The sequence below is a fragment of the Mauremys reevesii genome, linkage group 1 (genome assembly GCF_016161935.1).
Source record: "Mauremys reevesii isolate NIE-2019 linkage group 1, ASM1616193v1, whole genome shotgun sequence".
NCBI lineage: Eukaryota > Metazoa > Chordata > Testudines > Geoemydidae > Mauremys > Mauremys reevesii.
Genome location: NC_052623.1, coordinates 8,735,126 through 8,791,323, shown reverse-complemented (window position 1 = coordinate 8,791,323; position 56,198 = coordinate 8,735,126). Strand labels below are relative to the sequence as shown.

The window sequence follows — 56,198 nt, the reverse complement described above, 5'->3', positions numbered from 1 at the left end:
ATTCTCCTGACAAGGGCAACAGGGACGCCGTGTTCACCTGCATTCAAGTTACTAACGCTCTGTACCTGCCAGCATGGTTTGACCTTCCTCTGTAGCGAAGGCAAAGGGAGGGGGAGGCCCTGATTTGGCTGGATTAGTGTGCTGATTATTTTTGATCATTATTTGTGTTGTGGAAGAATCCAGAGGCCCCGCTCCAGTTCAGGGCCCCTTGTGCTGGGCCCTTCACAAACACTGAAGGAGAAACAGACCCTGCCCGAAGGGGCTTATAAGTCACATTAAGACAAGACCCAGCTACTTTGTGCAGCACACCAGAGAGGGGGCAGGCAGGAGATAGGAGAGGAGCAGCACTAAGAACGGGTGGTTCCACAGGCTGCTGGGTGGGTGTGAGACAGCAGAAATGCACAGCCCGGCCCTGGCTCCATAACGATGCTGGCTGTGGTGGGACCCAACTGAGAGTGCCAATTCTGTAGAGGCCGAGCACAGGAGTTTATTACACACAGCGCTGGCAGAGTGTCACCTGGCTTATTAGGCTCAGAGACACTGCCAATCAACTGATTACAATAATATATAGATTTTCCATGGGAGGGGGAAATGACAGGGTAGGTTTTGCAGTAAGACAAGATAGCACATTAGCAGCTGGTTAAAAGGTTACATAATGTCTCCGCCCATGGTCTCAAGTTAGCAAGTTAACATTTAATTAATACTTTGATAAAATGTTATTAATATAAAATAACCCAGGGGGTCGGTACCCCTCAGGGAGTCACGAAGTTATTACTGGGGGTTGCAAGCTGTCAGCCTCCACCTCAAACCCCGCTTTGCCTCCAGCATTTATAATGGTGTTAAATATATAAAAAAGTGTTTTTAATTTATAAGGGGGGGCCACATGCAGAGGTTTGCTATGTGAAAGGGGTCACCAGTACAAAAGTGTGAGAACCACTGAATTAACTCCTCTGGAGACTTGGGGAATGCAGGGGATGGGGGGGGGTCTCCCTTGGTAGGGTTGGGAAGGAGGTAGGTGGTGTCGGATATTGCTCTTCTCATGTGATCCCTCCCCCATGGAAAAGATAACCGCTTGGCTCTTTGTGTTCAATAGGCATCTTCAAGCCTCAAACTGCTGAATGAGCTTTAGGGTAGGGAAGGCTGTGCCTCCCAAACAGCCTGGCCCTGTCCCCTATCTGACCCCATCTACTTCCTGCCCCCCAACTGCCCCCCAACTGCCCCCCACAGAATCCCCAACCCATCCTGCACCTTGTCCCCTCACCACCTCCCCAAGACCCCCCAACCACCACCCCAGGACCCCACCTCCCACCAACCCTCCCCGTTCCCTGTCCCCTGACTGCCCAGACCCCTATTAGCCCCACCCACCAAGTCCTGACAGACCCCCAGAATGCCCACAATCCAACCCCCGTTCCCCATCCCCTGACTGCCCCCAGAACCTCTGCCCCTACCTGTCCCCTGACTGTCCCCAGGACTCCCTGCCCCTTATCCAATCCCCCCCGACCCCGGCCCCCTGCCATGCTGCTTACCCCCACCTCCCCCCTCTGCCGGGGGCTCAGCGCACCACGTCCAGGAGCTGCCCTGGACAGCGCTGAGCCGGCGTGGCTCCAGTGGGGCATGAGCTCGCAGCCCTGCCCCCTTACCACGCAGCTCCGAGTGGGGAGGAGCACAGGCCCCGCCCCCTTACCACGCAGCTCCGAGTGGGGAGGAGCTCAGGTCCCACCCGAGCCACGCCGCTTTAGCTCTGTCCAGGGCCGCTTGTGGGTTAACCCCACCTCTCCTCTCTCTCGGAGCCTCAGCGCACCGCATCCAGAAGCTACCCTGGCCCCTGGACAGTGCTGCAGTGGCATGGCTCCGGCGGGACCGGAGCTCGCAGCCCCGCCCCCTTACCATGCAGCTCTGAGCAGGGAGGAGCTCAGGTCTGCTCCCTGATAAAATCCTGCAGGCTCCGTTGTTGTTCCACCTGTCAGGTGAGGAAGGCCTGCTTCTCAGTCTGTTGGGCCAACTGGAGATTGACCAAGGTCTGCTTCATCTCCTCCTGCTGCTTCACCAGCCATTTTAGGGTCTCTTCCATCTCCAGGGTCACCAACCACAGTCACTGGCGTCAAATCCTGGATGAGTCCCCACATGTAACACCAGTCTAGGCACCAAAAACACCCAGAGACCAACTGAGGTGCAGCACCCATGTCCTTTTATGGTTGGGTCTGTTCCCACCACCTATTATTTACAAGTATTTACAGAGACCAACACTCTGGGAGACTACTAGCCTCCCAACCAGCAGGGATCTAGACCCCACACCCCTCCCTTTCCTGTCTCTCCCCGTCTCTTAGCCAGCTTTATAGGGCAGGCTGGCTACCCAGACCTGCAGGTGGAGCCACTCTGGTAATTAGAGCATGGCCCCTCAGCCAGCCCAACTAACCCTTTTTCCTCTTGAACAGGGCTAATGGGCCAGGCTTGTCTTTCCTAGCCAACACCCTGTTATAGGTGCCACGAGTACTCCTGTTCTAATCATTTTTGTTGTTATGAGGTTGTTAAATTATTTCCATACAGCTTGCAGGGACCGAATGGCTGAGCAGCAGTTCTGCAGAAAAGGACCTAGGGGTTACGATGGACAAAAAGCTGAATATGAGTCAACAGTGTGCCCTTGTTGCCAAGAAGGCTAATGGCATTTTGGGTTGTATAAGTAGGGGCATTTCCAGCAGATCGAGGGACGTGATCATTCCCGTCTATTCAGCACTGGTGAGGCCTCATTTGGAGTACTGTGTCCAGTTTTGGGCCCCACACTACAAGAAGGATGTGGATAAATTGGAGAGAGTCCAGCGGAGGGCAACAAAAATGATTAGGGGGCTGGAGCACATGACTTATGAGGAGAGGCTGAGGGAACTGAGATTGTTTAGCCTGCAGAAGAGAAGAACGAGGCAGGATTTGATAGCTGCTTTCAATTACCTGAAAGGGGGTTCCAAAGAGGACGGATCTAGACTGTTCTCAGTGGTAGGAGATGACAGAACAAGGAGTAATGGTCTCAAGTTGCAGAGGGGGAGGTTTAGGTTGGACATTAGGAAAAAAATTTTCACTAATAGGGTGGTGAAGCAATGGAATGGGTTACCTAGGGAGGTGGTGGAATCTCCTTCCTTAGAGGTTTTTAAGGTCAGGCTTGACAAAGCCCTGGCTGGGATGATTTAGTTGGCTTTGGTCCTGCTTTGAGCAGGGGGTTGGACTAGATGACCTCCTGAGGTCCCTTCCAACCCTGAGATTCTATGATTCTATGATTACAGGCACTTCACTCTTGTTACTCTTCCTTGTAACGTCTGTTAGCAAGCTACCTCGTTCTTACGTAGTTCTCCTTTCGGAAGTTAAACGTTACCGTGGTGAGCTTTAATGTTAAATTTAATTACATTATAGTCACTATTACCAAGTGCTGTAGATATATTCACCTCTTGGACCAGACCGTGTGCTCCACTTAGGACTAAATCAAGAATTTCCTATCGCCTGGTGGATTCCAAGACTAGCTGCTCTAGGAAGCAATCATTAGTGGTGCCTAGAAATTTTCTGTCTGCATCCTGTCCTGAGGTGACATGTATCCAATCAATACAGGGATAGTTGCAGTCCCCTATTAGTATTGGGATTTTTTGTTATTGTAACCTCTCTAATGTCCCAGAGCATTTCACAGTCACTGTCGCCATCCTGGTCAGCTGGTCAGTAATATATTCCTACTGCTATAGTCTTATCCAAGCATGGAATTTCTATCCATAGTCTATGGTTCAGTTTGATTCCTTTAAGATTTTTACTATATTTAACTGTCTCTTTCTTTCACACACAGTGCCACTCCCCCACCAGCATGGCCTACACGGTCATTCCTCTACATTTTGTGCCCTGGTATTCCCCTGTCCCATTCATTATCATCAGTCCATCACGTTTCCGTGAGGCCTGCTATATCAATGTCCTCATTTAATACCAGACATTCAAGTTCACCCATCTTAGTATTTAGACTTCTAGCATTTGTACACAAGCACTTAGAGACTTTGTCGATATTTAGATGTCTGCCTTCATAGGATGTAATTGAATGGGACTTTCTTTTGTCTGGTTCTCTTCAGTCCCTACCTGCACTTATCAATGTCTCTCCTCTTCTCTTGTCTAGGATATAGAGTATCCCCTTCAATAAATCCTTGCCTAAGAGATTTACCCAGGCTGTTGGTGGATTCTCCATCACTTGGCAATTTTTGAATCACGATTGGTTGTTTTTTCTAAAAGCTCTGCTCTGGGAACTATTGTGGGGCTGGTCTCTGGCCTGTGCTTACAGAGAGTCAAACTAGATGATCACCATGGACTTGGACTTGGAATCCATGAATCATTCTCCTTAGGTCCCCTTAAGTGGAGCCCATGGGAGCCCCAGTTCTCACTGGACAGTACTAGAGAGCAGACCCCCGTGTGGCTGTATCTTCCCTGCCCTGTCCTGATATCCAAAGGAAGCTGGTGCATTTTTTCCAGTCCAGCCCCCCATCCCTACCCCCTCACACACTGGACTCACTACAGCTAAGCAACTGAAGCTCTTCGAGTTCCACTGAAGTCAAGGCACTTTGCTGAAGTGGGGACCTCAGTAAATAACCAGCTGGCTGTAACCTTGGTCCTTCTTTATCCATCTCCTATGCACCACTGTTTGCCCCTGCTATGTGCCAGGCTGGAAATTACATTGCCAGCCCATTGGCACAAGGACCGAAGTCTAAATCTTAGTTTCCTAGACACCCTTTGAAGATATAGGCCCATGTCATTATATCTGAGCCTGGCACACTTCTCCCTGAGGCCCTGCCCCCACCCCTTCTCCCGAGCCCCTGCCCCACGTAACCCCTTCTCCCCATGGCCCTGGCCCCACTCCACCCTCAGCCCCAAGTACCTGCCCCCATCCCGCCTCTGTTCCCCTAGGCCTTGCTCCCCCCTGGCCCCTTTTCCCTGAGGCCCTGCCCCCACCCTGCCCCTTCTCCCTGAGCCCCTGCCCTCATGCCACCCCATCTCCCCAATTCCCTGCCCCCACATAACCCCTTATTCTCCAGGCCCTGCCCCCCTCCCACTTCATCTCCCCATTCCCTTGCCCCCACGCAGCCCCTTCTCCCCGAGGCTGTGCCTCCATCCTGTCCCTTCTCCCCGAACTCCCCACCCCACATTGCTCCTTCTCCCCAAGGCCCTGTCCCCACCCCACCCCACCCCCATGGGGGCCTGCGTGTACCTTAAAAATAGCTTCGGTTTAATGATGCCCCCACATGCAGGTCTAGTACCCAGAAAAAGTAGACGGGTGTGACCTAAACCTGACAAGAAATGTTACGCTGAGTTTTAGATTGCCTGCTCCGACCAGAGTACAGCGTACTGCCAAAGACAACGGCAACGCCTGGCAGGTTGTGTCAGGCAGACTTGTAGCCCATGAAGGGGTACCTGCGTGCACTACCTGCCTGTCGCTCTCTCACAGACGCACACACACATGCTATACAAGGTAGGCTGTGCATCAGCAGACATGTGGTGTTAAGCGAGCTGGGTCTAGGCTCTGCAACTGACTTGCTGTGTTGTCTTGGCCCAGTCAGCAAATTCAGCAAAAATATTTCTTTTGAAAATTTGGACCAGCTCTAATAATAATACAGGAATGGCTGTCGCTCTAATTCCCAGATTTATCAAAAATAAAACTCCACAACTCAGTTTACTTTTATTTATTTAAACTCTACATGAAAAATAAGAGGGCTATCAAAAGGTCACAAATGTGTTGCAAACAGAACAGTTTGTACTATATAATTTCAGTGTTATGACCCTCCAGAGGGCAAAAATCTTGAGTCGGGTCCCATAAAAATCAAGAGATTGGTTCCTAAAACTTGATTAAAAAATTCTCCAAGGGGTTATGCTGGTGAATGCCATTCCAGAAAGATACAGTCTCTAAGGTACAGTCTCTAAGTACCTACATGGGGTGCTGGGGAGGGGCTGCAGGGAGCCAGGGTCTTGCCCACCTCTGATGCCTGCAGTCCCTTTGTGATGTCAGGACCTGCCTGGTCCTGGCCCTTTATGATGCGTCACTGGAACAAACAGCCCCTCAGGCGAGATCCAGCCACAGCAGTAGCAGGGAGTGTAGTGTCTCCACCCCCAGTGGTGTCCAGACCGTCCTCCCCAGCATGTTTGACGCGGGAGTGGGGATCATGCAGAGCTGGTTCTGTGCCTGCTGGGACAGCTCCTGGGTGTTGTACACCTGCGTCCTTCTGGTCCTGGTCATCTGGGTGGCCATGGCGACACAGCACAGCTTCTCCTGGAGAAGCAGGATGGTAGGAGGACCCTCCCCCCACCCCCAAGCCATCCTGCGCTCTCACAGAGCTTGCCTGGACACAGCCCCACGGCAGGGAGGGTGGGTGGGTGGGAGTGCCCGAGGCCCCCTGTTCTGACCAGGCCCCTTTGGGCTGGTGGGGCACATCCACAGAGAGAGACAGGGTCACAGACAGAGCTCGTGGCTCCATTCATTGGTTGTTCCTTACTGCCCTGACCACCAGCTAGCGCTAGAAATGCCAGGGCGCTCCCTCGTGGTCCCAGGCTTCCCGGCACCCCTGGCACTAAGCCGGCTCTGGCCAGTTATTTCCCTCCGCTGGGGGAAGCTGACCAACAAACCCTCCCAGCTCCCTCCCAAAGCCACAAGCTTTCCTGGGTCCCTGGCCTCCCAGCCAGCCAGGGAGAGGGCAGGCAAGAGGTGGGGGGAGAAAGGGGGAATCCAGGACAGATCTTTGGGTGTGGTCAGTTGGGATCCTGCCTCGGGTCCCAGATCAGTTGGGGATCTGGGCTCGCAGGTGGGAACCGGGGAGACGGGGAGAGAAGAGGAAGCCAGAGCACATTGCAAAGCCCAAGGGCCTGGTCCCTATTCGACTCATAACACTGGGGGCAGAAATCACCCTCTCTGGTGTGGCGATGCCCCGATGTCGGGGGGTGGGGGACCCAGGATTGTTCCAATGACACTTGGGTGGGGACCCTGGGGCATGGCCGAAGGAGCCTGGAGTTCTCCAGCTGCAGGATGTGGAGGGAAGCGTTGGCACCCCTGGCACCGGGCTGGGCTGGGCGGGAGGCTGGCACTGCACGGCCTCAGTCTGGGAACCACGTAACTCTGCCGCTTCCTTGGCTCCCGCAGGCTCTTCTGGTCCGCAGGCTGCGGCGGAGGGGGATGGAGGATGAGGGAGAAGGTAAGGCCCTGCCTCACGCTCCCTGACGGCTCCCTGGCTCAGAATCCCAGGGCTTCTCCCAAGCCTCCACCCTGGCCCAGGGGTCCCACACGAGGCCCCCCAGGCTTGGCCTGCCCCTGGGGATGGGAGCAGGAGCCAAGGTGCTGACTGGAGCTGGGATAAGCTGACATGCTGCTAATGAACCATCGTCTGGGGGCTTTGCAGCGATGGAGGCAAACACCCCATTGTCTGTCCCCTCTGGCAGGTTGTCCCCATGTCCTCCAGGGCTTTGTGCAGGCTAATGGTGAGCATCGGGGGGGAGCTACCTGCCCTTCCCAGAACAGGGCAGCTTTGCCAGCAGGAGGCACTGCCCACTGCCCAGCAGATCTTGTCTTTATTTCACCCCGTCTTCTCTGTCTTGGATAGGGGTGTAGCCCCCTGGCACTCTGTTGCTGTGCATCGTACCAGGGCTTGCAAGGCCAAGGCGGCTAGGTGCCGCCAGCCCCTGACATTTGCCAGAGAAATTTCCTGGGACCCCGCACACTGGCGAGACCCATGTCTGCAGGATGGGGCACCGGCTGGGTTATTTGCACCAGCATCATGTGCCATCCGGGTTTCTGGTACTGGGACAGGGCACCGGCCAGATTCACGGCCCTGGCACGATGTCCGGGCCGGGTTCACAGTGCTGGGACTTCACCGTGGCCAGGTTCACAGCACTGGCAGTGTTTGAGAGGGGGCCCGGCGTGGTGCTGGCGGAGTGTTTCATCGGGCTCCGGGCTCTCACAAGCTCAGCATGCCTGGTTCTGGAGCAGCAGCGCAGAGTGGCCTGGGGCCAGGGCACTAGAATGAGGGGGCCGGGGGGCCCTGCCCTCTGACTTTTGTCTGGCTGTAAGGGCGAGCAACAGGAGGCAGGGCGTGCAGAGAAAGAGCAAGCAGGGGGCAGGCTCTTGGAGGGAAGCAGTGGCGGAGGAGCGGGGCTTGGTGTGGGGGCGAGGCCTCAGGGGGAATGGGTCACAGGCGGGCGGGGCGCTGGGAGAAGGAGTGGCACGGGGCAGGGCCTCGGGGTTAGGAGCAGTGCGGGAGTGGGGATTCGGGGTTGGGGCGGTACAGGTGGGTGGGTGGGGTCACGGTTTGGGTGCCCGTGGCCCTCGCTACGTTCAGGCCCCATCTCTCCTCAGAAGCCCTGTGACGGTGTGTGACAAAGTGGGACTGGTCTTACTGGGGGCTGGGTACAGATCCTAAGTATCTAGCAGCAAAAGGCCATGCAGCCAAATGCCTGAAGTTCTGTCTCCTAGCAACGGATGGCCCGGCCCCTCCCTGCAAAGGTGTTGGCTAAAGGTGTTGGAGACAAAGGGGTCAGGTGACCTCCTAGCCTGGGAAAGAAGCTGAGCAGAGAGGAGGGGCCGGAGGGGGTTGGGCAGACTGGAGTTGGCTGGAGAAAAGAGGGGAAGCAGGGAGAGAGGGCTCTGATGCCCGAGGGGGGCTGTGGGGCCCCAAGATGGACCTAACAGGGGGGATCCTGTTATCTGTGCCTGCAAGACCTGTGTTGGACTGTATTCCTGTCGTCTAAATAAACCTTCTGCTTTACTGGCTGGCTGAGAGTCCTGGTGAATCGGCAGGGAGCCCGGGGGTGCAGGGCCTGACTCCCCCACACTCCGTGACACGGTGCGGTTCTTGCGGGACCCAACTGAGAGTGCCAATTCAGGACCAATTGCTCAAACAGGGCAGTCACAGCCCTAGGCTGGGGTTTTTCCACCTCTAAGGCAAACCAAACCAGCGAGACAAAAAGGACTTCGGTCTCACCCCACTGGCTAACCACAAGTCACAGAAGCAATTTCCTTAGACACTCCAGTCTCCCAGTATCACCACCAGTGCACCCGTCCTGGGGATGAATGGTTATGAAAACCAACACCCTAATAAAAGAAAAAGGTTCTCTCGATCCCAAAGAACCAAGCCCCAGGCCCAGGTCAATATACACATCAGATCTTACCCACAAATCACGCTGTTGCCAATCCTTTAGAATCTAAAATCTAAAGGTTTATTTACAAAGGGAAAAAGGTAGAGATGAGAGGTAGAATTGGTTAAATGGTATCAATTACATACAGTAATGGCAAAGTTCTTAGTTCAGGCTTGCAGCAGCGATGGAGCAAACTGCAGGTTCAAATCAAGTCTCTGGAACATCCCCCGTTGGGATGGGTCCTCAGTCCCTTGTGTAGAGCTTCAGTTTGTAGCAAAGTCCCTCCAGAGGTAAGAAGCATTATTGAAGACAAAATGGAGATGATGCATCAGCCTTATATAGGCTTTTCCAGGTGTAAGAATCTCTTTGTTCTTACTGTGGAAAATCCCAGCAAAATGGAGTCTGCAGTCACATGGACAAGTCTCTGCATACCTTGCTGAGTCATAAGGCGTGTCTGTCTTCTCTCCATGGGTCAATTGTGTAGCTGATGGTCCTTAATGGGCCATCAAGCAGGCTAAGCAGAGCTAACACCAGCTTGTCTGGGATGCTTCCCCCAGAAGCACAGCACCAACTTGAAATACAGACAGCATAGAGCCAACATTCATAACTTCAACTAAAAATGATACTTACATACAGACAGCATCATTATAACCAGCAACCCATAACCTGGTCTTAGACACCTTATATGACCCCCTTTACCTAAGATTTGGTACCACTACAGGACCTTGGTTGCAACCCATGTTCTATATGGTCCCAATTTATATCAATAACGTCACAAGCCCTCTCTGCTGTTCTGTTTTAGGTGCAAAGAAGCGGCGGGTGAAGCAGCCACGTCACCGGCTGTGCCAGGACCCCCCACGCCTCGCTCGCCGAGCCGCCAGGTGCCGCTCCATCCGGCAGCTGCTGTGTGACAACTCAGACTGCGCCCTGTGCGACGAGGCAGCCCGGCAAGCCGAGCGGCTGCTGTACACCGATCGGGCCAGTGCGTGGGTCCCTGCCAGGCCAGGGTCACCTCCTACTCCCACCTCCCGCTCCAAAGGGAGGAACCAGCAGGCCAAAGGCTCCTCCACAGAGCAGGACGAATGTCTCTTCTGCTCCTCTCTCTGCGCTGAGACTCTCCTTCGCGGGCAAGAGCAGGCCCAGAGCTCCTCTTCTCTCCAGCACGAGCCTCCCCTACTCGCTTGGGAGCTGAGAACTAGATCAAGCCAGCACAAGCCATTTCTTCCCAGGCATGAAGAGTACCCCAGCCCCGCTCCTGCCCAGCACGAGCCCTTCCCTCCAAGCCAAGCGGAACATGGCTGGGTCGAGAGTTTCCTGCGCAGAGGCAGAGCAAGGAGCCCCCAGGCAGCTCCCCAGAGGCAGGTGCATCGCCCCGATTGGGTGCCATTTCTGGCCAAGTCCCCAGGCGGGACCAGGATGTCAGGGCAGGAGGCCAAACAGCAGCGAGACCGAGAAAGCACGGCACCCAGGGCCACGGGGGAAGCTCCAATATCTCTGGCTGGGAGACCCCCGGCGCGGGTCAGCCCTGGAGCCCTGCGTGTGCCCGGCAGGCTCGAATTGGCCGAAACGGAGACCCCCTTCCTCCAGAGTGATGTCAGGGCCAGTCTCGAGCGGCACGTCCAGGTAAAGAGGCTGCAGCACACCCTGGGGCTGCCCTGCACCCTGCAGAGCGCGTTGAAGATCTTCATGCCCCCAGCACCGAAACCCATCGCCCGCAGACCCTCGGGGGCAGGCAGGGTGGTGACGATGCCACAGTCCCTGCCCTTCCTGAGCATCGGCTCCAGGACAGAGCTGGAGCGGCATCTGCAAAGGATGGTGCATCTTAAGAGATGGGGGCTGCCCAGGAGGATCCAGGAGTCCCTGAGGCTGCTGATGCCAGCCACACCTCCACACCTCCGGCTCGGCCCCCTGCCGTCTGGGAGATGGGCACCAAGGGGGCCAGGCCCAGTGACAAGAGCAGCCCAGACACCCGGCCTCAGAGCTAGAGCCCCAGCCCAGGCCTCCCAGGGACCCGCCACAGCGTCCAAATCCTCGCCCGGCTCGCACTGCTGCAGAGACACCCGGGAGCTGCAGGGGCACATTGCCAGGAAGGGCTTGGAAATCAGACTAGGCGCGCTGCCCGCCGTGCTGAGGCGCTCTCAGAAAATGGCTGCCCTGGGGCGCAGAGACCTGCTCCTGCCTAAACTGATCCCCCCAGGCTGCAAGGCCCCCCTGGCCCGCCACAGGCTCTGCCCCCTGCTCAGGTGCAAGGCAGGCAGCGTGGAGCTCAACGTGAGGCACAAGCACATCCAGTACCTCTGGGCTCTCCCCACCCTGTACGCGGAGTCCCTGGCCAAGATGGTGCCCAGCCCGCCCGTGCCACCCGCCCCCCTGTTGCCCCTGGGTGTGACCATCGAGTTCTGCCCCCTGGAGACTCCCTTCGTGGCCCCCGAGGGCCGGGAGCTGCTGGAGAGGCATGTCCTGAATAAGCGGCTGCAGCACGAATGGGGCCTGCCGGGCCTGGTGCGGCGATCGCTGAGGTGTTTCATGCCACCCCCGCCCACGCGCCCCAGGCCCAAGGGGAGCGACCGGCCGGCAGCCATGGAGCTCCGTGTCAGCAGCGGGGCCCCTCCCATCCCTCTGGCCACCAAGAGGGAGCTGGAAGCCCACATCCGGCGCAGGGTGGCCGAGAGGAGGTGGGGGCTCCCCAGGAGGGTGCAGGAGTCCCTGCGGGGCTTCATGCCCCCCACGACCGCAGCTCCGGGGACACATCCAGACACGCAAGGCAGAAGGGCCAGCCGGCCACTCAGGGGGCTGTCAGCGAGAAGGGCTCCAAGAGAATCACCCTCCAGGGCTGCACCCGTGGGCCCCACAGCGGTGGCTGTCTCCTTAGCCGGGCCCCTGGGAACTGCATGGTGCCAGCCCCTCAGCCGGGACACGTGCCACCAGCTGCTGGAGAGACATGTGACCAGGAAAAACATAGAGATCCGTCTGGGCCTGATCCCCCGCAGGGCCCAACACTCACAGAAAGCCGCCCGCCGGGTGGGAAAGCTCCCCTTGCCCCGGCTGATTCGGCCGGGCCAGAGATCCCTGGAGCTGCGGCCCCGGGAGCTGCTCTTCCTGGAGCAGGCGGTCTCGGATCACCTGGAGCTCAACCTTCTCCACAAGCACCTGAGCTTCAGGTGGGGGCTGCCCACGCTCTACCGACAGTCCCTGGCCAAGCTGTTCCACGCAGGCCCCTCGCCTGCCCCGCCGCCCGCCAGCTCCCGCGCAGCTGGAACCGAGTTCACGGAGCAGGAGCTGCCCTTCCTCCCACCGGGAGCCCGGGAGGAGCTGGAGCTGCATGTCAAGAAGAAGAGGCTGCAGCACGAGTGGGGGCTGCCTGTGATCGTCCAGAAATCCATGCGGGGTCTGATGGCGGCTGCCCCCGGCCCCGGCCAGCCCAAGGCCCCTCCGTCGGCCAACAGGGACGTGGCCGTTCTCCAGCCCGAGCTGTCCTTCCTCAATGAGGGCAGCAGACGAGAGCTGGAGCTCAGCCTCCGCAAGAGACTCATGCACCGGCGCTGGGGGCTGCCCAGGAGGATCCAGGAGTCGGTGCGGCTGCTCCAGCCTGCCTCAGCCCCTGCAGAGTTTAGGCCTCGCAGCTGTACAGAAAAGGATGCAGAGGGGTCTTTCCTGCTGCCCTGGCACAAGAGCACCGTGCACCTGGAGCGGGGCGTGGGGAAAGCCAGGAGAGTGGTCGCTGCTCCCCACCCGCGGCTCAGCCTGGGACGTTATGCTCAGGAGCGGCTGCAGATCCACATGGCAAAGAAATGTGTGGAGATCCGGCTGGGGGCCGTCCCAGCTGCAGTGAGACGCTCTTGGCAAAGGCTGCATCTCGTGTCCCAGCTGCCCCTCCCCAAGCTGATCCCTGCTGGGGACAGGGCCCCCAAAGCCAGGAGAACCCTGCTGCCCTTCGTGCACCCGGAGGACGTCTGCCACCTCGAGCTGAATGTGCAGCACAAACATCTCACAGCCCTGTGGGGTCTGGGCACTCTCTACACCCAGTCCCTCAGCCGGATGGTTCCCAGGGCGCCCCCTGGGCCGGTTCCACCCCGTGAGGCGGAAGTCGAGTTTTGGGCACGGGAGGCTCTGTTCCTGGGCCTGGAGGCCAGAGAGGCCCTGGAGCTGCACGTGAGGAAGAAGAGGCTGCAGCACGAGTGGGGGCTGCCTCTGATCATCCAGAAATCCATGCGGGGCCTGATGGCGGCTGCCCCCCGCTCCGGCCAGCCCAAGGCCCCTCCGCCGGCCGACAGGGACGTGGCCATTCTCCAGCCTGAGCTGTCCTTCCTCAGTGAGGGCAGCCGACGAGAGCTGGAGCTCAGCCTCCGCAAGAGACTCATGCACCGGCGCTGGGGGCTGCCCAGGAGGATCCAGGAGTCGGTGCGGCTGCTCCAGCCTGCTTCAGCCCCTGCAGAGTTCAGGCCTTGCAGCCGTACAGAAAAGGATGCAGAGGGGCCTTTCCTGCTTCCCTGGCACAAGAGCACAGTGCACCTGGAGCGGGGCGTGGGGAAAGCCAGGAGAGTGGTCGCTGCTCCCCACCCACGGCTCAGCCTGGGACGTGACGCTCAGAAGCGGCTGCAGATCCACGTGGCAAAGAAATGTCTGGAGACCCGTCTGGGGGCCGTCCCCGCTGCAGTGAGACGCTCTTGGCAAAGGCTGCATCTCGTGTCCCGGCTGCCCCTCCCCAAGCTGATCCCTGCTGGGGACAGGGCCCCGAAAGCCAGGAGCCCCCTGCTGCCCTTCGTGCACCCGGAGGACGTCTGCCACCTCGAGCTGAATGTGCAGCACAAACATCTCACAGCCCTGTGGGGCCTGGGCACTCTCTACACCCAGTCCCTCAGCAGGATGGTTCCCAGGACGCCCCCTGGGCCGGTTCCACCCCGTGAGGCGGAAGTCGAGTTCTGGGCGCGGGAGGCTCTGTTCCTGGGCCCGGAGGCCAGAGAGGCCCTGGAGCTGCATGTCAGGAAGAAGAGGCTGCAGCACGAATGGGGCTTCCCCGCACTCATCGAACGGTCGCTCAGAGCCTTTGTGCCGGAGCCCCCACTGCCGGGGCCGACCGTAGCCCGCCAGCGCGCCGAGCTGCACGTCCTTGTCCTGGGGCAGAAGCCTTCGCTCATTGACGAGGACACGAGAGGCCGCCTGGAGCGTCACCTCCGGAAGATGATGCTGCAGCGGAGGTGGGGCCTTCCCCGGAGGATCCAGGAGTCCTTGCGGCTGTTTGCTGCTTTTGCCCCGCCGGCTGGCCCGCAGCTTCCTGGGGCCGGTGGAGAAAGGGGCGTCGGGCAAAGCCGGCTGAGGCCCAGCCAGCCAGACGTCCCCGCAGGGAGCCGCTTGGCAGGAGACAGCAGAACCCATGGCCTTGCTGCTGAGGGGAGGGATGAGCTCCAGCGGCACCTCGCGAGGAAGTGCCTAGAGATCAGGCTGGGGGTGAGTCCGGCCCTGGTGAAGAGATCCCAGAGAGTGGCCAGGGAGGGGGAGAGGATCCGCCTCCCTGGGCTGATCTGCGCAGGCCAGAAGCCCCCCAAGCCCAGGGCCGGCTCCCTGCTCTGCCTGCCACCCCCAGCTGTGAATACACTGGACATGAACGTGAGACACAAGCAGCTGGTGCATTTCTGGGGGCTGCCCACACTGCAGGCGGCGTCTCTGCGGAGGATGATGCCGAAGGCTCCAGCTGTGCGGCTGGGGAGTGCAGCAGGGAGGGCCCAGACGCAGATGGGCCTGGCTGGACGCATGGGGGCTGAGGAGCCGGAGAGGAATGGCTCCAAGGTCACGGGGCCGCCTCTGGTCACAGCCAAGGCCAGGGACCATCTAGAGAGCCACATCCTGAGAAAGAAGCTCCAGCACGAGTGGGGCTTACCTCGGGTGGTGCTGAGATCCCTGGACGCGTTCACACCCCCACCACCTGGGAGGGGCCCCCCGAGGCAGGCCCAGGCCCCAGCCAGCGAGAGCTTTGCCACGGGCAGCCTGCTTTTCCTGCACATGGAAACCAGGGAGCGCTTGGAGTCACACGTCAGGAAACTGGCCCTGGAGCGGAGATGGGGCCTGCCCAAGAGGATCCTGGAGTCCTTAAGGATTTTCCTGCCGCCTGCCCCACCAGGAGCAGAGCCCAGAGGCCAAACCCAGCCCCTCCTCCATGTCTCCCCTACACCACCCCAAGGTCCTACAGCCCTCTCCACAGGGCAATCGGAAGAGCTCCAGCCAGGCCCCGGGGAGCCCCTCACCCACCGGTCCCAGCACTGGCTTGAAATGGGGGTAAAGGAGGGCAAAGCCAGCTGCTCTGAGGCAGTGTCCCAACACACCCTGGGGAGCAGCAGCAGGAGAAGCCAGGAGACCTCCCAGACGAACAATGGGGAAGGGCCCCCCAGCTCCCCACGCCACTTCCCGGAGGACAAGGCAGAGCTGAAATCCACCCTGGACTTTCCCAGGAAGAAGGTGCTGGGAATTTCCCACAGGGCCCAGGAGTCCCAGGGACGAGCCTTGCGCCGCGTGGCCCATGAGTCTTACCCACAGCAGAGAGAGCAGAGCTCTGAGGAAAGTCCCGGGCAGTGGAGGACCCACGATGGCAAAGGAGCTCCACGGATGGCGGGGACTGGCAGGCACTCCCGGAGCTCGTCTGTGGAGACAGCTGTTTGGAATGAGAAGAGGATCTTGCGGGAGCTGGAATCCTGCTTCAGGAGAATAGCCCGGAGCCGCAGCCGCCATGGCCCAGGGGGGAAGCAGCCTCTGTCTCTGGAAATCGTGGGCCACCTGGAAATGGGCCATTGCACATGCTTGGACTGCCCATGCTGCAAGCTCGAGGTGTGGGACAGCGCCCGCTCTCCAGGGGCCAGCTCTCCTGGGTGGCAGACGCAGCGTATCCATGCAAGGGGGTCAGCAACTCTCCTAGAAGACGCGGCAGCTCCAAGCCCTCTGCATGCTGAGCCCAGATGGCAGGGGCAGGGCACTCCCAGCATGGCAAAAGATGAACCGCCTGCCTCCTCTCCATCATCTCTGGAGGACAGCGAGTCCAGGGCCTCTGACTGGTCTGAGGGAGAAAGCTCTCGCGCAGCGTCTCGCCCAGCGCCCGAGGAGCCCACGCTGGCACGGGTGCATCTTGCTTCTCCGCGATCCGAAGCACACCGGCTGGACATCCACCTGGCACAGAAGGCCCTGGGCTCCTTCGTCCTGCCGCCCTGCGTCATACGCTCCCAGGCCATCTATGCCGACATGGTAGCTGAGCGGCTGAGAGCCGCTGCCCAGGAACACAGGCGGGAAATGAACATCCGGCTGAAGCGCAGGAGGGGCCAGAGAAGCCAGCTGGGAGGACCCCATCAGGAAGCCCTGGTAGAAAGAGCTCGCCCCGCGGGCACAGGAGAGCCGGGATTCCCGAGAGCTGGCTCCTTGGGCCAGAGACTGATCAGAGAGTCCCAGAGCCAGGCAAACCAGTACCTGTGTGAGACGTGCCATGGCCTCTTCACTGCCGGTGATGAGGGACTCAGCCCCCAGCCCTGTCCTGCCGAGGGGGCTGGGAAGTCAGACGTGGCGAGGACTCAGCTAGAGACTCACGTGCGCCCGAGGAACAGGGAGACGTCAGGTGATGCCTGCAGAGGGGAGCAAGGTGCATCCTACCAGCGGTCTCAGGATCTGGGCCGTGCAGCTGGCGCCCCCCTGTACGAAGGTCCCGCTGGCGCTGAGGAGATGGTCGGGGACTGGGACAGCGAGGCCGTGGTAGCCTGGGATGCGGAGGGGGGAGGCAGCCTGGGGTGGAAGGAGAGGAGGGACACCGAGGGGCGACGCGGCATGAGAGAGATGCCAGCGGAGAGGACAAGCCCCAGGGCTGGAACCAGCATGAGGCAAACAGAGGCCCTGGTGCTGACTGAGGCATCGCCCGGGGTTGAACAGCCGCCCCGTGCACCTCCAGGGAGAGGGGCTGAGTCACCGTCCGTCCCCGGCAAGGGGAACGGCTCCACATTCAGGGGAATCATGCTGGGCTTCCTGAAACGTGTCACCTCCAGGGCATCAGTGGAGAAGAGAGGGCAGGTCAACAGGTCAGTGGCTGCACCACGGGGAGCCCCGCCGCCCCCTCAGAAACTCGCCCCATCCCCCAAGAGCGAGACCTTCAACGCCAACGTCCACGTGCGGGCAAAGGTCAGGCAATGCCAGCTGTGTTCCAGCATGGAGGAGATGGACGGTGCTGGGAGAAAGGAGCCAGCCGCAGCCGCTCGGACCAGGGGGCTGCCAGGGAATGGGGCTCCCCAGGGATCTGGGGCAGCCTCCCCCAATGCCAGGCGAGGGGACAGCGTGACCAGGAGAGAAGAACCTTCTCCAGAGGAAACAGGGCCCTCAGCAGAGTATGGTGGATACCAAGAGCGGATGACTTTGAGAGTGACCAAATGCAGGGAGGGGAAGGTGCATGACCGCAGTGGGACGCCGGCTGTGCCAGCGGGACCTTCCGCCCCAGGGCCACCACCCCCAGCCTGCCCCACCGCCAGGGACACCAGAACAACCGGCAGTCAGAACAGAGAAGGAGGAAAAGGAGTCTCACAGTCTGGCTCAGCAGCCCTGGGCTCCAATCAGCCGTCTCCCATGGAGTCCTCCAGAACAAAGCTCAGAGAGCAGAGGGGTCGGGGACTCAGCCCTTCTCACCCACGGGGCCGCTCCAGGAGCCGGGTGGAAGGCCCGCGGTGCAGCGGCAGGGCCAGAGGACCGGACAGTGAGGGGATCCTGGCCCGCAGCAGAGAGTGGAGATCCGGCAGCAGAGGGAGGCCCACCAGCAGAAGAACAAGGTCCAGAAGCAGAGAAGGGGAATCCCTGGTGGGAGAGGAAGTCCAGGATCGGCAGGGCACACGCAGGAGGCCAGGCAAGGCCAGGTCACACAGGGTGGCCACACCAGCCAATGGCGTGGGAGGAAATGCCACCGAGGACACATCCGGGACAGTCGGAGTGTCTAACCTGGAGCGCCGTGGGCACCAGGCCAGGCTGGAAACTGAGCTTCCACAGCCAGGGTCATGTCCTGGCAAGAGCAGCCAGGTGTGCTGGTTCCACCTGCATCGTGCTCATGCCCACCTTCGCCACGTACACGACAGAACGCCAGAGCTGCGCGGAGAGAACCTGTGTGCCCTGCGGGAGAGGATGCAGGCCCGGCGGAGGAAGCTGTCCCCGTCACTCAACAGCGCCGCCTCCGAAGAGGAGAGCCGCCTCCGGGCCTTGGACGAAAGTTAGGGTTGGGGCTTGCAGGTGGCTAATAAAGCTCAATTTTGTGTGCAATCCACAGGAGTGATCTGGGGCCCAACACAGCAGCAGAGGGGAGGGCAGGGTCTAGTGGCTGGCAATACTGTTGCTAGATGTCCAGTTTTTGACAGGAAGGCCTGGTCGAAAAGGGACCGTGGTGGCTCCAGTCAGCACCGCTGACCAGGCCATTAAAAGTCTACTTGGCAGCACAATGGGGCTAAGGCAGGTTTCCTGCCTGCCGTGGCTTCACATGTGTGATGATGCGGTTCTGGCGGGAGCCAACTGAGAGTGCCAATTCAGGACCAATTGCTCAAACAGGGCAGTCACAGCCCTAGGCTGGGGTTTTTCCACCTCTAAGGCAAACCAAACCAGCCAGACAAAAATGACTTTGGTTTCACCCCACTGGCTAACCACAAGTCACACAAGCAATTTCCTTAGACAATCCAGTCTCCCAGTATCACCACCAGTCCCACTCATCCTGGGGATGAATGGTTATAAAAACCAATACCCCAATAAAAGAAAAAGGTTCTCTCGATTCCAAAGAATCAAGCCCCAGACCCAGGTCAATATACACATCAGATCTTACCCACAAATCACGCTGTTGCCAACCCTTTAGAATCTAACATCTAAAGGTTTATTCATAAAGGGAAAAAGGTAGAGATGAGAGCTAGAATTGGTTAAATGGAATCAATTACATATAGTAATGGCAAAGTTCTTAGTTCAGGCTTGTAGCAGTGATGGAATAAACTGCAGGTTCAAATCAAGTCTCTGGAGTACATCCCCCGCTGGGATGGGTCATCAGTCCTTTGTGCAGAGCTTCAGTTTGTAGCAAAGTCCCTCCAGAGGTAAGAAGCAGGATTGAAGACAAGATGGAGATGAGGCATCAGCCTTATATAGGCTTTTTCAGGTGCAAGAACCTCTTTGTCCTTACTGTGGAAAATTACAGCAAAATGGAGTTTGGAGTCACATGAGCCAGTCCCTGCATATTTTGCTGTGTCACAAGGTGTGTGTGCCTTCTCTCCATGGGTCAATTGTGTAGCTGATGGTCCTTAATGGGCCATCAAGCAGGCTAGGCAGAGCTAACACCAACTTGTCTGGGACATCACCCAGAAGCAGAGCATAAATTTGAAGTACAGACAGTGTAGAGCCAATACTTATAACTTCAACTACAAAATGATACACGTACATACAGACAGCATAATCATAACCAGCAACCCATAACCTGGTCTTAGACACCTTATATGACCCCCTTTACATAAGATTTGATGCCACTACAGGACCTTGGTTGCAAACCTTGTTCTATATGGTCCCAGTTTATATCAATAATGTCACAACATGGCACCCAGAAGTAACGGTATGTCCCCCTTCCAGTTCCTACGCATAGGGGCAGCCAGGAGGCTCCGCACACTGCCTTCACCCCAAGCGCCAGCTTCACAGCTCCCATTGGTCGTGGTTCGTAGCCAATGAGAGCTGCGGGGGCGGCATCTGCAGACAGGGCAGCGTGCAGAGCCCCCTGGCCATGCCTCTGGGTGGGAGTCAGAGGGGGAACATGCCACTGCTTTCGGGAGCTGTCTGAAGTAAGTGCTGCCTAGATCCTTCCCCCTGACCCCCTCCTGCACCCCAACCCCTGTCCCAGCCCTGACCCCCTCCCACTCCCCAAACCCCTCATCCCCATCCTCACCCCAAAACCTGCACTCCCAGCTGAAGTCCTCACCCCCCCCCCCGCACCGCAACCCACTGCCTCACCCTGAATTCCTCATTTCTGGCCCCACCCCAGAGCCGGCACTCCCAGCCAGAACCCTCACCCCCTCCCACACCCCAACCTTCAGAGCCAGCCCAGTGAAATGAGCGAGTGAGCGAGGGTGGGGAGAGTGAGCGACGGAGGGAGGGGGGATGGAGTGAGAGGGGGCAGAGACTCGGAGAAGGGGCAGGGAAGGGGGCAGGGCAAGGGTGTTCGGTTTTGTGAAAGTAGAACGTTGGCAATCCCACCTGTGCAGCGCCTGGCACAGCAGGGCCTGATCCCAGCTGGGGCAGGGCCTGTCTCTCTCGCTGTATATGTGCAGCGCCTGGCACAGCAGGGCCTGATCCCAGCTGGTGCAGCGCCTGTCTCTCTCGCTGTGTCTGGGCAGCACCTGGCACAGCAGGGCCTGATCCCAGCTGGGGCAGGGCCTGTCTCTCTCGCTGTGTCTGGGCAGCGCCTGGCACAAGGGAGCTCTGATCTCAGCTGCAGCTGTGAGATAACTAATGATAATGAGCAGAAGCTGAGCTATAATTAGCATCCTTGGAACTGCATTCAGGCCTGCCAGCCCCATCCCGGAGCAGGGTGCCCTGTGCTGGGCAGACGTGGCAGACAAGCCATCTCCTGCCCCACAGGGCTCTCAGGCTCAGGCCCCGATCCTGTGGTGAGCTCCCTATGGGCACAGCTGTGTCCCTACATGCTGCGCCTCGCAGGAGTGGGGCTAACCTGGGACAAACCGGGACAGGTGGGGGCGGGGGGCTGCCCGGCCGGCCGTGGGTGTGCAGAGGAGCTGGGTGTGATGGGGAGATGGCCTCAGCTGTATTGTGAACAGAGGGGAACAAGGCTCATAGGGTCGGAGCCCCCTTAGGCAGGAAGCAAGCGTGGGGGACCCAGTGGCAAGGCACAGGCCTGACACTCAAGAGGCCTGGGTTCAATTCCTGCTTCAGACAGGTCCATCCTGGGCGATCCTGAGCAAGTCCCTGCGGCTGGACCTACAGAGTGTCTGGGGTAGAGTGATGCAGCATGGCGCTGTCAGTCACTTCGATCCCTGGGCTCCACGAAGCGGAGCTCGGCGCCTGGGCTCCCTGCATAGAGACTGGGAGAGGTGGGCGCCTGGGAAGGGGACCCACAAAGCCAGCACACCAGGCGGGGAGCCACATACGCCAGCCAGGTGCTAACCCCCCCAACACTGGAACCAGTCTCTAGGAAAGTATCAGAGGGGAGCCATGTCAGTCTGGATCTGTAAAAGCAGCAGAAAGTCCTGTGGCACCTTATAGACTAACACGTTTTGGAGCATGAGCTTTCGTGGGTGAATACCCACTTCATCGGATGCGGGTAGTGGAAATCTCCAGGGGCAGGTGTATATATATGCAAGCAAGAAGCAGGCTAGAGATAACGATGGTTAGTTCAATCAGGGAGGATGAGGCCCTCTTCTAGAAGCTGAGGTGTGAAAACACCTCATCAGGAATCTACAACCCATCCTGGACAATGATCCCACACTTTCACAGACTTTGGGTGGCAGGCCAGTCCTCGCCCACAGACAACCTGCCAACCTGAAGCATATTCTCACCAGTAACTGCACACCGCACCATAGTAACTCTAACTCAGGAACCAATCCATGCAACAAACCTCGATGCCAAATCTGCCCACATATCTACACCACCGACACCATCACAGGACCTAACCAGATCAGCCACACCATCACCGGTTCACTCACCTGCATGTCCACCAATGTAATATACACTGTGGAAGCCACAATTATTTTTAACAAGTCTTAATGAAGATGTTAGTTTATGTTAGTTAGTTTTTGTTAGGTTAACTGTGTGTGAGGTGAAGCAAGAGAAAATAAGAAAGAATTGTGTGTTGTGTGATGTTAGTTTGCCTTTAAATTGTGCAGCAGTCTTGTTTTTTTTTTGAGATATAGCAGAAGAGCAGAAATGTATAAACAAAATGTATTTGTTGTTTTTTTTCTCTGTATATTTGCTAGAATTTGTCTGTAAAAGGTATAAAGCTTGCTGTGATTGTTTACCAGTTGAGAGACCTCCTCTATGGCACTCTCTCCCTCCATGGTAATTACTGGAGAAATAATAAAGTATTTGATTTTGCTGCATCCAAACAAAAAGTAAAAGCAGGAGTTTTTCTTCGACAACACCATCATATGCCAGCAATGCCCCTCTGCTATGTACATCGGCCAAACTGGACAGTCTCTAAGGAAAAGGATAAATGGACACAAATCAGATATTAGGAATGGCAATATACAAAAACCTGTAGGAGAACACTTCAACCTCCCTGGCCACACAATAGCAAATCTTAAGGTGGCCATCCTGCAGCAAAAAAACTTCAGGACCAGACTTCAAAGAGAAACTGCTGAGCTTCAGTTCATCTGCAAATTTGACACCATCAGCTCAGGATTAAATAAAGACTGTGAATGGCTTGCCAACTACGAAACCAGTTTCTCCTCCCTTGGTTTTCACACCTCAGCTGCTAGAAGAGGGCCTGATCCTCCCTGACTGAACTAACCTCCTTATCTGTAGCCTGCTTCTTGCTTGCATATATATACCTGCCCCTGGAGATTTCCACTACATGCATCCGACGAAGTGGGTATTCACCCACGAAAGCTCATACTGCAAAACGTCTGTTAGTCTATAAGGTGCCACAGGATTCTTTGCTGCTTTTACAGATCCAGACTAACACGGCTACCCCTCTGATATCTGGAAAACTGTCTTCCCCCCAAAAAACCTTGCCCTTCCTGGGTAGCCTTGAAAGACTCCTCCACCAATTTCCTGGTGAACACTGATCCAAACCCCTTGGATCTTAAAAAAATCTTAAATCACCGCCAACTAATTTCATAACCAAAAAAAGAAAAAAGATTCACCCTACTGAGTGGGTGGCGGGATCCAAAAAAACCCAGACCAGTCCATCAGAACATGTAAGCGGATTGCCATTAAAGGAGATAATCCGGTGGAGAGGGGCGCTACATGTGTATAAAGATCTATCACAGAGACAATGTCTTTGTCTGAACGAGGGGAGAATAGAAAGTCTCGCCATTCACTGCCGCAGTCCATTGTCACAGGCATACATGTGTATCTGTAACCATTGATCTGGGGCATTAGCACCTTGTCTCATCGGCCATAAACCTGACCAAGGGCCTTCGCTGAAAACCGAGTCAGTGGATTTATTGGGCAGTCCAATCAGAGCCTCCTGTATGGGCTATCTGGCCAGAGTCAGTGCAGCAGGCAGAAAGAACACACACACACACAGCCAAATGTCTGTCAACAGGCTGAACAGTTTGGAAGACTCAGTTTGCCCTCACAATCTGAACCCCTGTTATCAGCGAATCATTGCTTCACTCCTGGGGGAGAATCTCAAGCTGAAGTTCTCCAGGGTCTATTTTCTGCTCTTTCCGCAGCTCATGGCACTGAGGGAATTGTATGCGAGTCCTGGCCAATCTGAGAGTCTGCAGGGACTGTTCAAGGGAATCATAAAGGTCGCTGTTCAGCACGCTGACACTCAGACATGTGAGATTCATATGCTGATTCTCAGGGCTCTGCCTTCCGTCGCCGTAAGGAGATTTCCTCTCTGCTGAGCAGGATTTCAGTGAGTTGCCTGTTTCTGCATTGAAGTTAGTGTTAAGGGCTCAGGAAGAGATCCAGTGTTCAAGTCAAGAACCATTTGAGCAGGAATTCACTAGTATGGTGACTTGAACTGTTTAATATTGTGAGAAACTCTAAGGGATTTACCTGGTAAAACTGGAACTACAAATGTACTGGAAACAGTTTAGACAAATACTTGTTTTAAAAATCAGTTCCTTGTTTCTTACTGTGTCCTATCTGTCTCAGTAGCTTCCTTTTCGGGGGGTGAGGAGAGAGCTGTGTGGTTTTTCCTCTGGTTCACTCATGTTCCAGTTCAGCAACTTCATTGCACTGTTAGGTAGTACAGCAAAAGCCTCTGCTGTGGGAATCTGTGGTACCAGCTGGTTCACAACCAGAATGGGCCCCACAGTAGCCAGATTCTGCTCTCACATTCTGCTATCAGTGGGTCACTCCAGATTGACACTGGCCTCACTGAGAGAAAAATCAGGGCCACTATGTTTTGAAATCCCCATCTTTTATTCCCGGTCTCAGAATGCCACATAAACTAGTGATTTCCTTCAGATTCTTTCAGCACCATAACAGAATAGCGCTTTCTGTAGCAGGACCCATAGCCATGCTTTTCACAGTTGGGAGCTGAAATTTAAACACTAAGGGTCCCATGGAGATCAATGGCAAAGCTCCCAAGATGGCCAGCAGTTCTCCCTAAGTCCACATGTAGGGACATAAAAAAATGGCCTGATTTACACTCTCCATGAGCCTCCAGTGACTTCAACTGGAGTCATCCCATGGCCTCTAAGGATGGGTGAGCTCATTTAGCTGAAAGAAGAACTGACAGTACAGTTGCTGAAATCTCAAACTCACAGGCTAAGAGCTTCAGAACAATCAGGATATTTTTTTCAGGGAGGGAGAGGGATCTGCTTTCTCTGTACCTCTGCATCTTTGGGTTTGGAGAGGATGAGAAGCACCAAAAGGCAGTAAAAATAAAAGCATGTTTCTGGCTTAGAGGAAACCAGGCACTGTTGGAAATCTCACTGGGGGAGGTCCAGGAATGCAGTGTATGTATGTGTGTGGGGGGTGGGGGGAGGAGGGGAGTAGTCATGCAGTATCCAGATCACAGTAGCATGGAGTCCTGAAGCCAGGTGAAATAGGGAATGGACATCTTGCCTAATGCACAGACTAAAGAGGCGTAACATGGCCTCCTGAGATGAGGGAGGTGTCTCAGACTGTAATGTAACATGGACCACACTGTAGCAGACTGCCTCTGATACCATCCTCCATCTGGAACATCCCTCGTCCCATGAGTAATCCCACTATAGCCTCGTGGCAATGTTAGCAATTGCCAACACGCTTGAGGAAGGTATGTCCGGGTATCCCACGGGCTGCAATATGTTAAAGGTTTGTATCATTTAGGGTATGGCTACACTTACAGTTTGCAGCGCTGGTCATCCAGCTGTGTAGGAGCAGCGCTGGTGTGTGGTCACACTCACAGCTACCAGCGCTGGTGTGTGGCCACATTTGCAGCATTAGCAGTGCTGCTGGGAGTGATGCATTATGGGCAGCTATCCCAGCGTTCAAGTGGGCGTGCTTTTCAAAAGAGGGGGGTGGAGTGGGGTCTAGTGTGACAGGGAGCGGGGGGAAAGAGAGAGGGGATTTTTGGAGCCAACACTGTGTGTTTAGCTTCCTGACTTGAAAAATCAGAACATGTTTCCAACCCCTTAGTCTTAACTCTTAATTGCAAACAGCCTGCAGCCAACACGACTCCCCGCTGTTTCATTCCCTCCCTGCCTGCAATCTCATTTGATTGTTTACAGCCAGGTACAGATGATCACAGCAAACAGGAGCTCTGTTTGTTTTTTAGATAAGCGGCAACTGCAACGGCAGCGGAGCTCGTTCACAACAAAACAAAGAGAGGCTGCATAACAAAACAGAGACAGTAATTTATAAAAGCATTCTGGGATACACCTTATACCCTGGCTGGCCACACTTGATGACCAGCGCTGCAGCACCAGCGCTGGAATCCTTATTCCCCATGCTGAGTGAGGTGTACGGCCAGCGCTGCAGCCAGGGAGTTGCAGCGCTGGAAGTGTCCTGCAGGTGTGGCCACTTACTAATTGCAGCGCTGGTGGAGGCTTTCCAGCGCTGCAAATCGCCAGTGTAGCCATACCCTTAGAGGAAGAGTTACTCATGCTGGCTCCTTTTAGTCTCCATGTCCTCTCTCCCTCCCACTGGGTCTGTCCCTCTCTTCTTCCCTGCTCAAGTTGATCTGCTGCTGGGGTTCCTTTTGCTCCCAGAAACGCAGTTGAGGCTGATCTCCCCCTTTTCCACGGTGCAGGCAGACACTGAGTTTAACCTACTCTGAGGAGATATTTGTGCGAGCTGTCACTGTAGGGTATGGCACCAGGTTTTGGTCCTGGCTGAAGAGTATCACTTTGTGATAGGGCAGGATATTCTGGGTGTGGGCAATCTACATAGAGAAGTGGCCAGTACTGGGGGTTGTGGGGTCAGGCAGGTGGTGTATAGGGACAGGCAGGTAGCACTGGGGGTTGCGGGGGCATGGAGCAGTAGGTACATGGACAGGCAGGCAGCACTGATGAAAGTAATTCTTTCTTTGTGATTCTTGATCCTAGGCCAGTGCTGAGTCCTTTCCTGGCCCCAAGTGCATTTGGAGAGGTCTCAGGGTCTCTTTCCCCTGGCAAGCCTCAGAACAGCAGCCTGGGTGTCACAACATTTTCTCACTTTTGTTTCCAGTTGTTGTTGAATGTTATTTGCATAACTTCAGGCATTTCAGTGGCACAAAGAACTAGTGATCTTTGCACCTTAGCTGGACCCCTGTCTGTAGTCTTCTTCCCCATCCCAGGCTGCCTTGATTTCGACAGCACGCTGGTCGCCAGTGTGTTCTCCATGCTCCCCAATCATTCATGGCTCCCACAAGCTCCAAGCCGACCCACAGTCCTCAGAGCACTGCAATGGGTGAGGTGCTTCCTGTCAAACCTGCTCTCTTGGCTAAAGGGGAGATCAGTGACTGTGTCTCACTGGTGAGAAATCTCACACATGAGTAGCAAATGCCAAGGCACCTGTGCTGCTTCTCTTGTTACACCCCTACACAGGAACAGCTCACAAGCTAAGAAATATGCACATTATATAGTGAGAGCGGGAAACTCTGGGACATGAGAGGGCTTAGCAAAATGTGCAGATGCCATGTGCAGGAGCCACTATCACTCTGAGAGTGGACTACTGTGACACAGACTTAAAACCAGGATGCTCTGGGATCATTTGTTTGCCATTTCTGTTAGCCATTAATGGGGTAAAGTCATTATTTTTCTCACCTAAAACTTTCATTCATTCAGTGCCTCACAGGATCCCTCAGCCTCATGAAATACAAAGTGTAACATTTTCAAGGTGTCTTCAGTAAGCTCAGGCATGAGCTTTCAGGCAAAATACTTCCAGCTGACTCATGGGGACATGTTGGTAGATTCCAAGGCCAGAAGGGACCATTGTGATCATCTTGTCTGTATAACACAAGCCTGAGATTTCCCCCAAAATTATCCCTAGAGCAGATCTTTTAGAGAAACATCCATCTTGATTTAAAAATTCTCAGTGATAAAGAATCCACCGAGACCCTTGGTAAATTGTTCCAGTGGTTACTCTCACCATTTAAAAAAAATGCCTTAATTTCACTCAGAATTTCTTTAACTTCAACTTCCAGCCATTGGATCCTGTTACACCTCTGTATGCTAGACTGAAAAGACTATTATTAAATATTTGTTCCCCATGTAGGCACTTAGACTGTTATCAAGTCACCCCTTAACCATCTTTGTTAAACTAAATAGACTGAGATCTTTGAGTCTATCACTATAAGGCAGATTTTCTAATCTATTACTAATTCTTGTGATTCTTCTCTGAACCCTCTGCAGTGTATTGACATACATTTTAAATCGTGGACACTAGAACTGCACACAGGATTCCAGCAGTGGTCGCATCAGTGCCAAATACAGAGGTAAAATAACATCTCTACCTCACCTTGACATTCCCCTGGTTATCATCCCAGGATCACATTAGCTCTTTTGGCCACATGGTCACAATGGAAGTTCATGTTTAGCGAGTTATCTGTTCATATCCGCAAATCTTCTTCAGAATCATTGTGCTTCCCACATAGTTCCCCAACATAAGCATAACCTACATTCTTTGTTCCCTTATACAGATATCGAAATAGCTATGTTAGAACACACATTGTTTGCTTCACCTCAATTTGCCAACCAGTCCAGATTGCTATGAATCAGTGACCTGTCCTCTTCATATTTACAATCCCCCAATTTTTGTGTCATCTGCAAACTTCATCAATATTCAGGCATGAGAATGTTTAGCAGCCGAGTTGCTGACACATGTCTCTGCTTACCCATGTCAGTTAACACCTGTAACTTATATCTCAGACAAAGCTGGGTACCTGCAAGAAAGTGTCTCACCAAAAGAAATAAGGGGGGGGGGGGGAATTGGTTTTTTTTTGGCTGCTTGGGGCGGCAAAACCCCTGGAGCCAGCCCTGGCTTAACCATCCTGAGAGTGATACCCTAATGCCTAACAGCTGGAGATTGGCTTGTGCCCTGAAACACATGGGCGTATCGGCTTTCCAAAATATTTATTTTGCTGTAACTATTGTAACTGGATAGTCTCACTATCCATGTAAATGTCCAAACCCTTCCTGTTTCTTACTTAGCTCATGGCCTCAACTACCTCTTATGGCAACGAGTTCCTCAGTCTAATTAGGCATTGAGTGAAGAAAGCATTCTTTTTTTATCTGTTTTGAATTTGCCACATTTCAGTTTAAATGAATGTCCACTTGATCCTGTGCTATGAGACAGGAAGATTCCCAATCTATGCTCTACCATTTAGGTTTTTATAGAATTTTCTCATGTCCCCTCTTCTTCCTCTCCTTTGTAAGGTAACAATCCAAGTCTTTTCAACCTTTCTCTGTATGAGAGTTTCTTTGGGTCCTTGATCCTTCTCGTTGCCCTTGCCTGAACCCCTGTAGTTCTGCAATATCCTGTGAGAAGGGCACCCAGTGCTACACAGAAGAGTCCAGAGGAGGGTGAAACATTGACTGATCTCATGGCATTGTATTATCTGTATGATTTCCCATCCCACTCCTTCTGGATCCCAATGTTTTACTTAGTTTCTGTCCAGGCATGCACTTTGAGCAGGGTTTCTCTGAGCTATGTACTATTATGCCCAGATTAATGTCCCGAGTTCATGCAGTTAAATTAGAACCTTCTTAGATGTTTGAGGAATCCAAGCCTTTCCCTCCAATGGGCATACATGTTGCAGTTATTGACATGAAAGTGAATAATCCGGTGCTATCTGCAAATGTTGTCACCTCACTGCTCACCCCCTTTTCTAGATTGATGATAAGTATAAAATATTTAACCTACTATTTGTCATAAATTGTATAACCCCCCTCGCTGTGCTTCTTTCCCTTCACAGGCACCTTGAGCATTTCTGAGCCTGATTGACACATCCACCACCTCATGGCAGCTTTCAACCTCACCCCCTCTGACCCTTCAACATTCATCCTAACGGGCATCCCTGGCCTGGAATCTGCCCACATCTGGATTTCCATCCCGTTCTTTACGCTCTATATTATTGGCCTGTTGGGAAATTTCATGGTTCTGTTTGTTGTGGGCAAAGAGCAGACCCTGCACAAGCCGATGTACCTGTTGCTCTGCATGCTGGCACTCACAGAAATCGGCACATCTACCTCTGTTGTGCTGAAGGCCCTTTGTATATTTTGGTTTAATTTGAAAGGTATTACTTTGGGTGGCTGTCTCACCCAGATGTTCTTCTTTCATGCAGGTACTGTGATGCACTCAGCCATACTCGTGACAATGGCGTTTGATCGTTACGTTGCCATATGTAACCCTCTGAGATACGCCACCATCCTCACCAATGCACGGATAGCTCAGCTAGGGCTAGTGGGTTTGATAAGAGCTGTTCTCTTTGTTCTGCCCCTGCCCCTGCTCCTGAGCAGGCAGCCATTCTGTGCCAACCGCATTATCCCCCATACATTCTGCGACCACATGGCTGTTGCAAAAATGTCTTGTGGGGACATCACAGTAAACAGGATGTATGGCTTGGTGATACCATTTGTAGTCAACATGTTAGACCTGACACTCATTGGCCTCTCCTATGGTCTGATCATCAGGGCTGTCCTCAGAATCTCCTCTAAGAAAGCCCACCGGAAAGCCCTCAACACCTGCACAGCCCACATCTGTGTGATGCTGATGTCCTATCCTTCCTTCTTCTTCTCCACTCTGACACACCGGTTCGATCAGGGCATCGCTCCCCATGTTCACATCATCTTGGCCAACCTCTATTTCCTCCTCCCCACCATGCTCAACCCTATCATTTATGGCGTCAAAAGCAAAGAGCTTCTTGAGAAAGTGGGCAAATACACCTGCAGAATGTGCTCACCTGGGGACCACTGACTTTAAACCTGCGTGACAAGAGGGGGAAAGAATACTTCCTTGTTAATCAAGGGCACTCTGTCCCAGTTTGGCTGACCTCAACATTGTGGAAGTTTGCAGTCTGAGAAGCTCTTCAAACTTAACATCACTCCATCACCAAGCACTGCTCTCTCCGTTGCTGAGTTCCCTCTCTCTGACCATCACCTGATCTCTTTCAGCATCACCCATCAGCTCCCATCTCCGCACATCCTGTCACTTGTCTTTTCTGTGACTTCCACACCACCAGAAGATTCTTCAGCTTGCTGAAGCAAGGCGACTTTCCATTAGACCCTTTGTGAACAACTTTCTTGATCAGTTTGATGAACTGAAGCTACGCTTTCTGATAGCCAAAGACTAAGAAAGCAACTACAATGCTGAACTTCTTTGTCATATGTACAGAGATTCGGTGACCTAAATTTGCCTCATTTTCCTTCATCCAATCTTCAGGAAATCAGGAGGTAAACCAATTTTTTCATTGGAAAATGCTAATACAGGAAAGCTGCTGCAGGAACTGAGGACATTCTACTAGAGCTTATTGGTGAGAGTTGTGAAACTGTGTGTTTTTGAGAACTGGACTGTGTTACCCTGTATTTGAGGGATGTGTATCCCAGAGAATGATCAAGCCAATTGCAACCATATGATGTGCACCCAGCCACTATGAATTAATAAAGTAGAACACCACATAGTTCAGGGTTAATTGGAAAGCAGGCTTTTAAATGCAAGGTCAACATTTAGCTGGCAGTTTCTGCTAATCAGAATGGGAGGAGTGGACAGACAAATAGATAAGTGAGAATGAAAGCAGATAAGTGGATGAAAACCTTCAGTCTGGATGCCTCTGATATTGGACGTTTATTGAAAGTTAGGAAAAGTGATGATTGAGTAGGGGTCAATATGACCTATGTTTTATGTAGAAGTTATACAGGATTAGCTAATTCAGTGTAGTTTGGAGAAGTCCTCTGAAACCATCTTGAAAGACCTTTTTCCTGACACCCTTTCTCCCTGGCTGGTGAGCAACTGGCCACTGAGAACATGCTGTTAATTACTCAATACCATTCCAGCTGTTAGGTAATATCTGGGATGTTCTAAACCTATTCTTTATGTCTGTGTGCACTTTCATTTAATCCTTGATCAGACAGAATTGCTGTCTTCCCATTGATTTATTCCTGACACCACCTGGTGTGAAATAGTTAAGTTGCCCATGCTGGGATTCTGAAAACAGACTGCTGTCTTAAACTACAACATTGCCTTGGAGTCAAATAACACCATTTTGTGCAATCCATTTTGGAGTCTCTTTTAGTTGGAACTTTTAAAATACACAGTAACCATTCCCGTTGTCCAAGATGTGAGAAGTAGGTGTTGAGATGTCATGTTGGAGTTTGTGAAGCATATGAAACAGGGACTGCCACCAAATGTCCAGGTGACTGAATCCCTTGCAGTACTAAGTCCTTCATGACCTATATTGATTCACTGGCCTCATACTTAGAACAACCAAGTAGAGCAGTTTTGGATTGAATGTCTTGAACCCATGGATGCCCCTGGGGATGAAGATTTTAGTGAACTTGGCTTGTTAGCTCTTTCATTGCTGTTGCTGCCTTAGCAATGCTGCAGTTGAAAGATTTTTCTCAGGTGAACTTCATAATTACAACCCGTTGTCCCCGACATCAAAAGTAGGTGTTGAGATTTCATGTTGGAGTTTGTGAAACAGATGAAACAGGGATTGCCATGAAATGTCCACGTGATTTAAGCACGTGTAGTACTAACTCCCTCATGACCTAGATAGGCTTCTATCTCATTTTTGCCATTGTTTTGTGGAGACCTTGGACAGTTGGAGCAGCAGTGGAGAGTTTTGCCTTTGGTTCACCGACCTCATACTCAGAACAACCAAAAAAAGCAGGTTTGGGTTGAAGATCTTGAACACATGAATGCCACTGGGGACAAAGACTTTAGTGAACTTGGCTTGTTTGCTTTTTCATCGCTGTTGCTACCTTTTAGCCATGCTCAATTTGAAAGATTGTTTTCTCAGATGAACTTGATGAAAACAAAATTGAGCAATAAGATTCAAGAGGAACATTTAGAAAACATTCTCCATGTTAGGGCACACATGCAGTGCCAAAAAATCTGTTGTAAAGAGTTTGCACCAATGAAAGAAATGATTGCACTGGTCACTGCTGATATGTATGAACATCAGCATAAGCATTCTACTTCTGAAGAAGACAGCAAGAATGAAATGTTGCCTTTTAAAGACTAACAGTGACAAACTAACTCAACTTGACTACTATCAGAAATAAATAATATAATAATGTTATTTTTGTTTTTACACTACCTATGTTTTGGGCACCTTTTTGGCTATTTTTATTAACAAAAAAAGAACAGAATTACTTGTGGCACCCTAGAGACTAACAAATTTATTTGAGCATAAGCTTTTTTTTTATGCTCAAATAAATTTGTTAGTCTCTAAGGTACCACAAGTAGTCCTGTTCTTTTTGCGGATACAGACTAACATGGCTGCTACTCTGAAACCTATTTTTATTACTGTTATTCACTATTTTCTGTTTGAAATACCCGCCAACCCTCAATCGGGATACAAGTACCAGTGTTGGGGGGTTGATTTTCAAATTGATGGACATCTCCTAGCTTTGTTGCTAATGTGCACAAACTCCTGCTAGGGCTTGTAGCTTTATTTAAAGAAAAAATCAAATCTGTACAAGGTAGCTAACAAAAGCTTTCATTTGTTACTTGATGTATAGACCAATGTGTTACTAAAAAAAACCCCTTTGTTTCAAGGAATAGATTGGGCTACTCTTAGGTTAGTTTTTAAGTGATTTGGGGCAATTAATGCAGTACAAATCTGGCAAACTTGAGCAGCACCTCAAGCTGAGCAGCAGGCAGAGCAGCAGCAGCCAGAAACACAAGAGCCAGAGATCCAGAAGAGCCAGTATTGGGCTGGCTGCAGAGCAGCAGTGCTCATGGAGAGCCTGGGAGCCATAGCTGGAGCAGACCAGAGCAGGGAGCTGGATCGGCACAGACCAGCTACGCCAACGGGCAGCCAGGGCTGAGCTACATCAGGGAGCTGCACAGCCAGAGCCAGGATAGTGGATTCCGTCTGTGCCACAAGTAACACGGCAGCAGATCACAATGAGCAGCTGGGGAGAGCAAGGTGGGGCCATGGGCAGAGAGCTCAGCACAGGGAAACATCACCAAAGAGGTCCTTGAAGGCTGGACTCAGAGAGGGACATGAATATGATGGGAGGGCAAATGTTTGGGAGAAGAATCCTGCCACCTAAAGCCTGAGGGCATTTGTCCACTGCCAGAGCAGGTGTGTGACCCGTGGTATCACTACAGCAAAACCAGGGCCTGGGCACGAGGCCTGGGAAGGGAGAGGAACAGACTGCAAACTCTCCTTCAGTCCCAGAGACATCTGTTTGTCATGACCCCATGCCCACAGAGCGAGTTCCTTGTTTTTCCTTATTTTTCTTACAGTCACTGTTTAATACATTGTATTTGGTTTGAACTTAATATAGTGATCAGTGCGTCAGGGTAGTGTCCAGTGTGAAGAGAGCACCCCAGAATGGGGACACCCTAGCCCCTGTCCTAAGTGACCACGATGAGACTTGGGGTTCAGCCTCCCTGGAATCCTGGGCCCAGCCGTGTTGCCATTATGAGGAGAGTGTAAGGGGAGTCCTTGAGGTCTGGTAGGCCTTGGGGTAAAGGGAGTGGGAGGGGGACTCAGACTCTTTCACTAGCCAATTCCCCTGGGATAATACAGAAGCCAGGAAAGTTCCCAACAATAGTTCCCCTCTTATATTAGGGAACTGTGAGAAAATGGTGGGTTGGATTTTAGTGATGTATAAATAGATGTGTAATTTGTGATATCTTTAAATAAACGATAAAAGCTGAAATGTGTAACTTTGTGGAGCACTCTTTCTGTGTAAGGTGAATGTACCATCAGTGCACTTGACGGTTTCCTAGAGACTAGTATAGTGTAAAATGTTGGCATGCCTGGTTATGGGGACTCTGCCACACAGGCGAGCGGAAGGGGAGTCCTTGAGGTCAGGCAGGCCTCTGGGTAAAAGGAGCTGGAGCGGGGAATCAGATACTTTCACTAGCCAATTCCCCTGGGATAATACAGAAGCCAGGAAAGTTCCCCACAATAGTTTCCTGCTTACATTAGGGAACTGGCACAAACTGATGAGTTGGATTTTAATGACATGTAAAGAGATGTGTAAGTTGTGAAATCTTCACATAAATGATAAAAGCTGAAATGTATAACTTTGGGGAGCACACTTTCTGTGTAAGGTAAATGTAACATCACTGCATGAGACGGCTTCCCAGACACTAGTATCGTATAAAACCTTTTTCCTGTACTATTTTATTACGAGGTTTGAGCAGTAACCTGACATTGTTTATTTGGCCTCTTGAACATATTTCATAGTAAATGAAAGCTTGGCCAAGCAATTGACTACACAACTGATCAACAACCAGTAGGAATCACTCCTTCTCCCAGATTCAGTATTTAGACACAATGAAGGCACTGATGGAAATAATTCTTCTGAGCAAAAATGCCATTGACGTTTACGAACCTTCAGCATTAAAGAAATTAATGGAAAATTTTAGTTTTATTTTTTTCATTGTGCTCCAAAGAAAGATTCTGGAATGGTAAATGCAGTTTCAAAACTGCTACAATCCAGAGACACAGACCTATACAAAGCAGCTGGATTACTTCCCAAAGGCACTGAACTTGTAGGTACATTTCAAATTGAGTTCAAAGAAGCCAAATGTTCAGCAAGTAAATTATCAGGAAAATGGGGCAGACAAATCAAGTCTGAAGAGAAGCGCTTGAGAAAGGCAAAAAGTCAGGGGAGCTGCTCATTTTGTGGCAGATCAGGGAGGAGAGCAGACCTGCCACCAGCAGCTCCAGGGGAGATGAGCTGAGGGAAGGCAGAATCTCCCCCTGAACAACTGCCCAAAGGGCCTGCTGCAGGGACACCCTGAGAGGAAAGCATTCATCTCTCATATGAATGCTGGGGTTGGTTGATCTCCTTTACTTATTTTTTGGACTACCTCAGCAGGGGAGAGCCCTTGGACTGAGCTGGCCCTCAGAGATCGACCATACCACAGGAGGAGGCAGTTGCCGCCTGAGAAGAAAGGAGAATGACACACAGCTTTACCCCAGATAGAGACCTTCAGACATTCATAGGGAGGTGGTAGGAAGTGGCCCAGGGGGGCCACCTTACATAGGCGGTGGGTATAATAGATCAGGGGAGGGTAAACCTCCCCTGTCGAGTAGCTCCTGACCCACTGCCTTTGAGAGAGTGGACGCCTGGGCCATGGTGGTCCCACCTGCACTCTGCCCCAATGCCCCCTCTTGCTTTTCCCCTGTGGCTGCACCTGAGATTCACGTCTTTGTGTCCCTGCTCCACCCCTCCGCGAAGCCCCCTCGCTCCTTCTCGCTGAATCCTTCCTCTCCTCCCCCGAGAAGCCCCCACAGCCCACCACTCTCTTTGTCTCTCCCCTTCTCCACCGAGTCCGTGGTGCCTCCCAGGCGCTGAGGCATTCGCCGAGTCCCAACTCCATCCTTCCCTCCACCCTCTCCTCCATGCCCTGCCACTCCCAGCTTGCTGAGTCCCTCCTCTCCTCCACACCCCTTCTCCCATGGCCCCTTGCCCACTGCCTCCTGAGTCCCTCCTCTCCTAAATCCTGACCTTCTCTCCCCTGAGGCCCCTACCACCTGCCACCCACCAGTAAACAACAGAACCACATTTAAAAGTGGGCCATGGCCTCCTGGCCCCCTGTGTTTCAACCCCCTTGGCTGAGATTCTCCAACATCAGCAGGCTGAAGGGGCTCAAAGTCCAAAGAAGGAGAGAAAGTGAACCAGGGACATTAGAATAAGCAAAGTTGTGTCTTGGACTTTCTGATTTACATCTGAATATTACAAGACATTTTCATTCTCAGAGTACAGTGATCAGGCAGATGCAGTTTTCTACTTTCCTTGCAGACAGTTTTCCAGTTGTTTGAGAGAACCTGCATTCACCGAAAATGGAGTAAGGGACTGGAGAAATATGGGAAAAAAGCTTCTGAAACATACACAATCTGCCATAGACAAGCAGTTACAGTCCCTCAACCATGCTTGTGTCACAGGTGCCTGGGATCCTAATTTGGATTCCAGGGGGGTATGAGTGTGATGGGTTGTCACCCCCGGGATGCAGTCTGGGAGCCGTGGGAACTGCTGCGCCCCTCTCACCACCCAGCTGGGCTGGCCCTTTTTCACGCTGCTTTGCTGGTGATTCAAACTCTTCAGGCTCTGTTCTCATGCAAACCAACAGCAGATGGCGAAGCACATCCACAACGATCTACCCGAGGCCTTACAAAAGGGGGCAAAGTAGAATAAGCAGACATGAGCCAATTTCCCCTCTCTCCAGGCTCACACTGCCCACTGGAGTCTAAACCCCAAATTATACTGCTTTGCACTGCACAATCTTCATTAACTATCTGGATGATGGGAAGGATTGCACCCTCATCAAGTTCGCGGATGACATTAAGCAGGGGGAGAGGTAGATATACCGGAGGGGGCTGGGACACATAACTTATGAGGAGAGGCTGAGGGAATGGAGGTTATTTAGTCTGCCAAAGACAAGAGTGAGGGGGAATCTGATAGCAGCGTTCAATCACCTGAAGGGGGGCTCCAAAGAGGATGGAGCTCGGCTGTTCTCAGTGGTGGCAGATGACAGAACAAGGAGCAATGGTCTCAAGTTGCAGTGGGGGAAACACTATTTCACTAGGAGGGTGGTGAAGCACTGGAATGGGTTACCTAGGGAGGTGGTGGAATCTCCATCCTTAGAGGTTTTTAATCCTTGACAAAGCCCTGGCTGGGATGATTTAGTTGGTGTTGGTCCTGCTTTGAGCAGGGGGTTGGACTAGATACCTCCTGAGGTCCCTTCCAACCCTAATCTTCTATGATTCTATGATTCCATACCTCTAATCATTTTCATTGCCCTTTTCTGAACTTTTTCCAAATCCAGTAGATCTTCTTACAGATGAGGTCATCATATCCGATTGCAGTAGTCAAGAGATGGGTTTACTATAGATTTATATAGAGATAATATCATATTTTCTCTCTTATTATCTATCCTTTTCCTAACGATTCCCAAAAGTCTATTACCATTTTTCACTGCCTCTGCACATTGATTGGATGTTTCAGAAAACTATCCACAATGACTCCACCATCTCTTTCTTGAGTGGTAACAGCTAATTTAGACCCCATCATTTTATAGGTATACTTGAGATTATGTTTTCCAATGGTCTTTACTTTCCATTTGTCAACATTGAATTTCAACATCCATTTTGTTGTCCTGTCACCCTGTTTTGTGGGATCCCTTTGTAACTCTTTGTAGTCTGCTTTGGCCTTAACTATTGTGATAAACTCAGAAAAGATGGCTGTCAGGGGTGAGGGGATAGAAAAGAGTGCCAGAAGATTAATAGACCATCCTTCTTATCAACTGAGGAGGAGTGACTACAGGTCAATCAGGTTCAGCTGAGAAGGGGTTACAAGAGATGAATTAGGATCAGCTGAGAGGGAGTTACCTGCAGTCAATTAATATCAGCTGATTCCAAATAAGGGCTGCCTGACACCTTTTAAAACCCTCCCCTGTTGTGAGAAGGAAAAGGAAAGAGAGAGAAAGAGAGAGAGAGAGAGGGAGGGAGGGAGTCAAGCTAACAGTAGGTGAGTAGCAGCAAGGGTGTAAGCCTCTCCAGGAGGGGAGGCTGCATTCCCTCCCATAAGGGAGAAAAACAAGGCCAAAACACTGGCTGAGAGAAAATGGACTGCCCCTGTGCAGCCAAGAGGGAGTGTTTTACCCCCAATCCTGTCTCACCAAGGCAAAAAACAGCTGAGGCTGGTGAGACCAAGAAGGTTCCTGGCCACTCTATCCTGAGTAGTTTTGGATCATCTGCAAACTATGCCACCTCATTGTTTACCCCTTTCTCCAGATCATTTATGAATATATTGAACAGTAGTGGTCCCAGTATACCATCTGGTCCTGGTGACTTATTACTGTTTAATTTATCCATTTGTTGCAAAACCTCTTCTAGTGACACTTCAATCTGGCATAGTTCCTCAGCCTCATCACCTAAAAAGAATGATTCAGGGTTGGGAATCTTCCTCACATCCTCAGCCATGAGGACTGAGGCAAAGAATTCATTTCATTGCTCTGCAGTAGCGTTATCATCTCTGAGTGTTCCTTTAGCATCTCGGTCAGACAGTGGCCTCACTAGTTTAGCAGGCTTCTGGCTTCTGATCTACTTGAAGCCTGTTGGTGCTGGAACCTTGGGCCCGCTGGTCCTGTTCAGTGATTCCCTCTATGTGGTGGAGGGCATCCGTAATTGACTGTGGCAATGGGAGCGGGATGGTTGGTGCTCCATAGATGGCAAGGCATTGGTCCATGCTGAGGAGTGGAAGCAAATGTTTCAGTATGTCACCAACAACCCTGGGCTGATATACATCGGTCATAGTTCCTGGGCATCACCTCCCCTGATGCCCTCTGGAATTGTAAATGAGACACCTTGAGCAAAACTAATGTTGTCAGTGTGGCGGAGACACAGGGGGCCATAGGACGATGGTTGCGGTCAAACTACCCTGAAAGGACCCCAGTAGTCATGCCGGGTATATGGGACAGGATAGACCTACTCTGCTGGGCCCATAGCTTTGCTCACAAGGGGGTAGAGAACACTCTTGTTCGCCTTAAGACTGTTGCCCAGTGGCCACAAATGAAAAAGGGTGTAACCCATTGAGTGCAAAACTTTTTGGTGTGCGCGGCCAACAACCCCTGAAAAACAGGAGAATCTGACAAGGCCCTACTGCTGCTCCATCAGCGGTCTGAGGGCAGTCCATGGTCCCACATACAAGTGGATTTCATAGAGGTCCTACCCAGAGGTCCCCAGGGACAGACTAGTCTGTTCGTGGTCATCGATTCCTTCAGTGGGTGGGTGGAGGCTTTCCCCATACTGCTGCTCAAGCAGCCAAAAGGTTGTTTCAGGAAATTATGTGCCGGTATGGGACTCCTGTGGTTATTGACTCTGACAGAGGGCCCCAGTTCATGGGAGAAATGTGGGAAGCATTGGGCATCAAGGGGTGGCTGCATATTCCCCGCCACTTGCAGAGCTCAGGACTCACAAATTGTGAGAAGGCTCTTAGGAAGATCCTTCAGGACCAAGGGGGATCATGAGTGGATAAATTAACAATAATCTTGGCAGCCATCCATAGCAGGCAGCAGCCGAACTCCCAAATCACTCCCTATCAGTTGCTTTTTGGAATTTTAATGGTGCTTATGTGGACCCTGGAAGAGGGCCTCTCACCACCTGTCCCAGAGGAGCCACACCGATTCCGGTGGTACAAACTCCTCCAAGAGGAACTGCCGCAGTGGATGTGAGGGGCTTGCTTAAAGCTATATTAGCAATTGAATTCATACTTATGAATATGTAATCAATCAATGTAAGGAATGAGTGAGATAGTGTGAGTGTAAGAAACCAATCACAAGGCTTGAACTGAAATATTAGCGTGTAAGGATAGCTAAGCTGTATATGGGACTGTATACAAACCTACGGCAGTAGCAGCCAGCGAGAGCTAGAACCTACGACAGCAAAAACTCAGGACCAGACTGGAAGCAGTAGAGCCCTCCCGTAGATCCGAAGGGACATCGGGGACTCTCGTCCCCTAGCAGGTCGATCTCTGGGAAGCTGGGACCTATCCAGTCTCAGTCACCTAAGATCGAAAGCAACACCTGCATCTACAGCCTGCCAGTGTGCATGGGGTGTGTGTGTAAATGTAACTGCATACATAAGGGAAGCAACTCTTAGTACTGCATTAGTAAATCAACTCTTAGTACTGCATTAGTTTGACCTTTGTTTGCGGTTATTTCTTGGCTGATTCCAAGAAAGGGGAAAACCTGTTATATAAATATCCTCATTTAATAAAAGGTACTCAAGTTCACTAATCTTATTATTTAGACTTCCGGCATTTTAATATGAGCCCTCTAAGAAATGGTCACTTTTTAGTTGTCTGTCATTACACGGTGTAATTTAATGGGCCTTTTTTTCATCTGACTGTTTCTCATCAGATCCTACCTGTATTTGATTGTCTGCCATCCTCTCCCCCTTACAAAGACAAAGAGAATCTCCATTACGAGATGTATGGCTCTCTTTCCTTGAAACTGACTGGGAACTATTAACATCTGTTTGTCACGGCTTTGCAGACAATAGCCCCAAGATTTCACTCTGTGAAACGCTTTCTGAAAAGTTCTGGAAAGACAGAGCTCTGCCCTGGGCTCCAGCAAAGAGTGAAGCTGAGGTGCAGGACAAGGGGGAGCGTAAGAGAGTTATACATAACATTGCTTCCGAATCCCCTGTCCAGTACAAGTATCAGAGGGGAGCCGTGTTAGTCTGGATCTGTAAAAGCAGCAAAGAATCCTGTGGCACCTTATAGACTAACAGACGTTATAGACGTCCGTTAGTCTATAAGGTGCCACAGGATTCTTTGCTGCTGTCCAGTACAGTGGCCCAGCACAACATCCAACTGAGATGGGCAGCGCATGGTCCAAGCGCTACGAAAATTCACCAAGCTCTGTTCTAACAATGAGGGACCCGCCTCACTGGCTCAAAGTCTCTGCTGAGAATCTCTGACCCTAGGGTGGTTCTCCAAGTCTCTCTGATGCTCTAATGGGTGTTTCTTTGCTGGTGAGGAATAAAAAACGAGCAAGACATTTGGGCTCCCTCCATAGTAGCTCTGCCTAAACCGCACAAGGTGAGTTGCCAGTGGGGTGAGCAGTGACAGTGCTGGCTGCCTCTTTGACGCACTGGCTCCAGCCCCATCCATCCTATGGGTGAAACCGCTGTGGCTACCAGGGTTTAGGTATAATGTGGAAATGACACTTCCCCCAATCCTGGCCTGCAGCAGCCCCTGTTGGCACAATTCCCTTTGCCCGCTCAGCACATGTGCATTCACTGTGTATGGGATTGTGGGTTTGGCTGGGGTTTGTGCTTAGGTTCCCAGTTCTGGGAGCAAGATGCACAGGCATGAAGGTGGCAGTTGAGGAGGGATTTGATGCTTTGTTGAGGTTCGGATGCTTTGATGAGGTTCTGAGCCAGGCTCATCCCGCCACTGATTCCAAGTTCTGAAGAACAAGACTCCAAATGGACCCATTTGACATGCCTCAGTGAGCTGGTCTGACTTTCTGGAAGTTGCATCTTGTGCGCCACAATCCCAGCTTTAATTTAGGGAAAAAAAAACAACCCTGTAAAGTCTTTTAGCATTTCTGTTTGCAATGGAACTTCCCCCATCATGAACCAAGTGGAACATGTGCAGTGATGTACCTTGACTGACTCCGCGCCTAACACACATACCACTACTGATATCATTTCCACCTTGGGCGTTCAGTCAATTGCAGACAGCCTGAGACAATCGCTGTGCCCCTGTGCGTCCTATCGGGGTGTTACCACAGAAGCCCAGCGATGATCATGGAAACAGTGACCCTGTGAGCTATTCCACTGTTACAGATGGTGGTGATGGGGGGGAGTTTTTACAATGAAGATATCCACAAGCTACTGCCAGTGGCACCCAAGCCCTACAGAGGGGCGGTAGAGCCAACAGCGATCAGAGGCAGCATCTGATTTCTGTGAAGCATCTGGTGCTGTTCACTCTCAGATACAGGCTACTGGGCTAGACAGACTCTGATCTGACCAGCGCCTAACACACATACCACTATTGATATCATTTCTGCATTACCCTTCAATCATTTGCAGACAGCCTGAGACAATTGCTGTGCCCCTGTGCGTCCTATCGGGATGTTACCACAGAAGCCCAGCAATGAGCATTGAAACAGTGACCTTATGAAATACTCCACTGTTAAAGATGGCAGGAGGGGAATTTGTAGAATGAAGATAGCCACCGAAGTCCAACTTCAAGGACCTGACGTCAGGCGATGTGTTTCTCCACTGGGACCTCTTCCCATGGCCCCAGCTTGCTCTCCGCAGCTGCTCATCACACTTGGATGCCGTATTACTAGTGGCATGGATCGCGTGCACTATCTTGGCTCTTGCCCAGCAGATCCCTGCTGTAGCTCATCCCTAGCGGGGAGCTGGTTTGTACTGTCCCAGATCCCAGCTCTGGTCTTCTCCAGCTCCAGCTCCCCAGCTGGGCCTCAGCACTGCTACTCTTCCTCCGGCCCAGCTCTGGCTCTTCTGGCTCAGCTGCTGCTCTGCCTCTGGCCTTCTTGGCTGCTTCTCTGGCCTCTGGGGTTCTGGCTGGGGTGGACAGATTTCTACTGCATTAATAGCCCAATGTCACTGAAAAACCTCACTTAAAAGTAGCGCCATCTATTGCTTGAAACAAAGGGGTTTTTTTATTCATACATTGGTCTTTATATCAAATAACGAATGAAAATTTTCTTTAGATACCTAGTACAGATTTGATTTTTTAAAAAGCTACATGCCCCAGTAAGAGTTCGTCCACATTAGCAGCACTCCTATGAGATGACAGTCAAATTCAAAATCAAACCCCCCAGAAGTGGTACATGTGTCCCTATTTGAGGGTTGGCAGGTGTTTCAAACAAAAAATGGCAAAGGATGGCATTAAAAATAGGCCCAAAGTATCCCCAAAAATATGTAGTGACAAAACAACAATACCGTTATTGTATTATTTATTTCTAATTGCATTCAGTGATGTAAGTCAATGTCCACATTTAGTGTTGAATTGTCTTGTTACTCTTAGTTGTAATTCGGTTTATCCTCCAGGTTTCCTGAAGGATTGAACATAAAAAAAATCAGGTAAATTTTGCTCACCGGATCATTGTACACATGATAAAGAAGCTCATCTTTGTAGAGTTTCTTTCTTTTCTCTTTGGCTATCTGAATGTGTAGCTTCTGTTGGTCAAACTGATCAAGAACCCTGTTCTCCCAGGGACTAATGGAAAGCCACTTTGCATCAGAAAGCTGCAGTATCTTCTGGTAGTCTAGAAGTTATGGAAATGCTGAATGACTGGGTGTGTGGAGGTGAGGGCTGATGGGTGACAATGAAAGAGATCAGGTGATGGTCAAAGAGAGGGAACTCAGGAAGGGAGATGTTAGTATATAGACTTGTTTGGCAGCCTGAGATTGAATTTTGGGTTTGACGTTTTGATTCTCTTCTATCTTACATTAATATGTGTGAACAAAGGACAAAGACACTGTGTGTGTTGCTTCTGCCTGGCCAGATGGGTTTGTTAGTATAATAGGAAGAGATAAGGGATAGAACTAAGAATGTTACAGGGTCTGGTGGGAGTGTCATGTATGAGTATATGCTGAAAGGCTGCCTGGCTGCTTTCTCAAGCCAAGGTGAAGCAACTAGTTAGGAGGGGCAAAAGAGGATGCGGGGAGACATAATAACACTAACATCCAAAGAAAAGACTGGGTTGGCCAGAACACAACCTCATTCCTTCCCCCTCCCATGGGTATAAAAGGGGTGGGATAAAGGCCCCAGACTCACGACCCTCTAAAATGGAACATGGCCATAAGATGTATGGGGTGGGACTAGGGGTGTGTATGGCAGGTATATTTGGGCCTGCTAAGAAGGAGGAGGTGGAAAAATGGGAATGGGAAATGGGGACACAGGCAACGTTCTGTGGCATTAGAGCGAGGAAGGGGGGACACGTGAAAAAGGCTCTGGAGAATAAGACCTGGGAATGGAAAACTGGGTAACAGATTCTACCAGCATGTTGAGCTATGGAGATGCTTGCTTACAACTAACCTCCATATATATCTCACTGCCTGCACTTTGGACTTATGGTCTTCTGCTTTCTGACCATGTGACAAGAACCAGGGGATGGGAGAAGGAAAAGCCCTCTATAGGAGAGAGCAGTGCTTGGTGATGGAGTGATAAGCCATTAGGTGTCAGGAACTACTCAGAGTGTCAACTTCCACAATGATCAGATCAGACAAACTGGGACGGAGCAAACTTCATAAACAAGGAGATATCCTTTCCTTCTCTTGTCACACAGGTTTAAAGTCACTCGCCCCTGGTGATCACCTTCTGCAGAAGGTGTATTTGCCCACTTTCTCACGAAGGTCTTTGGTTTTGACCCCATAAATTATAGGATTGAGCACAGGCGGGACAACAAAACCGACATTGGCCAAGAAGATGTGAAAATGGGGAGCGATGCCCTCACCGAACCGGTATGTCAGCGTGGAAAAGAAGAAGGGAGGATAAGAAATCAGCATCACAATGAGGTGGGCTGTGCAGGTGTTGAGGGCTTTCTGGTGGGCTTCCTTGGAGGAGATTCTGAGGATGGCCCTGATGATCAGAGCGTAGGACAGGGCAATGAGAATCAGGTCTGACCCGATCATTATAAATGCTGCCATGAAGCCGTACAGCCTGCTGACTGTGATGTCCCCACACGATATCTTCACCACAGACATGTGGTCACAGTACATATGGGGGATAATGCGGTTGGCACAGAACGGCAGCCTGCTCACGAGCAGGGGCAGGGGCAGAACAAAGAGAACAGGTCTTATCAAAACCACTAGCCCTAGCTTAGCTATTCGTGCGTTGGTGAGAATGGTGGTGTACCTCAGAGGGTTACATATGGCAACGTAGCGATCAAAGGCCATTGTCACGAGGATGGATGAGTGTACCATAAGACCAGAGTAAAGGAAGAACATCTGGGTAAGGCAACCACTCAGAGTAATGCCTTTCAAATTAAACCAAAATATACACAGTGCCTTTGGCAGGACGGAGGTAGTTGTGCTGATTTCTGTGAATGCCAAAATGCAGAGCAGCAGGTACATGGGCTTGTGCAGGCTCTGCTCTTTGCCTACAACAAACAGAATCGTGAAATTTCCCAACAGACCCATAATGTAGAACATAGCGAAAGGGATGGAAATCCAGAGGTGAGCATCTTCCAGGCCAGGGATGCCAGTTAGGATAAATGTTGAAGTCTCCGAGGGGGTGAGGTTAAAAACTGCCATGATGTGGTTGATGAGTCGATTGGGCTCAGAAATGCTGAAGGTGCCTGTGAAGGGAGGGAAGCACAGTGAGCGGGGAGGGGGTTACACACATTGTAACAAATAGAATGGTAAATATTTTATACTTATCACCAATCTAGAAAGGGGGGTGAGCAGTGAGGTGACAACCGTTTATTTAAGTCACAGTCAAGTCCAGAAAAGTCCTCACAGGGAGCTAACCAGCCAGGTGAATGGGAAGCATGATAGCAGATGAACTTCGATGTCAATAACTGCAACGTGTCCCCACATTGGGGGGGAAAAGCATGAACTCCTCAAACACATTACCAAGTTCTAATTTAACTGTATGAACTCAGGTCAGGAATCTGGGCTCCGTGGTACACAGCTGTGTGAAACCCTGCTCACAATGCAAGCATGGACATAAACTAAGCAAAACACTGGGATCCAGGAAGAGTGGGATGGGGAATCCTGTAGATAATACAATGCCATGAGATCAGCCAGTCAATGTTTCACCCTCCTGTGGACTCCAATGTGTAGTACTGGGCACCCTTCTCACCCAGGATATTGCAGAACTAGAGGGGTTCAGGGCAGAATAATCAAGGGCCCAAGGCAATTCTCATACAGAGAGAGGTGGAAAAGATTGGGATTGTTACCTTAAAGGGAGATGACTAAGAGGGGTTATGAGAAAAGTCCATATAAAAAGTACTGACTGTTAGAGAGCATATCAACAATGTGTTCTACCTGTCTCCGAACACAAGATCAAGAGGACATTCAATAAACTGAAATGCGGCAAATTCAAAACAGATACAAAATGGATGCTTTCTTCACTCAGTGCCTAATTAGACTGAGGAATTCATTGCTAAAAGAGATAGTTGAGGCCATGAGCTAAGGGAGAATCAGGAAGTGTTTGGACATTTACATGGATAGTGAGACTGTCCAGTTACAATCGTTACAGCTAAATAAATATTTTGGAAAGTCTATATACCATTGTGTATATGGGCACAAGCCAATCTCTAGCTGTTTTGCATCAGGGTGACACCCTCAGAAGGGTCAAGTCACCCTCGCCCCATCCACCTATTGCTTGGTTTCTTATGCCTTGTTTTGCAGCACCTGCAGCTGTCACTGTCAGAGAGAGGACACTGGAGTAGATGGACCATAGGTCTGCTCCACAAGGCCATTCCTGTGTTGGAAAGGAGCCAGTTTTCCCCATAGAATCAGACATTATCATGCTGGTCTATGACTTTGTGCTTAACAGAATGGGCAGGAAGGGCACAAGGGTTTTGTTATTTAGGGACACCCTGGGAACCCCTCTTCCCCATTGCTGAGGTCACTGGAGACCCTTAACGCCCCCCCCCCAAGAATGGGGAATGATTTGGGGATCACTTTCTCATTCGAATCAGAGGGGATTTCCAGGAGGTCTCAGTAGCACCCTTGGGCTACAGGCCTGTACCTCTGTTACTTCCCTTGTTTCTTTTTGGTGAGACACTTTCTTGCAGACACCCAGCTTTGTCTGAGACATAAGTTACAGGTGTTAACTGACAAGGGTAAGCAGAGACATGTGTCAGCAATGCAGCTGCTAACCCTTCTCACGCCTGAATATCGATGAAGTTTGCAGATGACTCAAAAATTGGGAGACTGTAAATAATGAAGAGGACAGGACAGAAATTTAGAGCAATCTGGATTGGTTGGAAAATGGGGTCAAAGCAAACAACATATGTTCTAATATAGCTCTGTAGATATCTACATATAAGAACAAAGAATGTAGATGATACATACATGATGGGGGACTAACATGGATAGCACAATGACTCTGAATAAAATTTGGGGTTTGACGGGATAATTAGCTAAGCATTAGTTCCGAGTGTGACCCTGTGGCCAAAAGAGACAATGTGATCCTGGGATAATAACCACTGGAATCTCAAGGTGAGGTAGAGAAGTTATTTTACCTTTCTATTTGGCACTGGTGTGACTGCTGCTGGAATCCTGTGTCTAATTCTGGTGTCCCCGGTTAAAGATGGATGTTGATATGCTGAAGAGGGTTCAGAGAAGAGTTACCAAGAATTAGTAAAAGATTAGAAAAGCTGCCTTATAGTGATAGACTCAAACATCTCAATCTATTTATTTTAACAAAGACGGTTAAGGGGTGACTTGATAACAGTCTGTAAGAACCTACACAGGAAACCAATATTTTATATTAGGCTTTTCAGCCTAGCATACAGAGGTGTAACAGGATCCAATGGCTGGAAGTTGAAGTTAAAGAAATTCGGACAGGAAATAAGGCGTACATTTTGTAAACAGTGAGAGTAATTCAATATTGGAATAATTTACCAAGTGTCTTGGTGGATTCTCTATCACTGAGAATTTTTAAATCTAGTTTGGATGTTTCTGTAAATTAGGGGTGAGCAAACTTTTTGGCCCGAGGGCCAAATCTGGGTATGGAAATGTCATAGCGGGCCATGAATGAATTGAGGGATGGGGTGCGGGAGGGGGTGAGGGCTCCGGATGGGGGTTTGGGCTCTGTGGTGAGTCCAGAAATGAGGAGTTCATTTTGCAGGAAGGGGCTCCGAGCTGGGGCATGGGGTTGGGGGGGGGTGAGGGCTCTGGCTGGGAGTGCAGGCTCTGGGTTGAGGCTGGGAATGAGACTTTGGAGTGCAGGAGGGTGCTCTAGGCTGGGACCAAGGGGTTCAGATGGCAGAAGGGGGATCAGGGCTGGGGCAGGAGGTTGGGGCATGGGACAGGGTCGGGGTGCAGGCTCCAGGGGGTGCTTACCTCAAGCAACTTCCAGAAGCAGTGGTATGTCCCCCCTCCAGCTCCTACACAGAGGCTCGGCCAGGCAGCTCTGGGCACTACTCTGTCCACAGGCACCACCACTGCAGCTCCCATTGACCATGGTTCCAAGCCAATGGGAGCTGTGCGGGTCGCACTTGGGAGGGGAGCAGCATGCGGAGACCCTTCACTGCCTCTATGTGTAGGAGCCAGAGCGGGACATGCCGCTGCTTCCAGGAGCCGTGCAGAGCAGGGCAAGCCCCCTACTCCACTCCCCAACTGCAGTGCCAAAGTGGGCAAGCCCCGGACCCTGCTCCTCGGTGGGAGTTCAAGGGCCAGATTAAAATGTCTGAGGGGCTGGATGCCATAATTTGCCCACTCCTGCTCTAAATGATCTGCTCTAGGAATAATTTTGGGATAAATTTCAGGCCTGTGTTATACAGACGAGAAGATCACAATGGTCCCTTTTAGCCTTGGAATCTTCGAACATGTCCCCAGGAGTCAGCTGGGGGCATTTTGCCTGAAAGCTGGTGCCTCAGATACCAAAGGCATTTTCTCTATTCATAACCGTGTTGAAATTAGCCCTGTGGGGAGAAATTCTCATGTAACTGCGGCGCCTGGGAAATGTTACACTAGGTGGGTATTTCACGAAGCTGAGGGATCCTGGAAGGCACATTTTAGGTGACAAAAATAATGACTAGAACCTGTAAAATCTCCACAGTGAGGAATGAATGTACAACCCTTGCCATGAATGACTAGCAGAGCTGGTTAGCAAATGGCCTCAGAGCATCCTGGGTTTAATGTCTGGGTCCCAGTGGCTGACTGTTTCAGGCAGCTGCCAGAGGATCGGCACAGGGCAGCTGTATTTACTTAGGCCCTCACATGCCCAGGAGTAGCCCACTCTCATTCCATTTTATGAATACTGCTCAGCTTGCAAATTGTTCCGCAGTGTGTATGGGGGTAACAAGAGAAGCCGCACAGGTGCCTCCCTGGCCATTTGTCTCATGTGAGACACAGTCACTCACCACCCCCAGACAAGGAAGCAGGTGTTTTGGGGGCACCTTACGTTACCCATGCAGAGGAAGAGCTGTGCTGAGCATGAGGCAGCTTGGAGGTTGTGGGAGCCAGGGATGCCTGGGAAGCATGGAAAAGACACTGGTGAGCAATGTGCTGCTGGAATCAAGGCAGCCTGGGGTGGGGAAGGAGAGTACAGATAGCGGTTCACAGATGAGAGATTGAAGAAGCTGAAGAAGAAAGATCAGGCATTTTAGCAGTGGGAAGAATAACTGAAGTTATAGAATTAACATTCAAAAACAAAACTGAGTAAAGGTTGTGACACCCAGGCTGCAGGTCTGTGGCTTGGCAGAGCAAAGAGAAGCTGAGACTCCCTCAAACATGATCTGGGCTAGGAAAGGGCCCAGCCCTGGCCTTGGACCAACAATAACAAAGAAAAAAAAGCAGCAAAGAGTCCTGTGGCACCTTATAGACTAACACGGCTCCTTCTCTGATACTTGACACAAAGAAAAATAATAATTTCAACAACACTGCCCGCCTGTCCGTGTACTTGCCGCTCCAAAAAAATGGTTATCCTGATTGTTCTGAACCTTGAAGCCTGTGAGCTTGAGATTTCAGCAACTCTCCTGTCAGTTCTTCTTTGGTTCAAATGAGCTCACCCGTCCTTAGAGGCCACAGGACGACACCAGTTGAAGGCGTTGGAGCGTCATGGCCGGTATAAATCAGGCCATTTATTTAAATCCCTACATGTGGATTTAGGCTGAACTCCTGGCCATTTTTGGAGCTTTCCCACTGATCTCACTGGGACCATATTCACCCTCAGGGTTTAACTTTTGGCTCCAAACTGTGAAAATTACGGCTTTGGGTCCTGCTCTTCTCAGGGTGCTGAAAGTGTCTGAAGGAAAACCCCAGTTTATGTGGTGCTCTGAGACCGGGTATGAAAGATAGGGATTCCAAAACATGTGGGCTCTGATTTTGCTCTCGAGGAGGCCAGTTTCATTCTGGAGTGACCCACTGTAGGCAGAATGTGAGAGCAGAACCTGGCCAGTGTGTGACCCATTCTTGTTGGGGACTCTCTGGTAACACAGATACCCACTGCAGAGGCTTTCACTTTACTACCTAACAGGGCAGTGAAGTTGCTGAACTGGAAAACTTGAGCAAACCGGAGGAAAAAACCACACCACCAAAAAAAGAAGCTACTGAGACAGATAAAAGGACACAGTGTGAAGCAAGGAACTGATCTTAAAAAAAAATATTTGTCTAAACTATTTACAGTAAATATTTAGTTCCAGTTTTACCAGGTAAATCCCTTGCTGTTTCTGACAACACTAAACAGTTCAACTCACTGTGCAAGTGAATTCCTGGCCAGATGGTTCTTGACTTGAACCCTGGAACCCACCCTGAGCTCTTAGCACTAACTTTAATGCAGAAACAGGCAACTCACCAAAATCCCACTCAGCAGAGCAAGGAAATCTCCTTACTGCGACAGGAAGGCAGAGCCCTGAGACTCAGCATATGAATCTCACATGTCTAAGACTCGGCATGCTAGACAGAGACTTTTATAATTCCCCTGTACAGTCCCTGTGGACTCTCAGATTGGCCAGGAATCCTGGACAATTCCCTCGGCTCTGTGAACAGAGGGAGGAGCAGAAAATACACCCTGGAGAACTTCAGCTTGAGAGCCTCCCCTGGGAGCGTAGGAATAATTCAGCAATAACAGGGGCTCAGATTTTCAGCGCAAGCTGTGTCTTGCAGACGGTTCATCCTAGCAATTGGCAATTGCTCTCTTTTGTGTATGTAATGTACCTTCATGTGCACTACATGTGGCATGCTGCTACAATGTACAGGACCAAAACCAATGTTCAATTGATTGTAGCAGCACAGTGCTGCATCCCACCCACGCAGTTGTAATATCCAGTCCATTAGCCTCTGAAAAGTCACTGCCACCCTGTGAAGGCCAAATGACGTGATCCTGAATTCATGCAGGCCAAAGGGCATTGAAAAGGTTTTCTTCTCCCTGGATTCTGGCATGAAAAGTATTTGCCGGTATCCCTTTGTGAGGTCTAAAGAGGATACATATCGGGCAGCTCCCAACTGTTCTAATAGTTCATCTGCTCTCTGCATCGGGCAAGCATCAAATGTCAATGCTGTGTTCATCTTTCAGAAATCGATGCAGAAACGAGTTCTGCTACCCTGCATCAGAGCTACTACAATCGGACTTCTCCACTGAGCCATGGAGTTTGCCTGGTCTGTTGCCCTGGGGCCATTTCAGTATGTTGGTATTTTAGGTGGATGTTCCCTGGTGGGGTGAGAACATGGTGGCAAAGGAATCTGTAGATGAGCAGACTCACCCCTGTGGCGCCTCATGCTGGTGACTTCTGGGAATTAGCTCATTCCAGCTCCAGAGCGCCCTCTGCAGGCCGGTGAGCCGCCTGTCCTCTGGCCCCTCGTGTCCCTCCCTGGACCCAGTGCCCTTCTACCTGGGAGCTGCCCCCTGGCAGGAACCCCTCCGATCTGGGTCTCCCCTCTCTGGGGAACCCCCAACCCACTATCCCCACCTCGCCTCAGTATAAAGCTACTGCCAGTCATCGTCTAGCCCCCGTGCCCTGGGGCAGACTGCAGTATCATCCACTCATCACAGGCAAGGTTGGGTTTGGACCTGCTGCCTTTGCCTACCCCTCGGCTGCCCTCTGCAACCCCCCAGTACCTATTGGCCTTCTGCTAGGCCGCAGCCTGGGGCTTTCCAGGCTGGAGCTCCCCAGCTCCTCTGCCTTTCCCCAGCCCTGCTCCACTCAGGTACTCTGCTCAGATCCCTGCAGCCAGGCCCTTCTCCTTCTACAGCTAGAGAGAGACTCCGTCTGCTTCTGGCTTACTGTGGCTACAGCTGTGGCTGCTTTCCCCATCAGCCCAGCTTTTCTCTGCCACAGCCCTCTCCCAGGCTGCTTTAAGCCCTTCAGGGCAGGAGAGGGGTAACCACCCCATTACAGTGCCCTTGTTGCCAAGAAGGCTAATGGCATATTGGGCTGCCTTAGTAGGAGAACATAAGAACATAAGAACATAAGAAAGGCCGTACCGGGTCAGACCAAAGGTCCATCTAGCCCAGTATCTGTCTACCGACAGTGGCCAATGCCAGGTGCCCCTGAGGGAGTGAACCTAACAGGCAATGATCAAATGATCTCTCTCCTGCCATCCATCTCCATCCTCTGACGAACAGAGGCTAGGGACACCATTCTTACCCATCCTGGCTAATAGCCATTTATGGTCTTAGCCACCATGAATTTATCCAGTCCCCTTTTAAACATTGTTATAGTCCTAGCCTTCACAACCTCCTCAGGTAAGGAGTTCCACAAGTTGACTGTGCGCTGCGTGAAGAAGAACTTCCTTTTATTTGTTTTAAACCTGCTGCCTATTAATTTCATTTGGTGACCCCTAGTTCTTATATTATGGGAATAAGTAAATAACTTTTCCTTATCCACTTTCTCAACATCACTCATGATTTTATATACCTCTATCATGTCCCCCCTTAGTCTTCTCTTTTCCAAACTGAAGAGTCCTAGCCTCTTTAATCTTTCCTCATATGGGACCTTCTCTAAACCCCTAATCATTTTAGTTGCTCTTTTCTGAACCTTTTCTAGTGCTAGAATATCTTTTTTGAGGTGAGGAGACCACATCTGTACACAGTATTCGAGATGCGGGCGTACCATGGATTTATATAAGGGCAATAATATATTCTCAGTCTTATTCTCTATCCCCTTTTTAATGATTCCTAACATCCTGTTTGCTTTTTTGACCGCCTCTGCACACTGCGTGGACATCTTCAGAGAACTATCCACGATAACTCCAAGATCTTTTTCCTGACTCGTTGTAGCTAAATTAGCCCCCATCATGTTGTATGTATAGTTGGGGTTATTTTTTCCAATGTGCATTACTTTACATTTATCCACATTAAATTTCATTTGCCATTTTGTTGCCCAATCACTTAGTTTTGTGAGATCTTTTTGAAGTTCTTCACAATCTGCTTTGGTCTTAACTATCTTGAGTAGTTTAGTATCATCTGCAAACTTTGCATTGCCTGCAGATCGAGGGAAGTGATTATTCCCCTCTATTCGGCATTGGTGAGGCCTCATCTGGAGTATTGCGTCCAGTTTTGGGTCCCCCACTACAGAAGGGATGTGGACAAATTGGAGAGAGTCCAGCGAAGGGCAACGAAAATTATAAGGGCCTGAGGCACATGACTTACGAGAAGAGGCTGAGGGAACTGGGGTTATTTAGTCTGCAGAAGAGAAGAGTGAGGGGGGATTTGATAGCAGCCTTTGACTACCAGAAGGGGGATTCCAAAGAGGATGGGGCTCAGCTGTTCTCAGTGGTGGCAGATGACAGAACAAGGAGCAATGGTCTCAAGTTGTAATGGGGGAGGTTTAGGTTGGATGTTAGGAAAAACTATTTCACTAGTGTTACCAGCTTTACCCATTACTTTGGGGGATGCTCATTTATTAGGGTTACAGTTCTGCGGGGGGTGGGAGGGTTCTGTAATTCTATCAGTGTGCTGCTTGTGTCACTTGTGTTCTCATATGACACTCTACTTCTCCCTGCTGCAGGTTCCCTCCTAATGGAGCTCTCCTGCAGGACCTAGGTTCCCCAGGGCTGGGTTCTTCCAGCCTCAGAATCAGATGAACACACACATTAACAGAGTGCGTCTGAGAGGACCAGGTTAATCAGCACTCACAAGCTGACCCCTTATATGTCCCTGGACTCAGTATGCTGGGTCGAAGAGCACCTCCGATCTGTCACCCTCATATGCCTTGAGCACCACACTGGAATAGAGCACGCCTGAGCAGGCTGGGTTGAGCAGCACTTTCAATCTACCACCTCACATGCCCCTGAACACAGCAGACTAGTCTTGCACAAAATGTATCTTAATTATGTCATAATTATATCGTCATCATACTACTCTGATGAATATGGGGTTCAGTGCCACAATGAGATTATGAAGGACATCCCTTCCTAGGTTTCCAAGAGATTCAAATGATAGCAAGAAAGCAACTGAACATACAAAATAATAAGAACACAAGTGTCTGTTACAGCTCCATTTTGTTTCTTACAGGTGTCCCCTTACTCCATTTTGTTTTTGTTCTCCTCCTGTGGCCGCCCCTCCCTGGCTGTTAAGTTGTTTACCAGGGCCTCTGCCCTTCTCAAAGGGAGGGCCCCCTAAGTTGTTTAACAAGAGCCATTGCCCTTCTCAAAGGGATGGCCACTTATGCTAAGTGGGACCACTGCCCTGTTCAAAGGGTTAGTCCTGTTATCACCTTGTTAAAACCTGGGCTTGGTGTAGGGTAGGCTCTGTCCAGAGCTGCAAAACCTATTGTGTTTTTTAAGATCCTGGGCATGAGTCATAGACCTCATGTGCTTTTGAGTCACCTATTGCACAGGACTCTGCCCAGACTTGCCTCTGTGGTTACCTCCAGTTTTTTCCCTGCCTGTAAGAAGGGGAACCAATCAGAGTTACTGGCGGGAAGCTGCCTGAGTCTGTCTTTATAACCAGACATTTTCTGATCAAACTGCAGAAAGATTCCTGCATTGCTGCCTGGTCTGATCAGCCAGGGGTTCTGGGGGTTCCTTTCTCTGCTCTTGTTTTATTTTTGAGCATACCCCCTTTTTTAAACTCCCCTCCCACGAACAATGAATTTTGCCTGGAGATCTCCTGATTATTGTGAACGAATTGAGTCCTCTCTGCATCCTCTGATGCTGCTGCTGTGCCTGCTTCTGCCTCTGCTGCTGCCTTGGGGGCTGGTAAGAATCCCTCTGTGAAACTTTCTATACTTTTATTTTATTATTTTAGCTGCTGGCTCTGTCTCCCCAGCACACAGACTCAAGCTAAACCTTGGTCTGTGTCTTAAAACCTCTCTTAAACTCTAAAAAATAAGTTTGTGCCGCTGCTAAGCTCTGCTCCTGTGGGCTTTGCCTCGGGCTCACTGCTTTCAGCTGTATCCACTGCTGCAGCCACCATCCCTTAGCTTCCTTGGGGGCTGCCTTGGGAGCTGTATTCTGGGCACATACCACTCTGCCCTCTGTAACTTCCCCATAGCATAAGGTGCACCATAGGTTTTGTTTTTTCTTTCTTAGTTTGATAAGTCATAGTTTGTTAAGATTGTAAAGGTTGTAAGTCTCACCTGCCTTGCTATAGTTCATTGTTTTGTTGCTCCATATAGCTGCTTGTTATAGTTTGCTTAGAATTGTGATATTTGTTGTTTTGCCTAGTCATTGGTTAAGATAGATTTAAAAAGCCATTGCCTGGTTGTATTCAGTATCTGTTTTGTTACTTTGTATAAGCTGCTTGTCATTTTATATAAGTTTGATTAAGTTAGAGGATAGATAAGGTTTTTGCTCCTTTTTCCCCCACGTCTGCATCACCCTCTGAACTTCCCAGAAGTCCTTGCTGCTTAAACTTACAGCCTGTTTGTTCTCTGTGTCTTCCTAGCCTGCTTGTTCTCTGTGTGTCTGTGTCTCTGTGCTCCTACTGCCAAACCTCAATTGTATTGCTGAAGTCTAGCACAAAACCCCATTGGTTACTTTTTCCTCTCTGATACACCTCACATTCTACATTTACACCACTGTGACACATTTTACCTAAAATTGTTTGTTATTTAACATATTTTTCCATAACTGTTAGTTGGTTATATGCTGCTGTGACACACCTTTTTACATAGAAATTGTTAGCTACCTGTTACTTTTATACTTCAGTGTTAATTGTTTACCAACTGTATTGTACCCCACTATTGAAACCCCCCTACTGTTCACCAAAAGAAACCCCTCCCCAATTGTCTACCTTAACAAACCCCATACCCCTCACTATTGAATTTTCCCTGGTTTTGCATTTTCTTAATAAAGTTTATTTTGCACCCCACCAGTGCAGTAATTGTCCCCCAAGATCCTCTACTTGCTGGCAGGGACAATAAGAAGGGCCATGCTGGTTCAGACCAAAGGTCCATCAAGCCCAGTATCCTGTCCTCTGACAGTGGCCAATGGCAGGTGCCCCAAAGGGAATGAACAGACAGGTTACCATCAAGTGATACATGCCCAGTTACCCAATCCAAGCTTCTGGCAAACAGAGGCCAGGGACACCGTTCCTGCCCATCCTGGCTAATAGCCATTGATGGACCTATCTTCCGTGAACCTATCTCGCTTCCTTTTGAACCCCGTTATAGTATTGGCCTTCACAACACCCTCTGGCAAAGAGTTCCAGAGGTTG

The 56,198-nt window shown here is 51.1% G+C and overlaps 2 protein-coding genes across 4 annotated transcripts; both read left to right on the top strand.

The window, feature by feature from the left end:
* Nucleotides 1-6,095: 6,095 nt before the first annotated feature.
* On the top strand, nucleotides 6,096-18,393 carry LOC120395875. 2 transcript variants are annotated; one of them, XM_039520626.1, is made up of 3 exons: nucleotides 6,096-6,290; nucleotides 7,139-7,190; nucleotides 9,929-18,393. In XM_039520626.1, exons 1-3 carry the CDS (start codon nucleotides 6,144-6,146, stop codon nucleotides 18,346-18,348), a joined length of 8,619 nt encoding a protein of 2,872 aa, XP_039376560.1. In that variant the 5' UTR covers nucleotides 6,096-6,143; the 3' UTR covers nucleotides 18,349-18,393. The 2 variants fall into 2 exon arrangements, with proteins under 2 accessions (XP_039376560.1, XP_039376569.1); XM_039520635.1 differs by having other exon boundaries at nucleotides 7,139-7,473.
* Nucleotides 18,394-22,982: 4,589 nt separating this feature from the next.
* Nucleotides 22,983-31,244, top strand: LOC120390964 (olfactory receptor 52N2-like). Of its 2 annotated transcripts, XM_039514103.1 has the most exons (3): nucleotides 22,983-23,692; nucleotides 27,603-27,685; nucleotides 29,165-31,244. In XM_039514103.1, exon 3 carries the CDS (start codon nucleotides 29,209-29,211, stop codon nucleotides 30,163-30,165), a length of 957 nt encoding a protein of 318 aa, XP_039370037.1. In that variant the 5' UTR covers nucleotides 22,983-23,692; nucleotides 27,603-27,685; nucleotides 29,165-29,208; the 3' UTR covers nucleotides 30,166-31,244. The 2 variants fall into 2 exon arrangements, with proteins under 2 accessions (XP_039370037.1, XP_039370046.1); XM_039514112.1 differs by lacking the exon at nucleotides 27,603-27,685.
* The last annotated feature ends 24,954 nt before the right edge of the window (nucleotides 31,245-56,198 follow it).

Excerpts from the sequence above, each read along its gene's own strand:
- LOC120395875 (XM_039520626.1), top strand. The coding sequence starts at position 6,144 with ATGTTTGACGCGGGAGTGGGGATCATGCAGAGCTGGTTCTGTGCCTGC. Across the intron at positions 6,291-7,138 it reads TCTCCTGGAGAAGCAGGATG|GCTCTTCTGGTCCGCAGGCT; the intron begins GTAGGAGGACCC and ends TGGCTCCCGCAG. Across the intron at positions 7,191-9,928 it reads GATGGAGGATGAGGGAGAAG|GTGCAAAGAAGCGGCGGGTG; the intron begins GTAAGGCCCTGC and ends GTTCTGTTTTAG.
- LOC120390964 (XM_039514112.1), top strand. The coding sequence starts at position 29,209 with ATGGCAGCTTTCAACCTCACCCCCTCTGACCCTTCAACATTCATCCTA.